Source organism: Equus asinus, chromosome 4 (genome assembly GCF_041296235.1).
Source record: "Equus asinus isolate D_3611 breed Donkey chromosome 4, EquAss-T2T_v2, whole genome shotgun sequence".
NCBI lineage: Eukaryota > Metazoa > Chordata > Mammalia > Perissodactyla > Equidae > Equus > Equus asinus.
The window spans coordinates 22298427-22366062 of NC_091793.1; the positions used below are offsets into that span (position 1 = coordinate 22298427).

The 67636-nt window shown below is 52.1% G+C and overlaps 4 protein-coding genes across 10 annotated transcripts in view; all 4 read right to left on the reverse strand.

The window, feature by feature from the left end:
- The window catches only part of APOBEC3H (apolipoprotein B mRNA editing enzyme catalytic subunit 3H), a 4830-nt gene extending 138 nt beyond the window's left edge, over positions 1–4692 (reverse strand). The window contains exons 1-5 of one of the 2 annotated variants that reach the window (XM_070506866.1): positions 4376–4692; positions 1722–1878; positions 765–1032; positions 365–480; positions 1–27 (exon numbers count right to left, since the gene is read on the reverse strand). The exon at positions 1–27 is cut by the window's left edge and continues 138 nt beyond it. In XM_070506866.1, coding sequence (XP_070362967.1) covers positions 1–27; positions 365–480; positions 765–1032; positions 1722–1878; positions 4376–4458 — 651 coding nt within the window. In that variant the 5' untranslated portion in view covers positions 4459–4692. The remainder of the gene's footprint in view (positions 28–364; positions 481–764; positions 1033–1721; positions 1879–4375) is intronic. The other variant, XM_044779603.2, reaches the window with a different exon arrangement.
- A 4418-nt stretch (positions 4693–9110) lies between these two features.
- On the reverse strand, positions 9111–55199 carry LOC123289590 (DNA dC->dU-editing enzyme APOBEC-3F-like). Of its 3 annotated transcripts, XM_070506854.1 has the most exons (13): positions 55090–55199; positions 52872–53028; positions 51333–51603; positions 50991–51105; positions 49477–49633; positions 47938–48208; positions 47602–47716; positions 19870–20026; positions 18331–18601; positions 17995–18109; positions 11144–11300; positions 9604–9874; positions 9111–9382 (listed from the first exon to the last, which is right to left on the reverse strand). In XM_070506854.1, the coding sequence occupies exons 1-13, from the start codon at positions 55122–55124 to the stop codon at positions 9264–9266; spliced, it is 2211 nt and encodes a 736-aa protein (XP_070362955.1). In that variant the 5' UTR covers positions 55125–55199; the 3' UTR covers positions 9111–9263. The 3 variants fall into 3 exon arrangements, with proteins under 3 accessions (XP_070362955.1, XP_070362953.1, XP_070362954.1); XM_070506852.1 differs by lacking the exons at positions 9111–9382; positions 9604–9874; positions 11144–11300; positions 17995–18109 and adding an exon at positions 16472–17156; XM_070506853.1 differs by lacking the exons at positions 9111–9382; positions 9604–9874; positions 11144–11300; positions 17995–18109 and adding an exon at positions 16472–17156 and having other exon boundaries at positions 54857–55194.
- LOC123289584 (DNA dC->dU-editing enzyme APOBEC-3F-like) lies at positions 21376–34650 on the reverse strand. Its single transcript, XM_070506867.1, has 7 exons — positions 34246–34650; positions 32020–32176; positions 30480–30750; positions 30144–30258; positions 23257–23413; positions 21716–21986; positions 21376–21494 (listed from the first exon to the last, which is right to left on the reverse strand). Exons 1-7 carry the CDS (start codon positions 34584–34586, stop codon positions 21376–21378), a joined length of 1431 nt encoding a protein of 476 aa, XP_070362968.1. The 5' UTR covers positions 34587–34650.
- Positions 37074–43403, reverse strand: APOBEC3C (apolipoprotein B mRNA editing enzyme catalytic subunit 3C). Of its 4 annotated transcripts, none has more exons than XM_070506860.1 (4): positions 42727–42902; positions 40748–40904; positions 39207–39477; positions 37074–38033 (listed from the first exon to the last, which is right to left on the reverse strand). In XM_070506860.1, exons 2-4 carry the CDS (start codon positions 40895–40897, stop codon positions 37717–37719), a joined length of 738 nt encoding a protein of 245 aa, XP_070362961.1. In that variant the 5' UTR covers positions 40898–40904; positions 42727–42902; the 3' UTR covers positions 37074–37716. The 4 variants fall into 4 exon arrangements, with proteins under 4 accessions (XP_070362961.1, XP_070362959.1, XP_070362960.1 ...); XM_070506858.1 differs by lacking the exon at positions 42727–42902 and adding an exon at positions 42959–43403 and having other exon boundaries at positions 37088–38033; XM_070506859.1 differs by lacking the exons at positions 37074–38033; positions 42727–42902 and adding exons at positions 38713–38986; positions 42959–43350.
- Positions 55200–67636: the final 12437 nt, after the last annotated feature.

The window sequence follows — 67636 nt, forward strand, 5'->3', positions numbered from 1 at the left end:
CTCTAAACCATTCAGCTTCAAGGGCTGCTGAGAGAGAAGGACAGACGTTAGGAAGCATCCACTGGTTGATTGGCAGGAAACCGTGCTGGAGGAAGGGAAGGGGAGGTGACACTGAAAACCTGGGACGAGAAAAGAACTGGGCCAAGGAGGCCTTGAGAGATACAGAAGGCTGACGACAGCCTGAGAAGGACGGAACCGGATGCCCCCGGCTGGAGAGCGAAAAAGGGCGTGGTGGGAAAAGAGAAAGGAGTGGGGGCAGTCGGGAGAGAGCAAGGAGAGCAGTGACAGGGAAGGGGGGCTGAGGCTGGGAGGGTGGGGTCTGGGAGAGGGAGGCCAGGGGCCCGCAGCAGGGACAGCTTCTCACCTCCAGGATCTTCTGGAGCCGTCGCTTTATGCCTTTACTGTATTCTGTAAGCTTCTCCCAGCTCTGAAAAGGGTTTCCCCTGTTGTCTGCAAAGTTTTCCCAGCAGTCAGCAAACTCTGAGATGAAAGATGGGGAGCGAGTCAGGCCCCGGGGGTGGGGCAGCAGCAAGGCTGCAGCCCCTACAGGGTCCTCCTTCCTTTCCCCTCCCTTCTCCTCCTCTCCCAGGGCTTTAGTCTCTCCCTGGAATTTTCCCTCCCAGGTGGTATCACATCTTGGGCTTTGGCTGGGCCACCATCCTTCTGGTCCAGCTCCCCGCCTCCCCAGTGGCCCCCCTCAGTGGCTTTTCCCTCTTGGAACTGCAAACCCTCCCATCCACTGACAGCTCTGTCTCCCTTCCAACCTTGGTAACCCATGACAACCACGGGGATGCTGGATGCCCACAGCTGTCGCAGCCCCTGCTGATTCTGCCTGAACCAGTGGTAGTAGAGGCGGGAGACGAAGATCCGCAGGCTCAGGTTGGGGAATTTTCTGGTGAACTTAATCAGCTTGCAGGCACAGGTGGCGCAGGGGCTCCACGTGACATAGCAGGTGATTTCGTAGCTCTGGTCTTGGTCTAGGCCCAGTGAGTTGATCTTGTCAATAAAGCGAATCTCTGCATGGCGCTTTTTCTGGGGAGGGTCCCAGAGAGAGAGAAAGAAGGTTAGAGGGCAGAGGCCAGAGGTCATGTACTGAGGGCGGAGTTGGGGATGAGGGGCTCTGCTGTGGACTTGGAGTATGTGAATTTGCCTAGGACAGAGAAAGAACCTCCTTCCTTCCTTCGTCATTCACTCCTTCACTCACTTCCTCATCCGTTAATTCAACACCCTCAAAGCACCTGCAGCTGGGTCCGAATCAGACCAGAGTCCGGTACGCAGAGGAGATGGGTTGGCACGCAGATGCCCCACGGCACAGTCCCGAATGCTCTGCAGACCTCGCCTTTGGGCACTTGCCCAGGAGGTTGTCTGGAGATGTTTGGACCTGGGGGTCCCAAGGAGCGGGGCAGAGCGGGAGGGAGGAGGGACGGGGCAGAGTGGGAGACAGGCGCGAAGCAGAAATGTGATGGAGGTCTGCGGCTGGAGTTAGTGCTCAGGCTGGGGAGTGCACTCGGCTTCCCCAAAGCAGCCACTGAGCTGGGGTCTGGCGGACAGTGAGCACCAACTTCTCAAACGGGCAGGAGCACTCTGCTGGGGGGACTGTCGTGCGGAGGCCGGGGATGGCAGCTGGGCTGACTCACACCCCGCTGAGCCTCAGTCTTTTCCCCTAGCGTTGGGCAGGGTTAGCCCCCACCTGCCCTGTGCCGGGAGAACCTGCTTGGCACCTTGTTTCGAAAGTAGCCTTTGGCAATCGTGGGGCCACGGAGCAGCTTCAGCTGGTAGCACACGTAGGTCTTTCTCCGGTAGTAGGGCTTGGTGACCCGGCGCTGGTTGCCAAACTGCTTTTTGAATACATCCTCACTTAGCAGATGCTGTGTGTTTCTACGCAATAGGGAGGAGAAAGCGGAGACGCAGAGCGCCTTCAGGCTCTGTCGCCTTCTGAACCCAACACCTTTGGTTCCCTTGGGCCCCTGAGGAGAGGTAAAGGAGGATCTCCTTTGTTGGCCAGGAGGACTGGGGAGGGAGGAGGTGGAGGGTGGGCTCCCCCACCGTGCCCACTGCCTCCCACCTCCAGCCTGGCAGACTGCCCTCCCCCATGCTGGAGGCCATTGCAGGCAGGATGCCTGGGCTGGATGGGGGGGGGGGGGGTGGGCAGAGAACTGGACACCACGTGGCCTTCCTTGGCTCACATGCCGCTGTCCAGACCCGTCTGTTCAGGTCCCAGGCATCTCAACCCGCGTCTGGTGTCAGAACCCTTCTCTTTGGGGAGTGGGGATGGAAGCTGGTACTTCCTCCAACTCTGTCCTCTGCTTGGGTGTGTGTATCACAATTTCGTCTGTACAAAGAGCACAGAGGCGGGTGAATAGGAAAAACTGTTGTCACCGAGGGTTGTGACAGAGACTTGGGGCTGCAAGACTCACGTACCTTCTCCTCCCCCTGTTATAGTCTGCAGGGTATTCATTTTGTGTCTCGCTTTTTTCTCATTTACTACTATAGTGCAAAGTGACCTGGCCCGTGTGGGCATGCAGATGCACTGGCGTCCTTTTGATAGTGCTGTTGGCCCTGCACAGGTAGGAGTAGGTGGACAGAGCCATGCCATGCTGGGGCCCTGCCGCATGTGGACATTCATGACCCAGCGGATGCCAAACGATCTGAACAAACTTCGGAGGCTTGATGGCGCCCCAGCCTGCTGTCCCTCTGGACACTTCATCTCAGGCGAATGTGACCTGGCTGACCATCAAGCCAGTCTCAGGTGACCACAACCCCTTAGGACTTGCATCTGGACACAGGAATTAAGCCAAGGGTGCCATCCCTCAGGGCACAGACCAAGGGGCACAATTGATTTCCATACCTTGCTCCTGCAAGGCCAGAAATGCCTGCCCCTTATTTCCAGCCAACTCACTTGAGCAGCAGTAATTCTATCAACGAAGAACCATTTCTGACATCTGTGACGCTAACTAACAAACCCACTAGTTTCCTCAGTGGAAACCGAGCTCTGACCCCTTTGTGCTAATTAGTGAAAATCTCAGGTGGGTTTGGAATGTCAGGACAATTGCTGAAGAGACTGTCTCTCCACTGTGGCCTTTGATACCAGCCCGTGCTCTTACTTGAAGTTCGAGCTCCCAGTTACAGGAACGGGCCGCCTTCAGGGTGAGGACTAGAATGGAAACACACCATTCCGAGCACACCACAGACACCACTGACTGGACTCAGGAATCTTCCTGATTTTAGCGCCGAAGTTCCCTTCTTCTGGAAAATTCCCCAGTCCTGGCAAACCCAGCCACTCAAGGCTGAAACAGTTCAAATTTTAGACAAATGCACCTTTTATTTTCTTAAAGATTGGCCCTGAGCTAACACCTGTTGCCAATCTTTTTTTTTTCTTCTCCCCAGAGACCCTCAGTACATAGCTGTGTATTTTTAGTTGTGGGTCCTTCTGGTTGTGCTATGTGGGACACCGCCTCAACGTGGCCCGATGAGTGGTGCCGTGTCCGCGCCCAGGATCCAAACCAGCAAAACCCTGGGCCACCAAAGCGGAGCGCCCGAACTTAACCCCTCAGCTGTGGGCCGGCCCCAAATACACTATGTTAATGGCACAGACGTCGAACCTGGACCTTGAACAGCTAAAACTGTAGGTACGATGATAAAAAACAACTTGTAGGAAGAATTTAAAGACCAATTTAATTTTTCACACTTGGTAGTGTCTTTATGGGAAACAATTTCTCTTCTTGCCTTGGAGCGTTTTCCCTCCACAGAGCAGAAACGAGAACATTCTGTGCAAAATTGTGCAAGTCTTTAAAACAAAATTTATGAATTTGCGTTTAGAACTGACTCCCACAATTGTTTCCACCATCCTTGAACCTAAAGTCTACAATCGAGCATGAACAAGGAGCATCAGGAGGAGCCGGGGGCCGCGCCTATGGGCTGTGGGCAGGGATGCAGAGAGCCAGGCTGCAGGGGGCATCTGCAGAGGCAGGGCTGGGGGCCTGAGGCCGGAGCAGGCTCCACAGAGAAGGAGCCAGAGAGGGAGAGAACCGAGGGCCTGGAGCCAGGAGGAGGCAGGAGGCAGAGCCGGAGGCAGAGAAGAGAGCAGGCAGCGGTGCCTGGTCCCTGCAGCCCGGCCGCAGCCCCACTAGCAGGCTTGTCCCAGCCTGCCCTAGACACTGGGCGCTCCAGCTCCTGCTCCCTCTCACGAGGCTGCCCCTGGGCGTGGGAAAGCCCCTCATCTGCAGAGTCCTCCCACAGCTGTCTGCCGGGTGGACCACCCCTTCCTGCCAAAATCAGTATTGGGGTAGGGGTTATAGGGCGCCTGGAAGTTCAGGACAGGGCCTGTGGGAGGCCCTAGGGTGCCTTCTTTCCTCCTCCCAGGCAGTTGACTTACCCGTTCCCGGGAGCCTGGACATAGTCCCCGCCTTGGTAGGCTTGACCCAGGCCTCCCCTTTGTGTCGGGGCCTGGGGGTCCATTTGGTCTCCCAGGCCTTTGCTTTAGGAAAGCCGCTTATCTGAGAGTGACCTCCCTGGCTTCTGGCTGAGGCCCCACCTGCTTCCTGCTTAGGCACCAGGGGTAGGAGGGCCCTAGGGAGGCGGGTAGACTTCCTCAGCCTCCGACCCACAACCCACGTTCTCTGCCTCTCTCGGGCCCTCTCTCTTGCCAGCGCTCGCTGGTCTGTGGGGCAGGACCCAACACTGTTGCAAAGGGAAAGAGAAAGTAATGATGCCAGAGAGGGGGATGGGCCAGGCCCTGGCTGAAGAGAGCAGGACAGAGGCTGGCTCCTCAGGGGAGGGGCAGGCTGGAAGCCTCTCCACTGATGACTGAGATGATCAAGAGGTGTGTCACCCACATCTGTGCCCCTCGGTGCCTCCCTCCTTGGAGGAGACACGGACAGGGGCAGCATCAAAGTAGATGAGCTGCAGCAGCCAGAGAGCCCCCTGGAGTCTGCCCTAGACTCCCGGGCAGCCATGTGGACGGGGCGGAGTAGGGGTGGGGGGTAGTGAAGAGACGAGTGTCTGCTGTCACCAACAATTCACACTGAGACGGCCAATCAGGGGAAGAGCCAGCGGGTCCGTGTGGGACCCAAGACGTTCTCCACCACGATGTTATGGATGTATTCCAAAGCGAACCCCTTCCCTCTTGCTCTTCCTTCTTCTGCCTCCGCCTCTGCCTGCCCAGAATCCCACTGCGTCCGGCTGATCTCTTGCTCCCTTTTGGCTGTGCCGTGGTCCAGGCCACCCTGTCTGGAACCTCCACTGAGATCTTCCCCGGTGCCTTTGCACGGTAGTCGGCTCTGTGGCCAAACAACCAGGTGTGCACTCCTGTTTGTCCTTGAGTGCCTGAGCTGCTGTGTCTCGCACCTGATTCTCGGCCACCGTCCGTTTTCTATTCTGCTTTTTGGAAAAGCTCTGATCATCTCAATCCTCACATAGCTTATCCTACTTCTCTTCTAAAATCTTCTTTAAACGGAAACTTAACTGTCAATTGTTTTTTTCGCCATCACCATCCCTAGGCTGAATCCCCCCAGAGCTTCTCTGGCAGCAATGTGGGAAGGGGATAAGGGAGGAGCAGAGTGTGGCGGGCTGATGACGGAGTGAGCGGCAAGGTGGAGGATGCCAGGGCCGGCTAGGTGTGGAGTGGAAGCAGGTGTCTGTGATGAGAAGAACAGCTTTGTTTTTCTGAGTTGCTGCACAGGCATTTTGCAGTAGGACAACCCTGCCCGCATTTGGACAAGGACTGGACGTTCAGATAACGACTTGAGTTTGGGATGCCCGCCACAGTTCCTGCTGTGCTTTCGCTTTTCCCCGGGAAGCTTCTAAAACAGACGCTTAGATTTAAGGCCATGAAGAGTTAGTGAGGTCTGCTCACTCACGACCTGGAACAGAGGACTCCAGCTCCTTGCACCTCCTGGCTTCTCGATCTGTGGGTAATAATAAACGTTGTGACTCTCCTTCCTTTGTGTGGGTGCACTGAGGCTGTGCCTTGAGTCAAAGCCACCCCTGGATTTCACTTCCCCAAGGTGGGAGCTCGGAGACTGAGGTAGCCACCTGCTGACCCCATCGGGTGGCTTGTGCCCCCTTATTTACCAATTTTAAATGACATACAGGCATACTTCATTGTATTGTGTTCTGTAGACACTGCCTTTTTTACAAATTGAAGGTTTTCGGCAATCTGGAATTGAGCAAGTCTGTGGGATCCATTTTTCCAACAGCATTTGCTCACTTTGCGTCTCTGTTTCACGTTTTGGTAATTGTCGCAATATTTCAAACGTTTTCATAATTATTATGTTTGTCACGGTGATGTGTGATCAGTTGTCTTTGCTGATACTTTTGTAGTTGTTTTCGGGTGCCACCAAGTGCACCCATATAAGATGGCGAAGTTACTTGATAATGTTCTGTGTGTCCTGCCTGCTCCCCTGCCTCTCTCCCTCTCCTCGGGCCTCCCTACTCCCTGAGACGGAGCAAGAGTGAAATTAGCCAATTAATAACCCATAATGGCCCCTAAGTGGTCAAGTGGAAGGAAGGGTTGCATGTCTCTCACTTTAAATCGAAAGCTGGAAATGATCAAGTCATGTAGAAAGCCGAGGCAGGCCAAAAGCCAGGCCTGTTGCACCAGGTAGCTGAGTTGTGAATGCCAAGGACAAGTTCTTGAAGGAAATGAAAAGTGCTACTCCAATGGACACACGGATGATAAGAAAGCGAAACAGCCTGATTGCTGATATGGAGAAAGTTTTAGCATCTGGATAGAAGATCAAACCAGCCACAACTTTCCCTTAAGCCAAAGCCTAATCCCGAGCCAGGCCCTGACCTCTTGAATTCTGTGAAGGCTGAGAGAGGGGAGGAAGCTGCAGGAGAAAAGTCTGAAGCCAGCAGAGGCTGGTTCAGGAGGTTTAAGGAAAGAAGCCATCTCCATAACATAGAAGTGGGAGGAGAGGCAGCCAGTGCTGCTGGAGAAGCTGCAGCTGGTTTCCCAGAAGATCTAGCTAAGATAATTCACGAAGGGGCTACACTTAACAACAGGTTTCCAACGTAAGATGAAACATCCTTATCTAGGGAGAACATGCCATCTAGGACTTACATAGCTAGAGAGGAGAAGCCAACACCTGGCTTCAAAGATTCAAAGGACAGGCTGACTCTGGGTAGAGGCTGACAGCTGGTTGCTTTAAGCTGAAGCTGATGCTCATTTACCATCCCGAAAATCCTGGGGCCCTTAAGACTGATGCTAAATGTACTCTGCCTGTGCTCTATCACTGGAACAACAAAGCCTGGACGAGAGCACATCTGTTTGCAGCACAGTTTACTGCATATTTTAAGCCTACTGTTGAGAATGGCTGCTCAGAAAGAAAAGACTCCTTTAAAAATATTACTGCTCGTTGACAACGCACCTGCTCACCCAAAACCTCCGATGGAGATGTTCAACGAGATTAATGTTGTCATGCCTGCTAACACGCAGCCTTTCTGCAGCCCATGGATCAAGGAGAAATTTCAACTGGGAAATCTTATTACTTAAGAAACACATTTCATAAGGCTACAGCTGCCATAGATATTGATTCCTCTGATAGATTTGGGAAAAGTAAACTGAAAACCTCTGGAAAGGATTCGCCATTCCAGATGTCATCAAGAACATTTGTGATTCGTGGGAAGAGGTCCAAATATGAGCATGAAACGGAGTGTGTGTCACCAACCAACATGAGTTCGCTTCTTGGTGAGTCAAAATCAAAGCCTTCACGAGGAGCAGTTGTTCCACAAAGTAAATTTTATTTGCAGCAAATAAGGAGACCGCAGTTTTCCATGCCGTGGCTCCCCAAGTAAGGGAAAGCAGGTACTTTTGATGTGAGGTCGGGAATGAATATTCAACGTGGATGTTTTGTCATTAGGTGTAGGGGTGGGCATAAGCTCGATCAGGCACCTTAGGTGTTCGTGCTTCCTGTGTGCCTAAAGGCGTGCTGTTGCTCCCTACGTGGTGGGGGTGTTACCGTGTCGATGAAGCAAAGGTCACTCTAGGGTCCTGCCTGGTTCTTCTCCACGGGGGTCATTCTTGCAGTGCGGTCTGCTCCAGTTCAAGGTAGCTGGTGCCCCTGTCTTCTTCGTGGGACATAATTGAAACAAAAGGGCCATTAGAGAAAGGAACATCTGCGATTCTCAGCAAGACGAGAGGAATGGGTCGGAATCCACAGCCTGTGACCTTCGGAAGAACTTGATTCCAGCCCTCGTGGATGACTCTGAGGGTTTCGAGACTCCAGTGGAGGCAGTAAATGCAGATGGAGGGGAAACAGCAAGAGGACTAGAATGAGAAGTGGAGCCTGAAGACGAGACTGAATTGCCGCCATCCCGTGATAAACTCTAACGGCTGAGGAGTTGCTGCTCACGGATGAGCAAGGGAAGCAGTTTTGTGAGGTGGAGTGCACTCCTGGTGAAGACGCTGTGAAGACGGCTGAAATGACAAGAAAGGATTTAGAACATTCCATGAACTTTGTTGGTAAAGCGGCAGCAGAGTCGGAGAGGATCGACTCCAGTTTTGAAAGCAGTTCTTCTGTGGGTAAAACGCTGTCAAACAGCATCGCGTGCTGCAGAGCAATCGTTCATGAAGGGAAGAGTCAATCGATGCGGCAAACTTCACTGTTCTCTCGTTGCAAGGAGTTGCCACAGCCACCCAGCCTTCAGCAGCCACCACCCTGATCAGCAGGCATCAACGTCGAGGCAGGAGCCCCCACCAGCAAAAAGATTGCAACTCACTGAAGGCTCAGAGGATGGTTAACGTTTTTGAGCAATAAAGTATTTTTAAATTAAGGTATATACATTGGGGTTTTTAAAGACAGACTGCTATTGCCACTTAATAGACTCCCGTATGGTATAAATATATCTTTTTTTTTGCTGAGGAAGATTCGCCCTGAGCTAACATCTGTGCCAACCCTCCTCTATTTGTCTTTGTGTGGGTCACTGCCACAGCATGGCTGGTGAGTGGAGTATGTCTGTGCACAGGATGCAAACCCACAGACCCGGGCCACCGAAGCGGAGCTCACAGAACTTTAATCACTCAGCCACTGGGCCGGGCCCTAAATATAACTTTTATATATATATATATATATATATAACTTTTATATGCACTGGGAAGCCAAAAAATTCACGTGACTCGCTTTATTGTGATATTAGGTTTTTTGTGGTGGTCTGGAAGCAAGCTTGCAACATCTCTGAGGTAGGCCGGTCTCCTTAGGTCAGGGTACCAGCTCCAGCTACTCAGCAGCGGAAAGGATGGAGCCAGGAGGCTGAGGAAGCGCTCACTTGAGAATGTCCTCAAGCTTTGTGGCCAGGAGACGAGAATTTACATTAATCTTTTTCCAAGGAATGAAGTGCCTTCCACTGTTGTGCACAAAGTTGTCCCAGCAGTATCTGAAATCTGAGATGAAGAGGGGAGGGGGCAGTCAGGGCCGGGCCTGGCGAGGCCTTTCTCTCCTGTCCCTCCCCGCTCAGGGTCTGGTCTCCCTGCTAGGTGCCATCAGTCCTGCCTCAGTTTCCCAGGCTCTCCTCCCATGCACTCTCCCTGGGAGCATTCTAGGTGCCCCACCCCGTACTAGGCGCCCCCCTCACAGCCCTGCCCCCAGCGCCCTTTGCTCTCACCCCAGAAGAACATGATGGCCAGCTGGGCCCCACTGCTGCACAGGCTTCGAAGGCCCTGCGCGTGGTCTCGGCAATAGTAGAGGCGGGCGGCAAAGATGCTCAGCTTGACGTTCCGGTGCTGCTTCAGGAAGTCGGCCACCTCCCTGGCACAGTAGGAGCAGGGGCTCCAGGATATGAACCAGGTGACACGGTAATACTCGTCAGGGGACAGCCTGACGTGGAACCAATCGAGGAAGCAGAGTTCTGCGTGGCGGCGAGTCTTGCCACAGACCTGGGCAAGAGGGAGAATCAAAGGGGACCCTCTTGGCTGCCAGAGCAGGCGGAGTGGCAGGGGCTGGGTGGAGTGGGGAGGGCGAGGGCCCAGGAGTCCCAGGGGCGTGTGATTCATTGATTTAGCCCTTCGTTCCCTATCTCCCCTCTCTTCTTTGTCTATGTAATCATCCCTTCCCACGTTCACGGACTCATTCATTAATTCCAACAGCCACTCTCCCCTTCATTCATTCTACAAGAATCCTGAGCACCTGCTCCAGGCCAGGCCCCCTAGGGTCCTGGCTTGTGTCTGCTGGAGAGGGCACAGAGCTGCCCTGTCCCACAGCAGAGCCACTAGCCACACGTATCTCCTGAGCACTTGAAAGGTGGCTCCTCTGAATTGAGATGTGTGGCAAAGACACATCTCATTTTAATGACTTAGTATGAAAAAGAATGTAAAGTATCTGACGAAGAATTTTCATATTAATTATATGTTGAAATAATATCTTAGATATGTTGCCGAATACATTCTCAATATTAATTTGATCAGTTTCTCTTAACTTTTTGAACACTGGGTGCAAGAAAAAGTTGAATGATCTATGTGACCTCGATGATGTTTCTATGGGATCACACTGCTAGAGTGCCCTCCCATCCAATCACTCCTCCCTCCCCCAAACAGGTCCTGAAAAGCCTGCAGTTTCTCCTGGATGAAGAAGAGAGGGCAGGCGTGTGGTAGGAGGTGTCACAGGAGCGGTCAGTGGTTGTCGCGGGGGCCGCGTGGTGGGGGTGGGCTCGATCTGGTAACTGCTGGTTCTGCGGTGGTCAGCCAGGGAGACCTGGGCCCCGGGCTTGGAGTGGGCTGGGAGGCAGGCAGGACCAGGGTGTGGGTTCTCCCTGTGGGATCACAGGTCCTGGACAGAGAGGAGTCAGGGGTGTGGCTGGGGGAGGACCCGCCCAGCAGGGCAGTTAGCAGGGCGAGAGAAAGCGTCCATCAGGCAGAACTTTGTAAAGACACTCTTGCCTCCAAGATTGCTGAGGCCAAGGCAGATGACAAGCCTTGTCATCAGCAGACTCTGCCCAGAGGCCTTGTGGGATAAGCCAGAGGCCATGCCGTAGCAGGTTCCAGGAGGGCCAAGCAGGGACATCCCGGGCCGAGGATTTAGGAAGTTGTTGCGGAAAGAAGGATACCCCACTGAGAACCCCCCATCTGGCATTTTACTTCCCTCAATTTTTTCTGCATCCTCACCGGGCCTAACTCCTGCCTGTGAGGGGAGTGTCGTCCAGGCCATACCTCATTCACAAAGACCCCCTGTTCAGAGAGGCCAGGTGAGCCGCTCAACCTTCCTTCCACTCGGTAGCAGATGTAGGAGCAGTTCCGACCATTGGCAAATTCCAGGTTGCGGAAGTGGAAGGAGAAGGTCTTGGGATGCAACTTCTCCATTGGGTTTCTGGGGGCAAAACAGAGGAAAGTGAAGACTGGGAGAGTGCCGCCTGGGGCACCCCCTGGCTGGTGCCTCCTGGACCTGCCCCCTGGGCCCTCCTGGGCCCTGAGCATTCCTGGCTGCCTTTCCTGGCAGGAAGACTGGGGGAGGGGAAGGGGAGAGGGGCACGGGGTCAGCAGGCACGGGTGACCTCTCCCACAGGCCCGGCTCTGCTCCTTCCAACAGCACACTCCACCCCCACTTTTCCTGCCCACCCTTTCCCAACCCACCAGAAAAACAGAAAGGATGAATAAAACCCCTCCACCCCCCAATTATAGCTTTCAACCCCTCAGTTTCATTCATCTCTGTCTTTTCCCCTATGCGTTTTTTTAAAATATCAGGTTAACACCTAAATTCAGAGGCTCAGGCTACTCTTCTCCGTGCTTTATGCATCTGAACTCACCCACTCCTCCCCAAATCCTGTGGGAGCCATCCTCCATGATAGAGGAGGAAGCCGGGGCACAGAGAGGTGAGCAGCCTGCCCAAGTCACAGGCCAGTAAGTGATGGCGCTGGGCCCTGTCCAGGCCAGGACGTTTCCAGCTGTCCCGTTATGTGACCTTACAGCAGGGCACAGTCTTGATGTGGCTTTCTTTTCTACTTGATTTTAACATAAGAATGCTTCTCCCAATCGTGGCATCTTTTCTCCAATTTCCATTAGTGGCATAGTTATAAACGGGAAGCGTGAGTGCCTAGCTTGTGGCTATGTTTTTTTTTTTTTTTTCAGGATGATTAGCCCTGAGCTAACATCTGCCACCAATCCTCCTCTTTTTGCTGTGGAAGGCGGGCCCTGAGCTAACATCCGTGCCCATCTTCTACTTTCTATGTGGTCTGCCTACCACAGCATGGCTTGCTGGGGGGTGCCATGTCTGCAACTGGGAGCTGAACCGGTGAACCCCGGGCCACTGAGAAGGCGAATGTGCGAATTTAACCGCTGCGCCACCAGGCTGGCCCCTGTGGGTCTGTTTATGAACGGTCTGCATTCACTTTTCTGATCTCAGTTGAGCTATCCTTGGAAGAGATCATTTATCTTCTCGCCTCAGAGACCTAGTCTCGCCTGATGTTTATAATGGTGTAAATATTATAGGAAATCGATCAAAGTGCTTTAAACTAAATACACCAACTGCTTCAATCATCCTTTGACCAAATTCTAAGTGTTAACAGAGCACGGAACTTCCTGAGGACCCACAGAGCGGGCAGGGTCGCACAGGCAGCGGGGACAGCCCCGCCCGACAGACTTTCAGACCCAGAGGTGGGCCAGGAGGACCAATGGTGGGAGTGGAGGTGTGGGAAGGATCAGTTCAGAGGCAATAGTGAGGGCATCCTCAGCAGTGGGCAAAGACTCCAGATGGGAGTGGGTCCTGCAGCCAAGGAGCCCAGAGAGGGAGAGAAGCGAGGCTGGGAGTGGGGAGGAGGAGGAGGCCGAGGACAGAGGGACAGCAGGGCCCACCACAAAGGAAGGGGCTGCAGAAAGAGGGCACAGCAGGACAGAGGGGGCGGTGGTACCTAATCTGGGCATTGGCTTAGCCTCCCGGGAAGGCTGGTCCAGCCCTGCCCTTTGACGCAGCGCTGAGGCTCCCTCTCCTCTTCCAGCTTTGGGAAAGCCCCTGATCTGAGAGAGTCCTCCCACAGCTGTCTGAGGGGTGGCCCACACCCTTCCTGCTACGGTAACGGAGTGGAGGTTGGTGGTTAGGAGTTGGGAGTTGGGGAGGTTGGTGGGAGGCCTTATGGTGCCTTTGCTCCTCTGGGCTCAGATCCACCTTCTTTCGTCCTCCTGGGCTGTTGACTTACCTGTTCCTGGGAGCCTGGACGTAGCCCCCGCCTCAGTAGTTTTGAACCAGCACTGCCCTTTGCCTTGGGGGCTGGGGGTCCATTTCCTCTCCCAGGCGTTTGCTTCAGCAAAGCCCCTTGTCTGAGAGTGACCTACTTGGCTTTTGGCTGAGGCCCCACCTGCTTCCTGCTTAGGCACCAGGGGTAGTAGGGCCCTAGGGAGGCGGGTAGACTTCCTCAGCCTCTGACCCACCTTTTCTGCTTCTCTCGGGCCCTCCCTCTTGGCAGCGCTCGCCGGTCTGTGGGGCAGGACCCAACACTGTTGCAAAGGGAAAGAGAAAGTAATGATGCCAGAGAGGGGGATGGGCCAGGCCCTGGCTGAAGAGAGCAGGACAGAGGCTGGCTCCTCAGGGGAGGGGCAGGCTGGAGGCCTCTCCACTGATGACTGAGATGATCAAGAGGTGTGTCACCCACATCTGTGCCCCTCGGTGCCTCCCTCCTTGGAGGAGACACGGACAGGGGGAGCATCAAAGTAGATGAGCTGCAGCAGCCAGAGAGCCCCCTGGAGTCTGCCCTAGACTCCCGGGCAGCCATGTGGACGGGGCAGAGTGGGGGTGGGGGGTAGTGAAGAGACGAGTGTCTGCTGTCGCCAACAATTCACACTGAGACGGCCAATCAGGGGAAGAGCCAGCGGGTCCGTGTGGGACCCAAGACGTTCTCCACCACGATGTTATGGATGTATTCCAAAGCGAACCCCTTCCCTCTTGCTCTTCCTTCTTCTGCCTCTGCCTCTGCCTGCCCAGAATCCCACTGCGTCCGGCTGATCTCTTGCTCCCTTTTGGCTGTGCCGTGGTCCAGGCCACCCTGTCTGGAACCTCCACTGAGATCTTCCCCGGTGCCTTTGCACGGTAGTCGGCTCTGTGGCCAAACAACCAGGCGTGCACTCCTGTTTGTCCTTGAGTGCCTGAGCTGCTGTGTCTCGCACCTGATTCTCGGCCACCGTCCGTTTTCTATTCTGCTTTTTGGAAAAGCTCTGATCATCTCAATCCTCACATACCTTATCCAACTTCTCTTCTAAAATCTTCTTTAAACGGAAACTTAACTGTTAATTGTTTTTTCGCCATCACCATCCCTAGGCTGAATCCCCCCAGAGCTTCTCTGGCAGCAATGTGGGAAGGGGATAAGGGAGGAGCAGAGTGTGGCGGGCTGATGACGGAGTGAGCGGCAAGGTGGAGGATGCCAGGGCCGGCTAGGTGTGGAGTGGAAGCAGGTGTCTGTGATGAGAAGAACAGCTTTGTTTTTCTGAGTTGCTGCACAGGCATTTTGCAGTAGGACAACCCTGCCCGCATTTGGACAAGGACTGGACGTTCAGATAACGACTTGAGTTTGGGATGCCCGCCACAGTTCCTGCTGTGCTTTCGCTTTTCCCCGGGAAGCTTCTAAAACAGACGCTTAGATTTAAGGCCATGAAGAGTTAGTGAGGTCTGCTCACTCACGACCTGGAACAGAGGACTCCAGCTCCTTGCACCTCCTGGCTTCTGGGACCTGCGAGTAATAATAAACGTTGTGACTCTCCTTCCTTTGTGTGGGTGCACTGAGGCTGTGCCTTGAGTCAAAGCCACCCCTGGATTTCACTTCCCCAGAGCGGGAGGTCAGACACTGAGGGAGCCACCTGCTGACCCCGTGGGGGTGGCTTGTATCCCCTTATTTACCAATTTTAAATGACATACAGGCATACTTCATTGTATTGTGCTCTGCAGATACTGCCTTTCTTACAAATTGACGGTTTTTGGCAATCTGGAAGTGAGCAAGTCTGTGGGCTCCATTTTTCCAAGAGCATTTGCTCACGTTGCGTCTCTGTTTCACGTTTTGGTGATTCTCGCAATATTTCAAACGTTTTCAAAATTATTATGTTTGTTACAGTGATGTGTGATCAGTTGTCTTTGATGTTACTTTTGTAGTCGTTTTGGGGTGCCACCAAGTGCACCCGTATAAGATGGCGAAGTTACTTGATAATGTTCTGTGTGTCCTGCCTGCTCCCCTGCCTCTCTCCCTCTCCTCGGGCCTCCCTATTCCCTGAGACGGAGCAAGAGTGAAATTAGCCAATTAATAACCCGTAATGGCCCCTAAGTGGTCAGGTGGAGGGAAGGGTTGCATGTCTCTCACTTTAAATCGAAAGCTAGAAATGATCAAGTCATGTAGAAAGCCGAGGCAGGCCAAAAGCCAGGCCTGTTGCACCAGTTAGGTGAGTTGTGAATGCCAAGGACAAGTTCTTGAAGGAAATGAAAAGTGCTACTCCAATGGACACACGGATGATAAGAAAGCGAAACAGCCTGATTGCTGATATGGAGAAAGTTTTAGCATCTGGATAGAAGATCAAACCAGCCACAACTTTCCCTTAAGCCAAAGCCTAATCCCGAGCCAGGCCCTGACCCTCTGCAATTCTGTGAAGGCTGAGAGAGGGGAGGAAGCTGCAGGAGAAAAGTCTGAAGCCAGCAGAGGCTGGTTCAGGAGGTTTAAGGAAAGAAGCCGTCTCCGTAACATAGAAGTGGGAGGAGAGGCAGCCAGTGCTGCTGGAGAAGCTGCAGCTGGTTTCCCAGAAGATCTAGCTAAGATAATTCACGAAGGGGCTACACTTAACAACAGATTTCCAATGTAAGATGAAACATCCTTATCTAAGAAGAAGATGCCATCTAGGACTTACATAGCTAGAGAGGAGAAGCCAACACCTGGCTTCAAAGATTCAAAGGACAGGCTGACTCTTGTTAGAGGCTGACGCAGCTGGTTGCTTTAAGCTGAAGCTGATGCTCATTTACCATCCCGAAAGTCCTGGGGCCCTTAAGAATGATGCTAAATGTACTCTGCCTGTGCTCTATCACTGGAACAACAAAGCCTGGACGAGAGCACATCTGTCTGCAGCACAGTTTACTGCATATTTTAAGCCTACTGTTGAGAACGGCTGCTCAGAAAGAAAAGACTCCTTTAAAAATATTACTGCTCGTTGGCAACGCACCTGCTCACCTGAAACCTCCGATGGAGATGTCCAGGAGATTAATGTTGTCATGCCTGCTAACACACCCTTTCTGCAGCCCATGGATCAAGGAGTAATTTCAACTGGCAAGTCTTATTACTTAAGAAACACATTTCATGATGCTACAGCTGGCATAGCTATTGATTCCTCTGACGGATTTGGGAAAAGTAAACTGAAAACCTCTGGAAAGGATGCGCCATCCAGATGTCATCAAGAACATTTGTGATTCGTGGGAAGAGGTCCAAATATGAGCATGAAACGGAGTTTGTGTCACCAAGCAACGTGAGTTCGCTTCTTGGTGAGTCAAAATCAAAGCCTTCACTAGGAGCAGTTGTCCCACAAAGTAAATTTTATTTGCAGCAAATAAGGAGACTGCAGTTTCCCACGCCGTGGCTCCCCGAGTAAGGGAAAGCAGGTACTTTTGATGTGAGGTGGGGAATGAATATTCAACGTGGATGTTTTGTCATTAGGTGTAGGGTGGGCATAAGCTCGATCAGGCACCTTAGGTGTTCGTGCTTCCTGTGCCTAAAAGCGTGCTGTTGCTCCCTATGTGGTGGGGGTGTTACCGTGTCGATGAAGCAAAGGTCACTCTAGGGTCCTTCCTGGTTCTTCCTCACCTGGGTCAGTCTTGCAGTTTGGTCTGCACCAGTTCAAGGTAGCTGGTGCCCCTGTCTTCTTCGTGGGACATAATTGAAACAAAAGGGCCATTAGAGAAAGGAACATCTGCGATTCTCAGCAAGATGAGAGGAATGAGTCGGAATCCACAGCCTGTGACCTTCGGAAGAACTTGATTCCAGCCCTCGTGGATGACTCTGAGGTTTTCGAGACTCCAGTGGAGGCAGTAAATGCAGATGCAGGGGAAATAGCACGAGGACTAGAATGAGAAGTGGAGCCTGAAGACGAGACTGAATTGCCGCCATCCCGTGATAAACTCTAACGGCTGAGGAGTTGCTGCTCACGGATGAGCAAGGGAAGCAGTTTTGTGAGGTGGAGTGCACTCCTGGTGAAGACGCTGTGAAGACGGCTGAAATGACAAGAAAGGATTTAGAACATTCCATGAACTTTGTTGGTAAAGCGGCAGCAGAGTCGGAGAGGATCGACTCCAGTTTTGAAAGCAGTTCTTCTGTGGGTAAAACGCTGTCAAACAGCATCGCGTGCTGCAGAGCAATCGTTCATGAAGGGAAGAGTCAATCGATGCGGCAAACTTCACTGTTCTCTCGTTGCAAGGAGTTGCCACAGCCACCCAGCCTTCAGCAGCCACCACCCTGATCAGCAGGCATCAACGTCGAGGCAGGAGCCCCCACCAGCAAAAAGATTGCAACTCACTGAAGGCTCAGAGGATGGTTAACGTTTTTGAGCAATAAAGTATTTTTAAATTAAGGTATATACATTGGGGTTTTTAAAGACAGACTGCTATTGCCACTTAATAGACTCCCGTATGGTATAAATATATCTTTTTTTTTGCTGAGGAAGATTCGCCCTGAGCTAACATCTGTGCCAACCCTCCTCTATTTGTCTTTGTGTGGGTCACTGCCACAGCATGGCTGGTGAGTGGAGTATGTCTGTGCACAGGATGCAAACCCACAGACCCGGGCCACCGAATCGGAGCACCCAGAACTTTAATCAATCAGCCACTGGGCCAGGCCCTAAATACAACTTTTATATATATATATAACTTTTATATGCACTGGGAAGCCAAAAAATTCACGTGACTCGCTTTATTGTGATATTAGGTTTTTTGTGGTGGTCTGGAAGCAAGCTTGCAACATCTCTGAGGTAGGCCGGTCTCCTTAGGTCAGGGTACCAGCTCCAGCTACTCAGCAGCGGAAAGGATGGAGCCAGGAGGCTGAGGAAGCGATCACTTGAGAATGTCCTCAAGCTTTGTGGCCAGGAGACGAGAATTTACATTAATCTTTTCCCAAGGACTGAATTCCCTTCCACTGTTGTGCACAAAGTTGTCCCAGCAGTATCTGAAATCTGAGATGAAGAGGGGAGGGGGCAGTCAGGGCCGGGCCTGGCGAGGCCTTTCTCTCCTATCCCTCCCCGCTCAGGGTCTGGTCTCCCTGCTAGGTGCCATCAGTCCTGCCTCAGTTTCCCAGGCTCTCCTCCCATGCACTCTCCCTGGGAGCATTCTAGGTGCCCCAACCCGTGCTAGGCACCCCCGCCACAGCCCTGCCCCCAGCGCCCTTTGCTCTCACCCTGGTAGAACATGATGGCCAGCTGGGCCCCACTGCTGCACATGTTCCGAAGTCCCGGCTTATTCCTTTGCCAATAGTAGAGGCGGGCGGCGAAGATGCTCAGCTCCACGTTCCTGTGCTGCTTCAGGAACTCGGCCACCTGCCTGGCACAGTTGGAGCAGGGGCTCCAGGATATGAACCAGGTGACATGGTAATACTCGTCAGGGGACAGCCTGACGTGGAACCAATCGAGGAAGCAGAGTTCTGCGTGGCGGCAATTCTCCTCACAGACCTGGGAGGGATGGAGAAGCCAAGGGGACCCTCTTGGCTGCCAGAGCAGACGGGGTGGCAGGGGCTGGGTGGAGCGGGGAGGGCGAGGGCGCAGGAGTCCCAGGGGCGTGTTATTCATTGATTTAGCCCTTCTTTCCGTCTCTCCCCTCCCTTCTTTGTTTATGTAGTCATCCCTTCCCACGTTCACGGACTCATTCATTAATTCCAACAGCCACTCTCCCCTTCATTCATTCTACAAACATCCCGAGCACCTGTTCCAGGCCAGGCCCCCTAGGGTCCCGGCTTGTGTCTGCTGGAGAGGGCCACAGAGCTGCCCTGTCCCACAGCAGAGCCACTAGCCACACGTTTCTCCTGGGCACTTGAAAGGTGGCTCCTCTGAACTGAGATGTGTGGCGAAGACACATCTCATTTTAATGACTTAGTATGAAAAAGAATGTAAAGTATCTGACGAAGAATTTTCATATTAATTGTATGTTGAAATAATATCCTAGATATGTTGCCAAATACGTTCTCAATATTAATTTGATCAGTTTCTCTTAACTTTTTGAACACTGGGTGCAAGAAAAAGTTGAAGGATCTATGTGACCTCGTGATGTTTCTATGGGATCATACTACAAGAGTGGCCGCCCTTCCCATCACTCCTCCCTCCCCCAGACAGTCCTGAAAAGCCTGCAGTTTCTCCTGGATGGAGAAGAGAGGGCAGGCCTGTGGTAGGAGGTGTCGCAGGAGCGGTAAGTGGTTGGCGCGAGGGCCACACAGTTGTGGTGGGCTCGATCTGGTAACTGCTGGTTCTGTGGTGGTCAGCCAGGGAGACCTGGGCCCCGGGTTTGGAGTGGGCTGGGAGGCAGGCAGGACCAGGGTGTGGGTTCTCCCTGTGGGATCACAGGTCCTGGACAGAGAGGAGTCAGGGGTGTGGCCGGGGGAGGACCCGCACAGCAGAGAAGTTAGCAGGGCCAGAGAAAGCGTCCATCAGGCCGAACTTTGTAATGACACTCTTGCCTCCAAGATCGCTGAGGCCAAGCCAGATGACAAGCCTTGTCATCAGCAGACTCTGCCTAGACACCTTGTGGGATAAGCCAGAGGCCATGGCGTAGCAGGTTCCCGGAGGGCCAAGCAGGGAAATCACGGGCCGAGGATTTAGGAAGATGTTGCGGAAAGAAGGATACCCCACTGAGAACCCCTCATCTGGCATTTTACTTCCCACAAGTTTTTCTTCATCCTCAAAGGTCCTAACTCCTGCCTGCGAGGGGAGTGTCATCCAGGCCATACCTCATTCACAAAGACCCCCTGTTCAAAGAGGCCAGGTGAGCCGCTCAACCTTCCTTCCACTTGGTAGCAGAGGTAGGAGTACTTCCGATCATAGGCAAATTCCAGGTTGCAGAAGTGGAAGGAGAAAGTGTTGGGATGCAGCTTCTCCAATGGGTTTCTGGGGCAAAAGAGAGGAATGTGAAAATGGAGAGGGTGCCGCCAGGGCCACTCCAGGCTGGTGCCTCCTGGACCCGCGCCCTGAGCCCTCCTGGGCCATGAGCACTCCTGGCTGCCTTTCCTGGCAGGAAGACTGGGGGAGGGGAAGGGGAGAGGGGCATGGGGACAGCAGGCACGGGTGACCTCTCCCACAGGCCCGGCTCTGCTCCTTCCAACAGCACACACCACCCCCACTTTTCCTGCCTACCCTTTCCCAACCCATTGGAAAAACAGAAAGGATGAATAAAACCCTTCCACCCCCAAATTATAGCTTTTAACCCCTCAGTTTCATTCATCGGTGACTTTTCCCGTATGCGTTTTTTCAAAATATCAGGTTAACACCTAAATTCAGAGGCTCAGGCTACTCTTCTCCGTGCTTTATGCATCTGATCTCACCCACTCCTCCCCAAATCCTGTGGGAGCCACCCTCACTGATAGAGGAGGAAGCCGGGGCACAGAGAGGTGAGCAGCCTGCCCAAGTCACAGGCCAGTAAGTGATGGCGCTGGGCCCTGTCCAGGCGAGGACGTTCCCAGCTGTCCCATTATGTGACCTTACAGCAGTGCACAGTCTTGATGTGGCTTTCTTTTCTACTTGATTTAAAAATAAGAATGCTTCTCCCGATCGCGGCATCTTTTCTCCAATTTCCATTAGTGGCATGGTCATAAACGGGAAGCGTGAGTGCCCAGCTTGTGGCTATGCTTATTTTTTTTTGAGGAAGATTAGCCCTGAGGTAACATCTGCCACCAATCCTCCTCCTTTTGCTGAGGAAGACTGGCCCTGACCTAACATCCGTGCCCATATTCCTCTACTTTCTTTGTGGGATGCCTACCACAGCATGGCTTGCTGAGTGGTGCCATGTCTGCAACCGGGATCTGAACCGGGGAACCCCGGGCCTCTGAGAGGCGGAACTTGCGAACTTAAGCGCTGGGCCACCGGGCTGGCCCTGTGGGTATGTTTAAGAATGGTCTGCATTCACTTCTGTGGTCATAGTTGAGCTATCCTTGAAAGAGATCATTTATCTTCTTGCCTCAGAGAGCTAGTCTCGCCTGATGTTTATAATGGTGCAAATATTATAGGAAATCGATTAAAGTGCTTTAAACTAAATACACCAACTGCTTCAATCATCCTTTCATCCAATTCTAAGTGTTAACAGAGGACGGAACTTCCTGAGGACCCACAGAGGGGCAGGCTCCCACAGGCAGCAGGGACAGGCCAGACGAGGTAGGAAGGTCTCCTTAGGTCAGGGTCACAGCTCCACCTTCTCAACAGCGGAGAGCACAGAGGAGGGAGCGAGGAGGCTGAGGAAGCGCTCACTTGAGAATGTCCTCAAGCTTTGTGGCCAGGAGACGAGAATTTACATTAATGTTTTCCCAAGGAATGAAGTGCCTTCCATGATGGTACACAAAGTTGTCCCAGCAGTATCTAAAATCTGAGATGAAGAGGGGAGGGGGCAGTCAGGGCCGGGCCTGGCGAGGCCTTTATCTCCTGTCCTTCCCCGCTCAGGGTCTGGTCTCCCTGCTAGGTGTCATCAGTCCTGCCTCAGTTTCCCAGGCTCTCCTCCCATGCACTCTCCCTGGGAGCATTCTAGGTGCCCCACCCCGTACTAGGCACCCCCGCCACAGCCCTGCCCCCAGCGCCCTTTGCTCTCACCCCGGTAGAACATGATGGCCAGCTGGGCCCCACTGTTGCACAGGCTCCGAAGGCCCTGCTCGTGGTCTCGGCAATAGTAGAGGCGGGCGGCGAGGATGCTCAGCTTGATGTTCCTGTGCCACTTCAGGAACTCGGCCACCTCCCTGGCACAGTAGGAGCAGGGGCTCCAGGATATGAACCAGGTGACATGGTAATACTCGTCAGGGGACAGCCTCTCGTGGAACCAATCGAGGAAGCAGAGTTCTGCGTGGCTGCCAGTGTCACCACAGACCTGGGCGTGAGGGAGAATCAAAGGGGACCCTCTTGGCTGCCAGAGCAGATGGGGTGGCAGGGGCTGGATGGAGCGGGGAGGGCGAGGACCCAGGAGTCCCAGGGGCGTGTTATTCATTGATTTAGCCCTTCTTTCCGTCTCTCCCCTCCCTTCTTTGTCTATGTAGTCATCCCTTCCCACGTTCTCGGACTCATTCATTAATTCCAACAGCCACTCTCCCCTTCATTCATTCTACAAGCATCCCGAGCACCCGCTCCAGGCCAGGCCCCGTAGGGTCCCGGCTTGTGTCTGCTGGAGAGGGCCACAGAGCTGCCCTGTCCCACAGCAGAGCCACTAGCCACACGTGTCTCCTGAGCACTTGAAAGGTGGCTCCTCTGAACTGAGATGTGTGGCAAAGACACATCTCATTTTAACGACTTAGTATGAAAAAGAATGTAAAGTATCTGACGAAGAATTTTCATATTAAGTATATGTTGAAATAATATCTTAGATATGTTGCCGAATACATTCTCAATATTAATTTGATCAGTTTCTCTTAACTTTTTGAACACTGGGTGCAAGAAAAAGTTGAAGGATCTATGTGACCTCGATGATGTTTCTATGGGATCACACTGCTAGAGCGCCCTCCCATCCCATCACTCCTCCCTCCCCCAAACAGGTCCTGAACAGCCTGCGGTTTCTCCAGGATGGAGAAGAGAGGGCAGGCGTGTGGTAGGAGGTGTCGCAGGAGCGGTCAGTGGTTGGCGCGGGGGCCACACAGTTGTGGTGGGCTCGATCTGGTAACTGCTGGTTCTGCGGTGGTCAGCCAGGGAGACCTGGGCCCCGGGTTTGGAGTGGGCTGGGAGGCAGGCAGGACCAGGGTGTGGGTTCTCCCTGTGGGATCACAGGTCCTGGACAGAGAGGAGTCAGGGGTGTGGCTGGGGGAGGACCCGCCCAGCAGGGCAGTTAGCAGGGCCAGAGAAAGTGTTCATCAGGCCAAACTTTGTAAAGACACTCTTGCCTCCAAGATCGCTGAGGCCAAGCCAGATGACAAGCCTTGTCATCAGCAGACTCTGCCCAGAGGCCTTGTGGAATAAGCCAGAGGCCATGGCGTAGCAGGTTCCAGGAGGGCCAAGCAGGGACATCACGGGCCGAGGATTTAGGAAGTTGTTGTGGAAAGAAGGATACCCCACTGAGAACCCCCCATCTGGCATTTTACTTCCCTCTATTTTTTCTGCATCCTCAAAGGGCCTAACTCCTGCCTGTGAGGGGAGTGTCGTCCAGGCCATACCTCATTCACAAAGACCCCCTGTTCAAAGAGGCCAGGTGAGCCGCTCAACCTTCCTTCCACTTGGTAGCAGAGGTAGGAGCAGTTCCGACCATAGACAAATTCCATGTTAAGGAAGTGTAAGGAGAAGGTCTCGGCATCCAACTTCTCCATTGGGTTTCTGGGGGCAAAAGAGAGGAAAGTGAAGACTGAGAGAGTGCCGCCTGGGGCACCCCCTGGCTGGTTCCTCCTGGACACAGCCCCTGGGCCCTCCTGGGCCCTGAGCATTCCTGGCTGCCTTTCCTGGCAGGAAGACTGGGGGAGGGGAAGGGGAGAGGGGCATGGGGACAGCAGGCACGGGTGACCTCTCCCACAGGCCCGGCTCTGCTCCTTCCAACAGCACACACCACCCCCACTTTTCCTGCCTACCCTTTCCCAACCCACCAGAAAAACAGAAAGGATGAATAAAACCCCTCCACCCCCAAATTATAGCTTTCAACCCCTCAGTTTCATTCATCTCTGTCTTTTCCCCTATGCGTTTTTTTAAAATATCAGGTTAACACCTAAATTCAGAGGCTCAGGCTACTCTTCTCCGTGCTTTATGCATCTGAACTCACCCACTCCTCCCCAAATTGTGTGGGAGCCATCCTCCATGATAGAGGAGGAAGCCAGGGCACAGAGAGGTGAGCAGCCTGCCCAAGTCACAGGCCAGTAAGTGATGGCGCTGGGCCCTGTTTAGGCGAGGACGTTTCACGCTGTCCCATTATGTGACCTTACAGCAGTGCACAGTCTTGATGTGGCTTTCTTTTCTACGTGATTTAAAAATAAGAATGCTTCTCCCGATCGCGACATCTTTTCTCTAATTTCCATTAGTGCCGTGGTTATAAACGTGAAGCATGGGTGCCTAGCTTGTGGGTATGTTTTTTTCTCTTTTGAGGAAGATTAGCCCTGAGCTAACATCGGCCACCAATCCTCCTCTTTTTGCTGAGGAAGACTGACCCTGAGGTAACATCCGTGCCCATCTTCCTCTACTTTGTATGTGGTTTGCCTACCACAGCATGGCTTGCTGAGCGTTGCCATGTCTGCAACCGGGATCTGAACTGGCGAACCCAGGGCCGCTGAGAAGCGGAACCTGCGAACTTAAGCGCTGCGCCACCGGGCTGGCCCCTGTGGGTATGTTTAAGAACGGTCTGCATTCACTTTTCTGGTGATAGTTGAGCTATCCTTGGAAGAGATCATTTATCTTCTCGCCTCAGAGAGCTAGTCTCACCTGATGTTTATAATGGTGTAAATATTATAGGAAATCGATCAAAGTGCTTTAAACTAAATACACCAACTGCTTCAATCATCCTTTGACCAAATTCTAAGTGTTAACAGAGCATGGAACTTCCTGAGGACCCACAAAGGGGGCAGGGTCGCACAGGCAGCGGGACAGCCCCGCCCGACAGACTTTCAGACCCAGAGGTGGGCCAGGAGGACCAATGGTGGGAGTGGAGGTGTGGGAAGGATCAGTTCAGAGGCAATAGTGAGGGCATCCTCAGCAGTGGGCAAAGACCCCAGATGGCAGTGGGTCCTGCAGCCAAGGAGCCCAGAGAGGGAGAGAAGCGAGGCTGGGAGTGGGGAGGAGGAGGAGGCCGAGGACAGAGGGAGAGCAGGGCCCACCACAAAGGAAGGGGCTGCAGAAAGAGGGCACAGCAGGACAGAGGGGGCGGTGGTACCTGATCCTGGGCATTGGCTTAGCCTCCCGGGAAGGCTGGTCCAGCCCTGCCCTTTGACGCAGCGCTGAGGCTCCCTCTCCTCTTCCAGCTTTGGGAAAGCCCCTGATCTGAGAGAGTCCTCCCACAGCTGTCTGAGGGGTGGCCCACACCCTTCCTGCTACGATAACGATAATGGAGTGGAGTTTGGTGGTTAGGAGTTAGGAGTTGGGGGCGGGGTTTGTAGGAGGCCCTAGGGTGCCTTTGCTCCTCTGGGCTCAGATCCACCTTCTTTCGTCCTCCCGGACTGTTGACTTACCTGTTCCTGGGAGCCTGGACGTAGCCCCCACCTCAGTACGCTTGTACCAGCACTGCCCTTGACCTGGGGAGGTGGGGGGCCCTCTGCTCCCCGAGACCTTGGCTTAGGGAAAGCCCCTTATCTGAGAGTGACCTCCCTGGCTTCTGGCTGAGGCCCCACCTCTTGCCTGGTTAGGCACCAGGGGTGCGAGGGCCTGGGGGGGGGGGGGCGGAGGGGTGGAGGTAGCCTTCCTCAACCTCAGACCCACCTTCTCTGCCTCTCTGGGGCCCTCCGTCTTGGCAGCACTCGCCGGTCTGTGGGGCAGGACCCAACACTGTTGCAAAGGGAAAGAGAAAGTAATGATGCCAGAGAGGGGGATGGGCCAGGCCCTGGCTGAAGAGAGCAGGACAGAGGCCCCGCTCCTCAGGGGAGGGGCAGGCTGGAGGCCTCTCCACTGATGACTGAGATGATCAAGAGGTGTGTCACCCACATCTGTGCCCCTCGGTGCCTCCCTCCTTGGAGGAGACACGGACAGGGGCAGCATCAAAGTAGATGAGCTGCAGCAGCCAGAGATCCCCCTGGAGTCTGCCCTAGACTCCCGGGCAGCCATGTGGACGGGGCGGAGTAGGGGTGGGGGGTAGTGAAGAGACGAGTGTCTGCTGTCACCAACAATTCACACTGAGATGGCCAATCAGGGGAAGAGCCAGCGGGTCCGTGTGGGACCCACGACGTTCTCCACCACGATTTTATGGAAGTATTCCAAAGCGAACCCCTTCCCTCTTGCTCTTCCTTCTTCTGCCTCTGCCTCTGCCTGCCCAGAATCCCACTGCGTCCGGCTGACCTCTTGCTCCCTTTTGGCTGTGCTGTGGTCCAGGCCACCCTTTCTGGAACCTCCACTGAGACCTTCCCCATTGCCTTTGCACGGTAGTCGGCTCTGTGGCCAAACAACCAGGCGTGCACTCCTGTTTGACCTTGAGTGCCTGAGCTGCTGTGTCTCGCACCTGATTCTCGGCCGCTGTTCATTTTCTATTCTGCTTTTTGTAAAAGCTCTGATCATCTCAATCCTCACATACCTTATCCTACTTTTCTTCTAAAAACTTATTTAAACAGAAACTTAACTGTCAATTGTTTTTTTCGCCATCACCATCCCTAGGCTGAATCCCCCCAGAGCTTCTCTGGCAGCAATGTGGGAAGGAGATAAGGGAGGAGCAGAGTGTGGCGGGCTGATGACGGAGTGAGCCGCAAGGTGGAGGATGCCAGGGCCGGCTAGGTGTGGAGTGGAAGCAGGTGTCTGTGATGAGAAGAACAGCTTTGTTTTTCTGAGTTGCTGCACAGGCATTTTGCAGTAGGACAATCCTGCCCGCATTTGGACAAGGACTGGACGTTCAGATAACGACTTGAGTTTGGGATGCCCGCCACAGTTCCTGCTGTGCTTTCGCTTTTCCCCGGGAAGCTTCTAAAACAGACGCTTAGATTTAAGGCCATGAAGAGTTAGTGAGGTCTGCTCACTCACGACCTGGAACAGAGGACTCCAGCTCCTTGCACCTCCTGGCTTCTCGATATGTGAGTAATAATAAACCTTGTGACTCTCCTTCCTTTGTGTGGGTGCACTGAAGCTGTGCCTTGAGTCAAAGCCACCCCTGGATTTCACTTCCCCAGAGCGGGAGCTCAGACACTGAGGGAGCCACCTGCTGGCCCCGTGGGGGTGGCTTGTGCCCCGTTATTTACCAATTTTAAATCACATATAGGCATACTTCATTGTATTGTGCTCTGCAGATACTGCCTTTTTTACAAATTGAAGGTTTTTGGCAATCTGGAATTGAGCAAGTCTGTGGGCTCCATTTTTCCAATAGCATTTGCTCACTTTGCATGTCTGTTTCACGTTTTGGTAATTGTCGCAATATTTCAAACGTTTTCATAATTATTATGTTTGTTACGGTGATGTGTGATCAGTCGTCTTTGATGTTACTTTTGTAGTCGTTTTGGGGTGCCACCAAGTGCACCCATATAAGATGGCGAAGTTACTTGATAATGTTCTGTGTGTCCTGCCTGCTCCCCTGCCTCTCTCCCTCTCCTCGGGCCTCCCTATTCCCTGAGACGGAGCAAGAGTGAAATTAGCCAATTAATAACCCGTAATGGCCCCTAAGTGGTCAGGTGGAGGGAAGGGTTGCATGTCTCTCACTTCAAATCGAAAGCTAGAAATGATCAAGTCATGTAGAAAGCCGAGGCAGGCCAAAAGCCAGGCCTGTTGCACCAGTTAGGTGAGTTGTGAATGCCAAGGACAAGTTCTTGAAGGAAATGAAAAGTGCTACTCCAATGGACACACGGATGATAAGAAAGCGAAACAGCCTGATTGCTGATATGGAGAAAGTTTTAGCATCTGGATAGAAGATCAAACCAGCCACAACTTTCCCTTAAGCCAAAGCCTAATCCCGAGCCAGGCCCTGACCCTCTGCAATTCTGTGAAGGCTGAGAGAGGGGAGGAAGCTGCAGGAGAAAAGTCTGAAGCCAGCAGAGGCTGGTTCAGGAGGTTTAAGGAAAGAAGCCGTCTCCGTAACATAGAAGTGGGAGGAGAGGCAGCCAGTGCTGCTGGAGAAGCTGCAGCTGGTTTCCCAGAAGATCTAGCTAAGATAATTCATGAAGGGGCTACACTTAACAACAGATTTCCAATGTAAGATGAAACATCCTTATCTAAGAAGAAGATGCCATCTAGGACTTACATAGCTAGAGAGGAGAAGCCAACACCTGGCTTCAAAGATTCAAAGGACAGGCTGACTCTTGTTAGAGGCTGACGCAGCTGGTTGCTTTAAGCTGAAGCTGATGCTCATTTACCATCCCGAAAGTCCTGGGGCCCTTAAGAATGATGCTAAATGTACTCTGCCTGTGCTCTATCACTGGAACAACAAAGCCTGGACGAGAGCACATGTGTTTGCAGCACAGTTTACTGCATATTTTAAGCCTACTGTTGAGAACAGCTGCTCAGAAACAAAAGACTCCTTTAAAAATATTACTGCTCGTTGACAACGCACCTGCTCACCCAAAACCCCCGATGGAGATGTTCAACGAGATTAATGATGTCATGCCTGCTAACACGCAGCCATTCTGTAGCCCATGGATCAAGGAGTAATTTCGACTGGCAGGTCTTCTGACTTAAGAAGAAACACATTTCATGAGGCTACAGCTGCCATAGCTGTTGATCCCTCTGATAGATTGGGAAAAGTAAACTGAAAACCTCTGCAAAGTATTTGCCATTCCAGATGCCATCAAGAACATTTGTGATCTTCGGGAAGAGGTCCAAATATGAGCATGAAACGGAGTTTGTGTCACCAAGCAACGTGAGTTCGCTTCTTGGTGAGTCAAAATCAAAGCCTTCACCAGGAGCAGTTGTCCCACAAAGTAAATTTTATTTGCAGCAAATAAGGAGACCACAGTTTCCCACACCGTGGCTCCCCGAGTAAGGGAAAGCAGGTACTTTTGATGTGAGGTGGGGAATGAATATTCAACGCGGAAGTTTTGTCATTAGGTGTAGGGGTGGGCATAAGCTCGAGCAGGCTCCTTAGGTATTCGTGCTTCCTGTGTGCCTAAAAGCGTGCTGTTGCTCCCTACGTGGTGGGGGTGTTACCGTGTCGATGAAGCAAAGGTCACTCTAGGGTCCTGCCTGGTTCTTCCTCACCTGGGTCAGTCTTGCAGTTTGGTCTGCACCAGTTCAAGGTAGCTGGTGCCCCTGTTTTCTTCGTGGGACATAATTGAAACAAAAGGGCCATTAGAGAAAGGAACCCCTGCGATTCTCAGCAAGACGAGAGGAATGGGTCGGAATCCACAGCCTGTGACCTTCGGAAGAACTTGATTCCAGCCCTCGTGGATAACTCTGAGGGTTTCGAGACTCCAGTGGAGGCAGTAAATGCAGATGGAGGGGAAACAGCAAGAGGACTAGAATGAGAAGTGGAGCCTGAAGACGAGACTGAATTGCCGCCATCCCGTGATAAACTCTAACGGCTGAGGAGTTGCTGCTCACGGATGAGCAAGGGAAGCAGTTTTGTGAGGTGGAGTGCACTCCTGGTGAAGACGCTGTGAAGACGGCTGAAATGACAAGAAAGGATTTAGAACATTCCATGAACTTTGTTGGTAAAGCGGCAGCAGAGTCGGAGAGGATCGACTCCAGTTTTGAAAGAAGTTCTTCTGTGGGTAAAATGCTGTCAAACAGCATCGCATGCTGCAGAGCAATCGTTCATGAAGGGAAGAGTCAATCGATGCGGCAAACTTCACTGTTGTCTCGTTGCAAGGAGTTGCCACAGCCACCCAGCCTTCAGCAGCCACCACCCTGATCAGCAGGCATCAGCGTCGAGGCAGGAGCCCCCACCAGCAAAAAGATTGCAACTCGGTGAAGGCTCAGAGGATGGTTAACGTTTTTGAGCAATAAAGTATTTTTAAATTAAGGTATATACATTGGGGTTTTTAAAGACATACTGCTATTGCCACTTAATAGACTCCAGTATGGTATAAATATATCTTTTTTTTGCTGAGGAAGATTCGCCCTGAGCTAACATCTGTGCCAACCCTCCTCTATTTTTCTTTGTGTGGGTCACTGCCACAGCATGGCTGGTGAGTGGAGTATGTCTGTGCACAGGATCCAAATGCACAGACCTGGGCCACCGAAGCGGAGCATCCAGAACTTTAACCAATCAGCCACTGGGCCGGGCCCTAAATATAGCTTTTATATATATATATATAACTTTTATATGCACTGGGAAGCCAAAAAATTCACGTGACTCGCTTTATTGTGATATTAGGTTTTTTGTGGTGGTCTGGAAGCAAGCTTGCAATATCTCTGAGGTAGGCCGGTCTCCTTAGGTCAGGGTACCAGCTCCAGATACTCAGCAGCGGAAAGGACGGAGCCAGGACGTTGAGGAAGCGATCACTTGAGAATGTCCTCAAGCTTTGTGGCCAGGAGATCAGAATTTACATTAATCTTTTTCCAAGGAATGAAGGGCCTTCCACTGTTGTGCACAAAGTTGTCCCAGCAGTATCTGAAATCTGAGATGAAGAGGGGAGGGGGCAGTCAGGGCCGGGCCTGGCGAGGCCTTTCTCTCCTGTCCCTCCCCGCTCAGGGTCTGGTCTCCCTGCTAGGTGCCATCAGTCCTGCCTCAGTTTCCCAGGCTCTCCTCCCATGCACTCTCCCTGGGAGCATTCTAGGTGCCCCACCCCGTGCTAGGCGCCCCCCTCACAGCCCTGCCCCCAGCGCCCTTTGCTCTCACCCCAGAAGAACATGATGGCCAGCTGGGCCCCTCTGCTGCACAGGCTTCGAAGGCCCTGCACATGGTCTCGGTAATAGTAGAGGCGGGCGGCAAAGATGCTCAGCTTGACGTTCCGGTGCTGCTTCAGGAAGTCGGCCACCTCCCTGGCACAGTAGGAGCAGGGGCTCCAGGATATGAACCAGGTGACATGGTAATACTCGTCAGGGGACAGCCTCTCGTGGAACCAATCGAGGAAGCAGAGTTCTGCGTGGCGGCGAGTGTCGCCACAGACCTGGGCGAGAGGGAGAAGCAAAGGGGACCCTCTTGGCAGCCAGAGCAGGTGGGGTGGCATGGGCTGGGTGGAGCGGGGAGGGCGAGGGCTCAGGAGTCCCAGTGGCGTGTGATTCATTGATTTAGCCCTTCGTTCCCTCTCTCCCCTCCCTTCTTTGTTTATGTAGTCATCCCTTCCCACGTTCTCGGACTCATTCATTAATTCCAACAGCCACTCTCCCCTTCATTCATTCTACAAGCATCCTGAGCACCTGCTCCAGGCCAGGCCCCGTAGCATCCCGGCTTGTGTCTGCTGCAGAGGGCCTTAGAGCTGCCCTGTCCCACAGCAGAGCCACTAGCCACACGTGTCTCCTGAGCACTTGAAAGGTGGCTCCTCTGAACTGAGATGTGTGGCGAAGACACATCTCATTTTAACGACTTAGTATGAAAAAGAATGTAAAGTATCTGACGAAGAATTTTCATATTAATTGTATGTTGAAATAATATCTTAGATATGTTGCCTAATACATCCTCAATATTAATTTGATCAGTTTCTCTTAACTTTTTGAACACTGGGTGCAAGAAAAAGTTGAAGGATCTATGTGACCTCGATGATGTTTCTATGGGATCATACTGCTAGAGTGCATTCCCATCCCATCACACCTCCCTCCCCCAAACAGGTCCTGAAAAGCCTGCGGTTTCTCCTGGATGGAGAAGAGAGGGCAGGCGTGTGGTAGGAGGTGTCGTAGGAGTGGTCACTGGTTGGCGTAGGGGCCGCGTGGTGGTGGTGGGCTCGATCTGGTAACTGCTGGTTCTGCGGTGGTCAGCCAGGGAGACCTGGGCCCCGGGTTTGGATGTGGCTGGGAGGCAGCAGGACCAGGATGTGGGTTCTCCCTGTGGGATCACAGGTCCTGGACAGAGAGGAGTCAGGGGTGTGGCCGGGGGAGGACCCGCCCAGCAGGGAAGTTAGCAGGGCCAGAGAAAGCGTCCATCAGGCCGAACTTTGTAAAGACACTCTTGCCTCCAAGATCGCTGAGACCAAGCCGGATGACAAGCCTTGTCATCAGCAGACTCTGCCCAGAGGCCTTGTGGAATAAGCCAGAGGCCATGGCGTAGCAGGTTCCAGGAGGGCCAAGCAGGGACATCACGGGCCGAGGATATACTAAGATATTGTGGAAAGAAGGATACCCCACTGAGGACCCTCCATGTGGCATTTTACTTCCCAGAATTTTTTCTGCATCCTCAATGGGCTTAACTCCTGCCTGTGAGGGGAGTGTCGTCCAGGCCATACCTCATTCACAAAGACCCCCTGTTCAGAGAGGCCAGGTGAGCCGCTCAACCTTCCTTCCACTTGGTAGCAGAGGTAGGAGCAGTTCCGACCATTGGCAAATTCCAGGTTGCAGAAGTGGAAGGAGAAGGTCTCAGGATCCAACTTCGCCATTGTGTTTCTAGGGGCAAAAGAGAGGAAAGTGAAAACGGAGAGAGTGCCGCCTGGGGCACCCCCTGGCTGGTGCCTCCTGGACACAGCCCCCTGGGCCCTCCTGGGCCCTGAGCATTCCTGGCTGCCTTTCCTGGCAGGAAGACTGGGGGAGGGGAAGGGGAGAGGGGCACGGGGACAGCAGGCACGGGTGACCTCTCCCACAGGCCCGGCTCTGCTCCTTCCCACAGCACACTCCACCCCCACTTTTCCTGCCCACCTTTCCCAACCCACCAGAAAAACAGAAAGGTTGAATAAAACCCGTCCACCCCCAAATTATAGCTTTTAACCCCTCAGTTTCATTCATCGCTGTCTTTTCCCCTATCTGTTTTTTTTTAAAATATCAGGTTAACACCTAAATTCAGAGGCTCAGGCTACTCTTCTCCGTGCTTTATGCATCCGAACTCACCCACTCCTCCCCAAATGCTGTGGGAACCATCCTCACTGATAGAGGAGGAAGCCGGGGCACAGAGAGGAGAGCAGCCTGCCCAAGTCACAGGCCAGTAAGTGATGGCACTGGGCCCTGTCCAGGCGAGGACGTTTCACGCTGTCCCATTATGTGACCTTACAGCAGTGCACAGTCTTGATGTGGCTTTCTTTTCTACTTGATTTTAAAATAAGAATGCTTCTCCCAATCCTGGCATCTTTTGTCCAATTTCCATTAGTGGCATGGTCATAAACGTGAAGCATGGGTGCCTAGCTTGTGGGTATGTTCTTTTCTCTTTTGAGGAAGATTAGCCCTGAGCTAACATCTGCCGCCAATCCTCCTCTTTTTGCTGAGGAAGACTGGCCCTGAGCTAACATCCATACCCATCTTCCTCTACTTTCTATGTGGGACGCCTACCACAGCATGGCTTGCTGAGTGGTGCCATGTCTGCAACTGTGTTCTGAACTGGCGAACCCTGGGCTGCTGAGAAGCGGAACGTGCGAACTTCACCGCTGTGCCACCGGGATGGCCCTGTGGTTATGTTTAAGAACGGTCTGCATTCACTTTCCTGGTCATAGTTGAGGTATCCTTGGAAGAGATCATTTATCTTCTCGCCTCAGAGACCTAGTCCCGCCTGATGTTTATAATGGTGTAAATATTATAGGAAATCGATCAAAGTGCTTTAAACTAAATACACCAACTGCTTCAATCATCCTTTGACCAAATTCTAAGTGTTAACAGAGCACGGAACTTCCTGAGGACCCACAGAGCGGGCAGGGTCACACAGGCAGCGGGGACAGCCCCGCCCGACAGACTTTCAGACCCAGAGGTGGGCCAGGAGGACCAATGGTGGGAGTGGAGGTGTGGGAAGGATCAGTTCAGAGGCAATAGTGAGGGCATCCTCAGCAGTGGGCAAAGACCCCAGATGGCAGTGGGTCCTGCAGAGAAGGAGCCTAGAGACGGAGAGAAGCGAGGCTGGGATCGGGGAGGAGGAGGAGGCCGAGGACAGAGGGACAGCAGGGCCCACCACAAAGGAAGGGGCTGCAGAAAGAGGGCACAGCAGGACAGAGGGGGCGGTGGTACCTGATCCTGGGCATTGGCTTAGCCTCCCGGGAAGGCTGGTACAGCCCTGCTCTTTGTCCCCAGCGCTGAGGCTCCATCTCTTCTCCCAGCTTTGGGAAAGCCCCTGATCTGAGAGAGTCCTCCCACAGCTGTCTGAGGGGTGGCCCACACCCTTCCTGCTACGGTAACGGAGTGGAGGTTGGTGGTTAGGAGTTGGGAGTTGGGGGGGGTTGGTAGGAGGCCCTAGGGTGCCTTTGCTCCTCTGGGCTCAGATCCACCTTCTTTAGTCCTCCCGGGCTGTTGACTTACCTGTTCCTGGGAGCCTGGACATAGCCCCCACCTCAGTACGCTTGAACCAGCACTGCCCTTTGCCTGGGGAGGTGGAGGGCCCTCTGCTCCCCGAGACCTTGGCTTTGGGAAAGCCTCTTATCTGAGAGTGACCTCCCTGGCTTCTGGCTGAGGCCCCACCTATGCCTGGTTAGGCACCAGGGGTGCGAGGGCCCGTGCGGGGGCGGAGGGGTGGAGGTAGCCTTCCTCAGCCTCAGACCCACCTTCTCTGCCTCTCTGGGGCCCTCCCTCTTGGCAGAGCTCGCAGTCTGTGGGGCAGGACCCAACACTGTTGCAAAGGGAAAGAGAAAGTAATGATGCCAGAGAGGGGGATAGGCCAGGCCCTGGCTGAAGAGAGCAGGACAGAGGCCCCGCTCCTCAGGGGAGGGGCAGGCTGGAGGCCTCTCCACTGATGACTGAGATGATCAAGAGGTGTGTCACCCACATCTGTGCCCCTCGGTGCCTCCCTCCTTGGAGGAGACTCGGACAGGGGGAGCATTAAAGTAGATGAGCTGCAGCAGCCAGAGAGCCCCCTGGAGTCTGCCCTAGACTGCCGGGCAGCCATGTGGACGGGGCGGAGTGGGGGTGGGGGGTAGTGAAGAGACGAGTGTCTGCTGTACCAAACAATTCACACTGAGACGGCCAATCAGGGGAAGAGCCAGCGGGTCCGTGTGGGACCCACGACGTTCTCCACCACGATTTTATGGATGTATTCCAAAGCGAACCCCTTCCCTCTTGCTCTTCCTTCTTCTGCCTCTGCCTCTGCCTGCCCAGAATCCCACTGCGTCCGGCTGATCTCTTGCTCCCTTTTGGCTGTGCCGTGGTCCAGGCCACCCTGTCTGGAACCTCCACTGAGATCTTCCCCGGTGCCTTTGCACGGTAGTCGGCTCTGTGGCCAAACAACCAGGCGTGCACTCCTGTTTGACCTTGAGTGCCTGAGCTGCTGTGTCTCTCACCTGATTCTCGGCCACCGTCCGTTTTCTATTCTGCTTTTTGGAAAAGCTCTGATCATCTCAATCCTCACATACCTTATCCTACTTCTCTTCTAAAAACTTATTTAAACGGAAACTTAACTGTCAATTGTTTTTTTCACCATCACCATCCCTAGGCTGAATCCCCCCAGAGCTTCTCTGGCAGCAATGTGGGAAGGAGATAAGGGAGGGGCAGAGTGTGGCGGGCTGATGACGGAGTGAGCGGCAAGGTGGAGGATGCCAGGGCCGGCTAGGTGTGGAGTGGAAGCAGGTGTCTGTGATGAGAAGAACAGCTTTGTTTTTCTGAGTTGCTGCACAGGCATTTTGCAGTAGGACAACCCTGCCCGCATTTGGACAAGGACTGGACGTTCAGATAACGACTTGAGTTTGGGATGCCCGCCACAGTTCCTGCTGTGCTTTCGCTTTTCCCCGGGAAGCTTCTAAAACAGCTGCTTAGATTTAAGGCCATGAAGAGTTAGTGAGGTCTGCTCACTCACGACCTGGAACAGAGGACTCCAGCTCCTTGCACCTCCTGGCTTCTGGGACCTGCGAGTAATAATAAACCTTGTGACTCTCCTTCCTTTGTGTGGGTGCACTGAGGCTGCGCCTTGAGTCAAAGCCACCCCTGGATTTCACTTCCCCAGAGGGGGAGGTCAGACACTGAGGGAGCCACCTGCTGACCCCGTGGGGGTGGCTTGTGCCTCCTTATTTACCAATTTTAAATGACATACAGGCATACTTCATTGTATTGTGCTCTGCAGATACTGCCTTTCTTACAAATTGACGGTTTTTGGCAATCTGGAAGTGAGCAAGTCTGTGGGATCCATTTTTCCAACAGCATTTGCTCACGTTGCGTCTCTGTTTCACGTTTTGGTAATTGTCGCAATATTTCAAACGTTTTCATAATTATTATGTTTGTTACAGTGATGTGTGATCAGTTGTCTTTGATGTTACTTTTGTAGTCGTTTTGGGGTGCCACCAAGTGCACCCATATAAGATGGCGAAGTTACTTGATAATGTTCTGTGTGTCCTGCCTGCTCCCCTGCCTCTCTCCCTCTCCTCGGGCCTCCCTATTCCCTGAGACGGAGCAAGAGTGAAATTAGCCAATTAATAACCCATAATGGCCCCTAAGTGGTCAGGTGGAGGGAAGGGTTGCATGTCTCTCACTTCAAATCGAAAGCTAGAAATGATCAAGTCATGTAGAAAGCCGAGGCAGGCCAAAAGCGAGGCCTGTGGCACCAGTTAGCTGAGTTGTGAGTGCCAAGGAAAAGTTATTGAAGGAAATTAAAAGTGCTACTCCAATGGACACACGGATGATAAGAAAGCGAAACAGCCTGATTGCTGATATGGAGAAAGTTTTAGCATCTGGATAGAAGATCAAACCAGCCACAACTTTCCCTTAAGCCAAAGCCTAATCCCGAGCCAGGCCCTGACCCTCTTGAATTCTGTGAAGGCTGAGAGAGGGGAGGAAGCTGCAGGAGAAAAGTCTGAAGCCAGCAGAGGCTGGTTCAGGAGGTTTAAGGAAAGAAGCCGTCACCATAACATAGAAGTGGGAGGAGAGGCAGCCAGTGCTGCTGGAGAAGCTGCAGCTGGTTTCCCAGAAGATCTAGGTAAGATAATTCACGAAGGGGCTACACTTAACAACAGATTTACAATGTAAGATGAAACATCCTTACCTAGGAAGAAGATGCCATCTAGGACTTACATAGCTAGAGAGGAGAAGCCAACACCTGGCTTCAAAGATTCAAAGGACAGGCTGACTCTTGTTAGAGGCTGACAGCTGGTTGCTTTAAGCTGAAGCTGATGCTCATTTACCATCCCGAAAGTCCTGGGGCCCTTAAGACTGTTGCTAAATGTACTCTGCCTGTGCTCTATCACTGGAACAACAAAGCCTGGACGAGAGCACATGTGTCTGCAGCACAGTTTACTGCATATTTTAAGCCTACTGTTGAGAACGGCTGCTCAGAAACAAAAGACTCCTTTAAAAATATTACTGCTCACCCAAAACCTCCGATGGAGATGTTCAACGAGATTAATGTTGTCATGCCTGCTAACACGCAGCCTTTCTGCAGCCCATGGATCAAGGAGTAATTTCAACTGGCAAGTTTTATTACTTAAGAAACACATTTCATGATGCTACAGCTGCCATAGCTGTTGATTCCTCTGATAGATTTGGGAAAAGTAAACTGAAAACCTCTGGAAAGGATGCGCCATCCAGATGTCATCAAGAACATTTGTGATTCCTGGGAAGAGGTCCATATATGAGCATGAAATGGAGTTTGTGTCACCAACCAACGTGAGTTCGCTTCTTGGTGAGTCAAAGTCAAAGCCTTCACGAGGAGCAGTTGTCCCACAAAGTAAATTTTATTTGCAGCAAATAAGGAGACCACAGTTTCCCAAGCCGTGGCTCCCCGAGTAATGGAAAGCAGGTACTTTTGATGTGAGGTGGGGAATGAATATTCAACGTGGAAGTTTTGTCGTTAGGTGTAGGGGTGGGCATAAGCTTGAGCAGGCTCCTTAGGTATTCGTGCTTCCTGTGTGCCTAAAAGCATGCTGTTGCTCCCTACATGGCGGGGGTGTTACCGTGTCGATGAAGCAAAGGTCACTCTAGGGTCCTGCCTGGTTCTTCCTCACCTGGGTCAGTCTTGCAGTTTGGTCTGCACCAGTTCAAGGTAGCTGGTGCCCCTGTCTTCTTCGTGGGACATAATTGAAACAAAAGGGCCATTAGAGAAAGGAACATCTGCGATTCTCAGCAAGACGAGAGGAATGGGTCGGAATCCACAGCCTGTGACCTTCGGAAGAACTTGATTCCAGCCCTCGTGGATGACTCTGAGGGTTTCGAGACTCCAGTGGAGGCAGTAAATGCAGATGGAGGGGAAACAGCAAGAGGACTAGAATGAGAAGTGGAGCCTGAAGACGAGACTGAATTGCCGCCATCCCGTGATAAACTCTAACGGCTGAGGAGTTGCTGCTCACGGATGAGCAAGGGAAGCAGTTTTGTGAGGTGGAGTGCACTCCTGGTGAAGACGCTGTGAAGACGGCTGAAATGACAAGAAAGGATTTAGAACATTCCATGAACTTTGTTGGTAAAGCGGCAGCAGAGTCGGAGAGGATCGACTCCAGTTTTGAAAGCAGTTCTTCTGTGGGTAAAATGCTGTCAAACAGCATCGCGTGCTGCAGAGCAATCGTTCATGAAGGGAAGAGTCAATCGATGCGGCAAACTTCACTGTTCTCTCGTTGCAAGGAGTTGCCACAGCCACCCAGCCTCCAGCAGCCACCACCCTGATCAGGAGGCATCAACGTCGAGGCAGGAGCCGCCACCAGCAAAAAGATTGCAACTCACTGAAAGCTCAGAGGATGGTTAACGTTTTTGAGCAATAAAGTATTTTTAAATTAAGGTATATACATTGGGGTTTTTAAAGACAGACTGCTATTGCCACTTAATAGACTCCAGTATGGTATAAATATATCTTTTTTTTTGCTGAGGAAGATTCGCCCTGAGCTAACATCTGTGCCAACCCTCCTCTATTTTTCTTTGTGTGGGTCACTGCCACAGCATGGCTGGTGAGTGGAGTATGTCTGTGCACAGGATGCAAACCCACAGACCCGGGCCACCGAAGTGGAGCACCCAGAACTTTAATCAATCAGCCACTGGGCCAGGCCCTAAATACAACTTTTATATATATATATAACTTTTATATGCACTGGGAAGCCAAAAAGTTCACGTGACTCGCTTTATTGTGATATTAGGTTTTTTGTGGTGGTCTGGAAGCAAGCTTGCAATATCTCTGAGGTAGGCCGGTCTCCTTAGGTCAGGGTACCAGCTCCAGATACTCAGCAGCGGAAAGGACGGAGCCAGGACGTTGAGGAAGCGATCACTTGAGAATGTCCTCAAGCTTTGTGGCCAGGAGATCAGAATTTACATTAATCTTTTTCCAAGGAATGAAGGGCCTTCCACTGTTGTACACAAAGTTGTCCCAGCAGTATCTGAAATCTGAGATGAAGAGGGGAGGGGGCAGTCAGGGCCTGGCCTTGTGAGGCCTTTCTCTCCTGTCCTTCCCCGCTCAGGGTCTGGTCTCCCTGCTAGGTGTCATCAGTCCTGCCTCAGTTTCCCAGGCTCTCCTCCATGCACTCTCCCTGGGAGCATTCTAGGTGCCCCACCCCGTGCTAGGCACCCCCGCCACAGCCCTGCCCCCAGCGCCCTTTGCTCTCACCCCAGAAGAACATGATGGCCAGCTGGGCCCCACTGCTGCACAGGCTTCGAAGGCCCTGCACGTGGTCTCGGTAATAGTAGAGGCGGGCGGCAAAGATGCTCAGCTTGACGTTCCGGTGCTGCTTCAGGAAGTCGGCCACCTCCCTGGCACAGTACGAGCAGGGGCTCCAGGATATGAACCAGGTGACACGGTAATACTCGTCAGGGGACAGCCTGTCGTGGAACCAATCGAGGAAGCACAGTTCTGCGTGGCGGCGAGTCTTGCCACAGACCTGGGAGGGAGGGAGAATCAAAGGTGACCCTCTTGGCTGCCTGAGCAGGTGGGGTGGCATGGGCTGGGTGGAGCGGGGAGGGCGAGGGCTCAGGAGTCCCAGGGGCGTGTGATTCATTGATTTAGCCCTTCTTTCCGTCTCTCCCCTCTCTTCTTTGTCTATGTAGTCATCCCTTCCCACGTTCTCGGACTCATTCATTAATTCCAACAGCCACTCTCCCCTTCATTCATTCTACAAGCATCCTGAGCACCTGCTCCAGGCCAGGCCCCCTAGGGTCCTGGCTTGTGTCTGCTGGAGAGGGCCACAGAGCTGCCCTGTCCCACAGCAGAGCCACTAGCCACACATATCTCCTGAGCACTTGAAAGGTGGCTCCTCTGAATTGAGATGTGTGGCGAAGACACATCTCATTTTAATGACTTAGTAAGAAAAAGAATGTAAAGTATCTGACGAAGAATTTTCATATTAATTATATGTTGAAATAATATCTTAGATATGTTGCCGAATACATTCTCAATATTAATTTGATCAGTTTCTCTTAACTTTTTGAACACTGGGTGCAAGAAAAAGTTGAATGATCTATGTGACCTTGATGATGTTTCTATTGGATCATACTGCTAGAGCGCCTTCCCATCCCATCACTCCTCTCTCATCCAAACAGGTCCTGAAAAGCCTGCAGTTTCTCCTGGATGGAGAAGAGAGGGCAGGCGTGTGGTAGGAGGTGTCGCAGGAGCAGTCAGTGGTTGTCGTGGGGGCCGCGTGGTGGGGGTGGGCTCGATCTGGTAACTGCTGGTTCTGCGGTGGTCAGCTAGGGAGACCTGGGCCCCGGGTTTGGAGTGGGCTGGGAGACAGGCAGGACCAGGGTGTGGGTTCTCCCTGTGGGATCACAGGTCCTGGACAGAGAGGAGTCAGGGGTGTGGCTGGGGGAGGACCCGCCCAGCAGGGAAGTTAGCAGGGCCAGAGAAAGCGTCCATCAGGCCGAACTTTGTAAAGACACTCTTGCCTCCAAGATTGCTGAGACCAAGCCAGATGACAAGCCTTGTCATCAGCAGACTCTGCCCAGAGGCCTTGTGGTATAAGCCAGAGGCAATGGTGTAGCAGGTTCCCGGGGGGCCAAGCAGGGACATCACAGGCCGAGGATTTACGAAGTTGTTGCGGAAAGAAGGATACCCCACTGAGAACCCCCCATCTGGCATTTTACTTCCCAGAATTTTTTCTGCATCCTCTTCGGGCCTAACTCATGCCTGTGAGGGGAGTGTCGTCCAGGCCATACCTCATTCACAAAGACGCCCTGTTCAGAGAGGCCAGGTGAGCCGCTCAACCTTCCTTCCACTTGGTAGCAGAGGTAGGAGCAGTTCCGACCATAGGCAAATTCCAGGTTGCGGAAGTGGAAGGAGAAGGTCTTTCGATGCAGCTTCTCCATTGGGTTTCTGGGGCAAAAGAGAGGAAAGTGAAAATGGAGAGAGTGCCGCCTGGGGCACCCCCTGGCTGGTGCCTCCTGGACACAGCCCCTGGGCCCTCCTGGGCCCTGAGCATTCCTGGCTGCCTTTCCTGGCAGGAAGACTGGGGGAGGGGAAGGGGAGAGGGGCACGGGGACAGCAGGCACGAGTGACCTCTCCCACAGGCCCGGCTCTGCTCCTTCCAACAGCACACTCCACCCCCACTTTTCCTGCCCACCCTTTCCCAACCCATCGGAAAAACAGAAAAGATGAATAAAACCGCTCTATCCCCAAATTATAGCTTTTAACCCCTCAGTTTCATTCATCGCTGACTTTTCCCCTATGTGTTTTTTTTTAAAATATCAGGTTAACACCTAAATTCAGAGGCTCAGGCTACTCTTCTCCGTGCTTTATGCATCTGAACTCACCCACTCCTCCCCAAATCCTGTGGGAGCCATCCTCCCTGATAGAGGAGGAAGCCAGGGCACAGAGAGGTGAGCAGCCTGCCCAAGTCACAGGCCAGTAAGTGATGGCGCTGGGCCCTGTCCAGGCGAGGACGTTTCCAGCTGTCCCGTTATGTGACCTTACAGCAGTGCACAGTCTTAATGTGGCTTTCTTTTCTACTTGATTTAAAAATAAGAATGCTTCTCCCGATCGTGGCATCTTTTCTCCAATTTCCATTAGTGGCATAGTTATAAACGGGAAGCGTGAGTGCCTAGCTTGTGGGTATGTTTTTTTTTTTTTCAGGATGATTAGCCGTGAGGTAACATCTGCCACCAATCCTCCTCTTTTTGCTGCGGAAGGTGGGCCCTGAGCTAACAACCGTGCCCATCTTCTACTTTCTATGTGGTCTGCCTACCACAGCTAGGCTTGCTAAGGGGTGCCATGTCTGCAACCGGGATCTGAACGGGGGAACCCCGGGCCACTGATAAGCCGAACGTGCGAATTTAACCGCTGCGCCACTGGGCTGGCCCCTGTGGGTCTGTTTATGAACGGTCTGCATTCACTTTTCTGGTCATAGTTGAGGTATCCTTGGAAGAGATCATTTATCTTCTCGCCTCAGAGACCTAGTCTCGCCTGATGTTTATAATGGTGTAAATATTATAGGAAATCGATCAAAGTGCTTTAAACTAAATACACCAACTGCTTCAATCATCCTTTGACCAAATTCTAAGTGTTAACAGAGCACAGAACTTCCTGAGGACCCACAGAGCGGGCAGGGTCACACAGGCAGCGGGGACAGCCCCGCCCGACAGACTTTCAGACCCAGAGGTGGGCCAGGAGGACCAATGGTGGGAGTGGAGGTGTGGGAAGGATCAGTTCAGAGGCAATAGTGAGGGCATCCTCAGCAGTGGGCAAAGACCCCAGATGGCAGTGGGTCCTGCAGCCAAGGAGCCCAGAGAGGGAGAGAAAGCGAGGCTGGGAGTGGGGAGGAGGAGGAGGCCGAGGACAGAGGGACAGCATGGCCCACCACAAAGGAAGGGGCTGCAGAAAGAGGGCACAGCAGGACAGAGGGGGCGGTGGTACCTAATCTGGGCATTGGCTTAGCCTCCCGGGAAGGCTGGTCCAGCCCTGCCCTTTGTCCCCAGCGCTGAGGCTCCATCTCCTCTCCCAGCTTTGGGAAAGCCCCTGATCTGAGAGAGTCCTCCCACAGCTGTCTGAGGGGTGGCCCACACCCTTCCTGCTACGGTAACGGAGTGGAGGTTGGTGGTTAGGAGTTGGGAGTTGGGGAGGTTGGTGGGAGGCCTTATGGTGCCTTTGCTCCTCTGAGCTCAGATCCACCTTCTTTCGTCCTCCTGGGCTGTTGACTTACCTGTTCCTGGGAGCCTGGACGTAGCCCCCGCCTCAGTAGTTTTGAACCAGCACTGCCCTTTGCCTTGGGGGCTGGGGGTCCATTTCGTCTCCCAGGCGTTTGCTTCAGCAAAGCCCCTTGTCTGAGAGTGACCTACTTGGCTTTTGGCTGAGGCCCCACCTGCTTCCTGCTTAGGCACCAGGGGTAGGAGGGCCCTAGGGAGGCGGGTAGACTTCCTCAGCCTCTGACCCACCTTTTCTGCTTCTCTCGGGCCCTCCCTCTTGGCAGCGCTCGCCGGTCTGTGGGGCAGGACCCAACACTGTTGCAAAGGGAAAGAGAAAGTAATGATGCCAGAGAGGGGGATGGGCCAGGCCCTGGCTGAAGAGAGCAGGACAGAGTCTGGCTCCTCAGGGGAGGGGCAGGCTGGAGGCCTCTCCACTGATGACTGAGTTGATCAAGAGGTGTGTCACCCACATCTATGCCCCTCGGTGCCTCCCTCCTTGGAGGAGACACGGACAGGGGGAGCATCAAAGTAGATGAGCTGCAGCAGCCAGAGAGCCCCCTGGAGTCTGCCCTAGACTGCCGGGCAGCCATGTGGACGGGGCGGAGTTGGGGTGGGGGGTAGTGAAGAGACGAGTGTCTGCTGTCACCAACAATTCACACTGAGACGGCCAATCAGGGGAAGAGCCAGCGGGTCCGTGTGGGACCCAAGACGTTCTCCACCACGATTTTATGGATGTATTCCAAAGCGAACCCTTCCCTCTTGCTCTTCCTTCTTCTGCCTCTGCCTCTGCCTGCCCAGAATCCCACTGCGTCCGGCTGATCTCTTGCTCCCTTTTGGCTGTGCCGTGGTCCATGCCACCCTGTCTGGAACCTCCACTGAGATCTTCCCCGGTGCCTTTGCACGGTAGTCGGCTCTGTGGCCAAACAACCAGGCGTGCACTCCTGTTTGTCCTTGAGTGCCTGAGCTGCTGTGTCTCGCACCTGATTCTCGGCCACCGTCCGTTTTCTATTCTGCTTTTTGGAAAAGCTCTGATCATCTCAATCCTCACATAGCTTATCCTACTTCTCTTCTAAAATCTTCTTTAAATGGAAACTTAACTGTTAATTGTTTTTTTCGCCATCACCATCCCTAGGCTGAATCCCCCCAGAGCTTCTCTGGCAGCAATGTGGGAAGGAGATAAGGGAGGAGCAGAGTGTGGCGGGCTGATGACGGAGTGAGCCGCAAGGTGGAGGATGCCAGGGCCGGCTAGGTGTGGAGTGGAAGCAGGTGTCTGTGATGAGAAGAACAGCTTTGTTTTTCTGAGTTGCTGCACAGGCATTTTGCAGTAGGACAACCCTGCCCGCATTTGGACAAGGACTGGACGTTCAGATAACGACTTGAGTTTGGGATGCCCGCCACAGTTCCTGCTGTGCTTTCGCTTTTCCCCGGGAAGCTTCTAAAACAGACGCTTAGATTTAAGGCCATGAAGAGTTAGTGAGGTCTGCTCACTCACGACCTGGAACAGAGGACTCCAGCTCCTTGCACCTCCTGGCTTCTGGGACCTGCGAGTAATAATAAACCTTGTGACTCTCCTTCCTTTGTGTGGGTGCACTGAGGCTGTGCCTTGAGTCAAAGCCACCCTTGGATTTCACTTCCCCAGAGCGGGAGCTCAGACACTGAGGGAGCCACCTGCTGGCCCCGTGGGGGTGGCTTGTGCCCCGTTATTTACCAATTTTAAATCACATATAGGCATACTTCATTGTATTGTGCTCTGCAGATACTGCCTTTTTTACAAATTGAAGGTTTTTGGCAATCTGGAATTGAGCAAGTCTGTGGGCTCCATTTTTCCAATAGCATTTGCTCACTTTGCATGTCTGTTTCACGTTTTGGTAATTCTTGCAATATTTGAAGCGTTTTCATAATTATTATGTTTGTTACGGTGATGTGTGATCAGTTGTCTTTGCTGATACTTTTGTAGTTGTTTTCGGGTGCCACCAACTGTACCCATATAAGATGGCGAAGTTACTTGATAATGTTCTGTGTGTCCTGCCTGCTCCCCTGCCTCTCTCCCTCTCCTCGGGCCTCCCTATTCCCTGAGACGGAGCAAGAGTGAAATTAGCCAATTAATAACCCATAATGGCCCCTAAGTGGTCAAGTGGAAGGAAGGGTTGCATGTCTCTCACTTCAAATCGAAAGCTGGAAATGATCAAGTCATGTAGAAAGCCGAGGTAGGCCAAAAGCCAGGCCTGTTGCACCAGTTAGGTGAGTTGTGAATGCCAAGGACAAGTTCTTGAAGGAAATGAAAAGTGCTACTCCAATGGACACACGGATGATAAGAAAGCGAAACAGCCTGATTGCTGATATGGAGAAAGTTTTAGCATCTGGATAGAAGATCAAACCAGCCACAACTTTCCCTTAAGCCAAAGCCTAATCCTGAACCAGGCCCTGACCCTCTTGAATTCTGTGAAGGCTGAGAGAGGGGAGGAAGCTGCAGGAGAAAAGTCTGAAGCCAGCAGAGGCTTGTTCAGGAGGTTTAAGGAAAGAAGCCATCTCCATAACATAGAAGAGGGAGGAGAGGCAGCCAGTGCTGCTGGAGAAGCTGCAGCTGGTTTCCCAGAAGATCTAGCTAAGATAATTCATGAAGGGGCTACACTTAACAACAGATTTCCAATGTAAGATGAAACATCCTTATCTAGGAAGAAGATGCCATCTAGGACTTACATAGCTAGAGAGGAGAAGCCAACACTTGGCTTCAAAGATTCAAAGGACAGGCTGACTCTTGTTAGAGGCTGACGCAGCTGGTTGCTTTAAGCTGAAGCTGATGCTCATTTACCATCCCGAAAGTCCTGGGGCCCTTAAGAATGATGCTAAATGTACTCTGCCTGCTCTATCACTGGAACAACAAAGCCTGGACGAGAGCACATCTGTCTGCAGCACAGTTTACTGCATATTTTAAGCCTACTGTTGAGAACGGCTGCTCAGAAACAAAAGACTCCTTTAAAAATATTACTGCTCGTTGACAACGCACCTGCTCACCCAAAACCCCCGATGGAGATGTTCAACGAGATTAATGTTGTCATGCCTGCTAACACACAGCCTTTCTGCAGCCCATGGATCAAGGAGTAATTTTGACTGGCAAGTCTTATTACTTAAGAAACACATTTCATGATGCTACAGCTGCCATAGCTATTGATTCCTCTGATAGATTTGGGAAAAGTAAACTGAAAACCTCTGGAAAGGATTCGCCATTCCAGATGTCATCAAGAACATTTGTGATTCGTGGGAAGAGGTCCAAATATGAGCATGAAACGGAGTTTGTGTCACCGAGCAACGTGAGTTCGCTTCTTGGTGAGTCAAAATCAAAGCCTTCACCAGGAGCAGTTGTCCCACAAAGTAAATTTTATTTGCAGCAAATAAGGAGACCGCAGTTTCCCACGCCGTGGCTCCCCGAGTAAGGGAAAGCAGGTACTGTTGATGTGAGGTGGGGAATAAATATTCAACCTGGAAGTTTTGTCGTTAGGTGTAGGGGTGGGCATAAGCTCGAGCAGGCTCCTTAGGTGTTCGTGCTTCCTGTGTGCCTAAAAGCGTGCTGTTGCTCCCTACGTGGCGGGGGTGTTACTGTGTCGATGAAGCAAAGGTCACTCTAGGGTCCTGCCTGGTTCTTCCGCATGTGGGTCAGTCTTGCAGTGCGGTCTGCAGCAGTTCAAGGTAGCTGGTGCCCCTGTTTTCTTCGTGGGACATAATTGAAGCAAAACGGCCATTAGAGAAAGGAACCCCTGTGATTCTCAGCAAGACAAGAGGAATGGGTCAGAATCCACAGCCTGTGACCTTCGGAAGAACTTGATTCCAGCCCTCATGGATGACTCTGAGGGTTTCGAGACTCCAGTGGAGGCAGTAAATGCAGATGGAGGGGAAACAGCAAGAGGACTAGAATGAGAAGTGGAGCCTGAAGACGAGACTGAATTGCCACCATCCCGTGATAAACTCTAATGGGTGAGGTGTTGCTGCTCACGGATGAGCAAGGGAAGCAGTTTTGTGAGGTGGAGTGCACTCCTGGTGAAGATGCTGTGAAGACGGCTGAAATGACAAGAAAGGATTTAGAACATTCCATGAACTTTGTTGGTAAAACGGCAGCAGAGTCGGAGAGGATCGACTACAGTTTTGAAAGCAGTTCTTCTGTGGGTAAAATGCTGTCAATCAGCTTCGCGTGCTGCAGAGCAATCGTTCATGAAAGGAAGAGTCAATCGATGCGGCAAACTTCACTGTTGTCTCGTTGCAAGGAGTTGCCACAGCCACCCAGCCTCCAGCAGCCACCACACTGATCAGCAGGCATCAGCGTCGAGGCAGGAGCCCCCACCAGCAAAAAGATTGCAACTCCCTGAAGGATCAGAGGATGGTTAACATTTTTGAGCAATAAAGTATTTTTAAATTAAGGTATATACATTGGGGTTTTTTAAGACATACTGCCATTGCCACTTAATAGACTCCAGTATGGTATAAATGTATCTTTTTTTTTGCTGAGGAAGATTCGCCCTGAGCTAACATCTGTGCCAACCCTCCTCTATTTTTCTTTGTGTGGGTCACTGCCACAGCATGGCTGGTGAGTGGAGTATGTCTGTGCACAGGATGCAAACCCACAGACCCGGGCCACCGAAGCAGAGCACACAGAACTTTAATCACTCAGCAACTCGGCTGGGCCCTAAATATAACTTTTATGTATATATAACTTTTATATGCACTGGGAAGCCAAAAAATTCACGTGACTCGCTTTATTGTGATATTAGGTTTTTTGTGGTGGTCTGGAAGCAAGCTTGCAATATCTCTGAGGTAGGCCGGTCTCCTTAGGTCAGGGTACCAGCTCCAGATACTCCGCAGCGGAAAGGACGGAGCCAGGAGGTTGAGGAAGTGCTCACTTGAGAAGGTCCTCAAGCTTTGTGGCCAGGAGACGAGAATTTACATTAATCTTTTTCCAAGGAATGAAGTGCCTTCCACTGTTGTGCACAAAGTTGTCCCAGCAGTATCTGAAATCTGAGATGAAGAGGGGAGGGGGCAGTCAGGGCCGGGCCTGGCGAGGCCTTTCTCTCCTGTGCCTCCCCGCTCAGGGTCTGGTCTCCCTGCTAGGTGCCATCAGTCCTGCCTCAGTTTCCCAGGCTCTCCTCCCATGCACTCTCCCTGGGAGCATTCTAGGTGCCCCACCCCGTGCTAGGCACCCCCGCCACAGCCCTGCCCCCAGCGCCCTTTGCTCTCACTCTGGTACAACATGATGGCCAGCTGGACCCCACTGCTGCACAGGTTCCGAAGGCCCGGCTTATTCCTTTGGGAATAGTAGAGGCGGGCAGCGAAGATGTGCAGCTTCACGTTCTTGTGCTGCTTCAGGAACTCGGCCACCTGCCTGGCACAGTTGGAGCAGGGGCTCCAGGATATGAACCAGGTGACACAGTAATACTCGTCAGGGGACAGCCTGCCGTGGAACCAATGGAGGAAGCAGAGTTCTGCGTGGCGGCAATTCTCGTCACAGACCTGGGAGGGACGGAGAAGCAAAGGGGACCCTCTTGGCTGCCAGAGCAGATGGGGTGGCAGGGGCTGGGTGGAGCGGGGAGGGCGAGGGCGCAGGAGTCCCAGGGGCATGTGATTCATTGATTTAGCCCTTCTTTCTGTCTCTCCCCTCTCTTCTTTGTCTATGTAGTCATCCCTTCCCACGTTCCCGGGCTCATTCATTAATTCCAACAGCCACTCTCCTCTTCATTCATTCTACAAGCATCCCGAGCACCTGCTCCAGGCCAGGCCCTGTAGGGTTCCGGCTTGTGTCTGCTGGAGAGGGCCACAGAGCTGCCCTGTCCCACAGCAGAGCCACTAGCCACACGTGTCTCCTGAGCACCTGAAGGTGGCTCATTTGAATTGAGATGTGTGGCGAAGACACATCTAATTTTAGTGACTTAGTATGAAAAGGAATGTAAAGTATCTGACGAAGAATTTTCATATTAATTGTATGTTGAAATAATATCTTAGATATGTTGCCAAATATGTTCTCAATATTAATTTGATCAGTTTCTCTTAACTTTTTGAACACTGGGTGCAAGAAAAAGTTGAATGACGTATGTGACCTTGATGATGTTTCTATGGGATCACACTGCAAGAGTGCCCGCCCATCCCATCACTCCTCCTTCCCCCAAACAGGTCCTGAACAGCCTGCGGTTTCTCCAGGATGGAGAAGAGAGGGCAGGCGTGTGGTAGGAGGTGTCGCAGGAGCGGTCAGTGGTTGGCGCAGGGGCCACACAGTTGTGGTTGGCTCGATCTGGTAACTGCTGGTTCTGCGGTGGTCAGCCAGGGAGAGCTGGGCCCCGGGTTTGGATGTGGCTGGGAGGCAGCAGGACCAGGGTGTGGGTTCTCCCTGTGGGATCACAGGTCCTGGACAGAGAGGAGTCAGGGGTGTGGCCGGGGGAGGACCCGCCCAGCAGGGCAGTTAGCAGGGCCAGAGAAAGCGTTCATCAGGCCAAACTTTGTAAAGACACTATTGCCTCCAAGATCGCTGAGACCAACCCGGATGACAAGCCTTGTCATCAGCAGACTCTGCCCAGAGGCCTTGTGGGATAAGCCAGAGGCCATGGTGTAGCAGGTTCCAGGAGGGCCAAGCAGGGACATCCCGGGCCGAGGATTTAGGAAGATGTTGCGGAAAGAAGGATACCCCACTGAGAACCCCCCATCTGGCATTTTACTTCCCACAATTTTTTCTGCATCCTCAAAGGGCCTAACTTCCGCCTGTGAGGGGAGTGTCGTCCAGGCCATACCTCATTTAGAAAGACCCCCTGTTCAAAGAGGCCAGGTGAGCCGCTCAACTTTCCTTCCACTTGGTAGCAGAGGTAGGAGTACTTCCGATCATAGGCAAATTCCAGGTTGCGGAAGTGGAAGGAGAAGGTCTTTCGATGCAGCTTCTCCAATGGGTTTCTGGGGGCAAAAGAGAGGAAAGTGAAGACTGAGAGTGTGCCCCCTGGGGCACTCCCAGCTGGTGCCTCCTGGACGAGCCCCCTGGGCCCTCCTGGGCCATGAGCACTCCTGGCTGCCTTTCCTGGCAGGAAGACTGGGGGAGGGGAAGGGGAGAGGGGCACGGGGACAGCAGGCACGGGTGACCTCTCCCACAGGCCCGGCTCTGCTCCTGCCAACAGCACACTCCACCCCCACTTTTCCTGCCCACCCTTTCCCAACCCACCAGAAAAACAGAAAGGATGAATAAAACCCCTCCACCCCCAAATTGTAGCTTTTAACCCCTCAGTTTCATTCATCGCTGACTTTTCCCCTGTGACTTTTTTTAAAATATCAGGTTAACACCTAAATTCAGAGGCTCAGGCTACTCTTCTCCGTGCTTTATGCATCTGAACTCACCCACTCCTCCCCAAATCGTGTGGGAGCCATCCTCCCTGATAGAGGAGGAAGCCGGGGCACAGAGAGGTGAGCAGCCTGCCCAAGTCACAGGCCAGTAAGTGCTGGCGCTGGGCCCTGTCCAGGCGAGGACGTTCCCAGCTGTCCCATTATGTGACCTTACAGCAGTGCACAGTCTTGATGTGGCTTTCTTTTCTACTTGATTTAAAAATAAGAATGCTTCTCCCGATCGTGGCATCTTTTCTCCAATTTCCATTAGTGGCATGGTTAACAATGGGAAGCATGGGTGCCTAGCTTGTGGCTATGCTTATTTTTTTTTGAGGAAGATTAGCCCTGAGGTAACATCTGCCACCAATCTTCCTCTTTTTGCTGAGGAAGACTGGCCCTGAGCTAACATCCGTGCCCATCTTCCTCTACTTTCTATGTGGTCTGCCTACCACAGCATGGCTTGCTGAGCGGTGCCATGCCTGCAACAGGGATCTGAACCGGTGAACCCCGGGCCGCTGAGAAGCCGAACGTGCGAATTTAACCACTGCGCCACCAGGCTGGCCTCTGTGGGTATGTTTAAGAATGGTCTGCATTCACTTTTCAGGTGATAGTTGAGCTATCCTTGGAAGAGATCATTTATCTTCTCGCCTCAGAGAGCTAGTCTCGCCTGATGTTTATAATGGTGCAAATATTATAGGAAATCGATCAAAGTGCTTTAAACTAAATACACCAACTGCTTCAATCATCCTTTGATCCAATTCTAAGTGTTAACAGAGGACGGAACTTCCTGAGGACCCACAGAGCGGGCAGGCTCCCACAGCCAGCGGGGACAGGCCAGACAGAGGTAGGAAGGTCTCCTTAGGTGAGGGTCACAGCTCCACCTTCTCAACAGCGGAGAGCACAGGGGAGGGAGCGAGGAGGCTGAGGAAGTGCTCACTTGAGAAGGTCCTCAAGCTTTCTGGCCAGGAGATCAGAATTTGCATCAATGTTTTCCCAAGGACTGAATTCCCTTCCACTGTTGTGCACAAAGTTGTCCCAGCAGTCTGTGAAATCTGAGATGGAGAGGGGAGGGGGCAGTCAGGGCCGGGCCTGGCGAGACCTTTCTCTCCTGTCCCTCCCCCCTCAGGGTCTGGTCTCCCTGCTAGGTGCCATCAGTCCTGCCTCAGTTTCCCAGGCTCTCCTCCCATGCACTCTCCCTGGGAGCATCTAGGTGCCCCACCCAGTGCTCGGCGCCGCCCCCCGCCCCCACAGCCCTGCTCCCAGCGCCCTTTGCTCTCACCCCCAGAGGACATGATGGCCAGCTCGGCCCCACTGTTGCACAGGCTCCGAAGCCCCTGCTCCTGGTCTCGGCAATAATAGAGGCGGGCGGCAAAGATGCTCAGCTTCACGTTCCTGTGCCGCTTCAGGAACTCGGCCACCTCCCTGGCACAGTTGGAGCAGGGGCTCCAGGATATGAACCAGGTGACACGGTAATACTCGTCAAGGGACAGCCTGCCGCTGAACCAATCGAGGAAGCAGAGTTCTGCGTGGCTGTGAGTCTTGCCACAGACCTGGGAGGGAGGGAGAAGCAAAGGGGACCCTCTTGGCTGCCAGAGCAGATGGGGTGGCAGGGGCTGGGTGGAGCGGGGAGGGCGAGGGCTCAGGAGTCCCAGTGGCGTGTGATTCATTGATTTAGCCCTTCTTTCCCTATCTCCCCTCCCTTCTTTGTCTATGTAGTCATCCCTTCCCACGTTCACGGACTCATTCATTAATTCCAACAGCCACTCTCCCCTTCATTCATTCTACAAGCATCCCGAGCACCTGCTCCAGGCCAGGCCCCGTAGGGTCCCGGCTTGTGTCTGCTGGAGAGGGCCACAGAGCTGCCCTGTCCCACAGCAGAGCCACTAGCCACACGTGTCTCCTGGGCACTTGAAAGGTGATTCCTCTGAATTGAGATGTGTGGCAAAGACACATCTAATTTTAGTGACTTAGTATGAAAAGGAATGTAAAGTATCTGATGAAGAATTTTCATATTAATTATATGTTGAAATAATATCTTAGGTATGTTGCCTAATACGTTCTCAATATTAATTTGATCAGTTTCTCTTAACTTTTTGAACACTGGGTGCAAGAAAAAGTTGAATGATCTATGTGACCTCGATGATGTTTCTATGGGATCATACTGCAAGAGTGCCCGCCCATCCCATCACTCCTCCCTCCCCCAAACAGGTCCTGAAAAGCCTGCGGTTTCTCCTGGATGGAGAAGAGAGGGCAGGCGTGTGGTAGGAGGTGTCGCAGGAGCGGTCAGTGGTTCGCGCTGGGGCCTCACAGTTGTGGTTGGCTTGATCTGGTAACTACTGGTTCTGTGGTGGTCAGCCAGGGAGACCTGGGCCCCGGGTTTGGAGTGGGCTGGGAGGCAGCAGGACCAGGGTGTGGGTTCTCCCTGTGGGATCACAGGTCCTGGACAGAGAGGAGTCAGGGGTGTGGCCGGGGCAGGACCCGCCTAGCAGTGCAGTTAGCAGGGCCAGAGAAAGCATCCATGAGGCCGAACTTTGTAAAGACACTCTTGCCTCCAACATCACTGAGGCCAAGCCGGATGACAAGCCTTGTCATCAGCAGACTCTGCCCAGAGGCCTTGTGGGATAAGCCAGAGGCCATGGTGTAGCAGGTTCCAGGAGGACCAAGCAGGGACATCCTGGGCCGAGGATTTAGGAAGATGTTGTGGAAAGAAGGATACCCCACTGAGAACCCCCCATCTGGCATTTTACTTCCCACAATTTTTCTGCATCCTCAAAGGTCCTAACTTCTGCCTGTGAGGGGAGTGTCGTCCAGGCCATACCTCATTTGGAAAGACCCCCTGTTCAGAGAGGCCAGGTGACCCGCTCAACTTTCCTTCCACTTGGTAGCAGAGGTAGGAGCAGTTCCGACCATAGACAAATTCCATGTTGAGGAAGTGGAAGGAGAAGACCTCGGCATCCAACTTCTCCATTGGGTTTCTGGGGGCAAAAGAGAGGAAAGTGAAAACGGAGAGAGTGCCTCCTGGGGCACCCCCTGGCTGGTGCCTCCTGGACCCGCCCCCTGGGCCCTCCTGGGCCATGAGCACTCCTGGCTGCCTTTCCTGGCAGTAAGACTGGGGGAGGGGAAGGGGAGAGGGGCACGGGGACAGCAGGCACGGGTGACCTCTCCCACAGGCCCAGCTCTGCTCCTTCCAACAGCACACTCCACCCCCACTTTTCCTGCCCACCCTTTCCCAACCCACCAGAAAAACAGAAAGGATGAATAAAACCCCTCTGTCCCCAAATTATAGCTTTTAACCCCTCAGTTTCATTCATCGCTGACTTTTCCCCTATGACTTTTTTTAAAATATCAGGTTAACACCTAAATTCAGAGGCTCAGGCTACTCTTCTCCGTGCTTTATGCCTCTGAACTCACCCACTCCTCCCCAAATCGTGTGGGAGCCATCCTCCCTGATAGAGGAGGAAGCCAGGGCACAGAGAGGTGAGCAGCCTGCCCAAGTCACAGGCCAGTAAGTGCTGGCGCTGGGCCCTGTCTAGGCGAGGACGTTTCCGGCTATCCCATTATGTGACCTTAAAGCAGGGCACAGTCTTGATGTGGCTTTCTTTTCTACTTGATTTAAAAATAAGAATGCTTCTCCCGATCGCGGCATCTTTTCTCCAATTTCCATTGATGGCATGGTTATCAACGGGAAGCGTGGGTGCCTAGCTTGTGACTCTGTTTTTTTTTATTTTGAGGAAGATTAGCCCTGAGGTAACATCTGCCACCAATCTTCCTCTTTTTGCTGAGGAAGACTGGCCCTGAGCTAACATCCGTGCCCATCTTCCTCTGCTTTCTATGTGGTCTGCCTACCAGAACATGGCTTGCTGACCGTGCCATGTCTGCAACCGGGAGCTGAACCGGCGAACCCCGGGCCGCTGAGAAGCGAAACATGTGAATTTAACCGCTGTGCCACCGGGCTGGCTCCTGTGGATATGTTTAAGAATGGTCTGCATTCACTTTTCTGGTCATAGTTGAGCTATCCTTGGAAGAGATCATTTATCTTCTCACCCCAGAGAGCTAGTCTCGCCTGATGTTTATAATGGTGTAAATATTATAGGAAATCGATCAAAGTACTTTAAACTAAATACACCAACTGCTTCAATCATCCTTTGACCAAATTCTAAGTGTTAACAGAGCATGGAACTTCCTGAGGACCCACAGAGCGGGCAGGGTCACACAGGCAGCGGGGACAGCCCCACCCGACAGACTTTCAGACCCAGAGGTGGGCCAGGAGGACCAATGGTGGGAGTGGAGGTGTGGGAAGGATCAGGTCAGAGGCAATAGTGAGGGCATCCTCAGCAGTGGGCAAAGACCCCAGATGGCAGTGGGTCCTGCAGCCAAGGAGCCCAGAGAGGGAGAGAAGCGAGGCTGGGAGTGGGGAGGAGGAGGAGGCCGAGGACAGAGGCACAGCATGGCCCACCACAAAGGAAGGGGCTGCAGAAAGAGGGCACAGCAGGACAGAGGGGGCGGTGGTACCTAATCTGGGCATTGGCTTAGCCTCCCGGGAAGGCTGGTCCAGCCCTGCCCTTTGTCCCCAGCGCTGAGGCTCCATCTCCTCTCCCAGCTTTGGGAAAGCCCCTGATCTGAGAGAGTCCTCCCATAGCTGTCTGACGGGTGGCCCACACCCTTCCTGCTACGGTAACGGAGTGGAGGTTGGTGGTTAGGAGTTGGGAGTTGGGGGGGGGGGGTTGGTGGGAGGCCCTAGGGTGCCTTTGCTCCTCTGGGCTCACATGCACCTTCTTTCGTCCTCCTGGGCTGTTGACTTACCTGTTCCTGGGAGCCTGGACGTAGCCTCCGCCTCAGTAGGCTTCACCCAGCCCTACCGCTTGCCTGGGAGGCTGGGGGACCCTCTTATCCCCGAGACCTTGGCTTTGGGAAAGCCCCTTATCTGAGAGTTACCTCCCTGGCTTCTGAGCCGAGGCCCCACCTCCTTCCTGCTTAGGCACCAGGGCTGCGAGGGCCCTGGGGGGGGAGGTAGTCTTCCTCAGCCTCAGACTCACCTTCTCTGCCTCTCTCGAGCCCTCCCTCTTGGCATCGCTCACCCCTCTGTGTGGCAGGACCCAACACTGTTGCAAAGGGAAAGAGAAAGTAATGATGCCAGAGAAGGGGGGATGGGTCAGGCGGTGGCTGAAGAGAGCATGACAGAGGCTGGCTCCTCCGGGGAGGGGCAGGCTAGAGCCTTCTCCACACCACCCATGCTCCTAGCCCTAATCTGTGCCCAGCGAGTTGCTCTCCACCTCCCTGTTGAGTGACTGGAGGTGATGAGAAGGTGTGGATCTTGGATCGGGCCTCTTGTGGTTTCTCCCGGCACAGCAGAAGCAAAGGGCAGATGGGCTTTGAGTTCCTAATCCTGTGCTTGGCCCTCTGCATAAGTCCCCTCAGCCCTCACAGGGCAGAGAAAGAGCCCACATGCAAGAGCGAGCTCTGGTCTCACTTCCTCTTCTTTTTTTGGTGAGGAAGATAGTCCCTGAGCTAGCATCTGTGCCAGTCTTCCCCTGTGTTATATGTGGGTCACCTCCACAGCATGGCTGACAAGGGGTGCAGGTCTATGCATGGGAACCGCACCGGGGCCAGCAAAGCGGAGCAACTGAACTTAACCCGTGTGCCTGGGGCCGGCCCCTCTCTTCCTCTTCTTATAAGGCTGCTAATCCCCTCATGGGGGCCCACCCTCATGACCTCATCTAACCTTACTCACCACAAAGGCCCCATCTCCAAACACTGTCACACCAGGGTTAGGGCTTCAGCACAGGAAGTTGGGCGACACGAGTGTTCAGTCCACCACAGCCCGGGACACAGAGGATTCCTTCTGCTGCCTCACGGGCGGTGACGGTTTGCCCCGTCCCCACTGCACGGGGTGGGCTGCTGCCTGGCACCAGAGCAGAGGCTCCAGACCCCACATCTGCCTTCCCGGAGGTCGTGTTTGCTGCCGCCTTGGGAGGCCCAGAACGCAGGGGATTTTTAGCTGGGCCATTGCTGCCCTAAGGATGGAGATCTCCTGGTGGGAATAAAAAGGAGCAAAGGACGTGGGGGCGTCTTCCCAGAAGATTACTTAACAGCAGGTGTTCACGGGAGGAGCGCTCAAGGAAACTGAGGGCCAGCTGTCCCTGCAGCTGCGCCATCTCAGGGGGAGGTGCTGTGGGGAGAGTCACCCTCTGCCCTGGGTGTGATGGACAAACGAAGAACAAGCCATGGGTCCCCCCTGCTGCTCCCCCATCAAGGCTCTTGCCCCATCACCTCTCTTTGCCTGTGTGGATTCCCTTTGATACCGGCCCTGATACCAGTTTCCCTACATTAAACCCAGCATATATGGGGTTAAAACCACAGCACTGGGGCCAGCCTTGTGGCGCAGTGGTTAAGTGGGCATGTTCCGCTTCTCAGGAGCCCGGGGTTAGCCGGTTCGGATCCTGGGTGCGGACATGGCACCACTTGGTAAAAGCCATGTTGTGGTAGGTATCTCACATATAAAGTAGAGGAAGATGGGCATGGATGTTAGCTCAGGGCCAGTCTTCCTCAGCAAAAAGAGGAGGATTGGCAGTAGTTAGCTCAGGGCTAATCTTCCTCAAAACACACAAACAAACAAACAAAAAAACCCAAAGCACTCATTCCCTGCTTACTCCCTGGCTTCCTGCCTTCGGAATCCACTATCCTCCATGGAGACAGATACCGCCAAGGACAAGCACCTGGATTCATCATCTCCTCCCCGAAAAGAGATACAGGCTGGTGGGAAAGCTGCTGGCCAGTGAGGTCACAGGCTTCCTCCTCTCTGGAAGTAGTCTCAAGGCCAAATACAGGCTGATGGGAAAGCTCTGACCAGCAAGGCCGTATGCTCCCCCTCCCCTACCTAAAACCCCAAATAAAAACCCTTCCTTTTAGCTTTTCGGGGAGTTTGGGATTTCAGTGTTAGCTGCCCTCTCTCCTTGCTCAGCGCTGTGCAATCATAAAATTCCTACTTTCTTCCACTACCCCCCGGTGTCAGAGATTGGCTTGCTGCGCAACGGGTGAGGAACTCACTTCAGGTTCGATATCACCTTGGTTGCCTCCATATCCTTTATTCCATGGCCATGACAGGTGGTGTTTCCATACAGCCACGGAGATGTTCCCCTCTGTACTGTCTCACCTGCAGAGAGAAGGGTGAGGGCCAATGCTCCTTCCAGGCGACCTGAGGGTGGAGGGACCACACGCAGTTCCGAGGGCCCCAGGAAGCAGCTGGGCATTCATGGCCCAGATGCTGTGGACCCTCTCCCCCGATTCACCCTGGTACCCAGAGATTCCTCAGCTCCTCTGAGCGCCCCAGGCCCTCCTCAGGGATACTGGCGCCTGCGTGAGTTGGGGAAAATGGGACCAAATGGTGGATCTCTGGAAGGATCCATCCAAGGAGCTGTAGGGGTCTGGAGCACTCCTGGTTTCAGGGAGGGCAGAAGGCAGAGCCAGCCTGTCTGTTTTGACCCACAGCTGGCGAGCCCCCCACCCCCGCCCCCTGACTGTCTGTGGGTGGCCCAGGCTCCAGGTCACGGTCAGCTCTGAGGGCGGGCTCAGGTCAGGGGCCCTGAGGCAAGGACGGCAGAGCAGCCCCCCAACTCTGAGCAGCCAGAGTCCATGGAGCGAGAAATCAGGAGGAAACCCCTGCGCCTGCCGCCTGCCCAGCCTCTTTTTATGTTGTGTGAATTTCGCCTCAATATATTAAAAAAGAAATAGAGCACGTGAATAAACCCAAACTGCTCAGGTAAAAGAATCATTAATTCAATTTTATCCACAACCACGCATGCACACACACGCGGGCATAGCCAACTGTACCAACATGATTTAATGCGTTTTATTTACTTCCCCCTGGTTTATAATGCCACATCTTTTTAAAAAACAAGTATATATATGAAACAATTAGATGTGTGTTTGCCTCTGTGTTTGTGTCCATGTGTATACGTGTGTGTGTATCGCTGTGTTTATTTCTGTGTGAGACCATGTGTACATGTCTGTTTGCGTATATGTGTGTGTCTGTCCTAGAGAGAAGAGTCACTCTTAACGGTTTCCAGTAGCCTTCCAAGGAAGGGCTTTTCCTGGGGCCAAGCGGGTCTCTGGATGACTCGCCACCATCTCTTACTCCTGAGACAGGCACAGTGGTGGTGGTGAGCGTAAAGGAACCTGGGAAGTCTCAATTGCTCAGCATTTGAATTAGGAAGAAGTTGGGGTGCTGAATGGAGGGGATAACCCAGAAAGCATGGGGACAAGGCCATATCGGAGGGGCCTTATGGGGGCTGGGGGTGGGGAGAGTGAGAGACAGGGTGGGGGTGTGATTTGAGACGCAGGTGGGTCAGGAGGCCGACTGGGGGCAGAGTCCCTGGGTTAAGGGAGGGAATGCTCTTCCTTGGGATGTGTGCCTCCTCCTTCATTTCTCCAAAAACTCCTCAGTAATGTCTGTAATAGTCAACTGTTCTAGGGTGTGTGTTTGCTGTCTTGATAACATGGTGAAGAGCTGAGTCCGCTGAAGTCAGCTGCTGGCCAGGGCTCCGTTCGCTCTTGGCTCCTGTCCTGGGCTCCCGTCTGGGAATCTTCCATCACCTGCATCTCCACTGGGTCCTGCGCTGCAGGGAACCCCCCGGGCATGTGTGTTTCAATCATGGAATTCTGTAAACAAAGAGAAGAGTACAGAATAGAACAGATACAATAGAACAGATACCGTGTGCTCACCACCAAGATTTAATAGATACTATGTTACCCCATATTTGCTACAGATCTCTCTAAATATTTGTCTGAAAATATATAACCATTATATAGAGATAGACATAGAGTATCCATTCCTGCTGCTTCTTGTCCTTCCACAGATAACCACATCCTAAAACTTGTGTGTTTCCCTCTCTTCCACGTTTCCCTGGTTTTACTACTTACGTATGTATCTTTCCATAAACAGTATGTGGCGCTTTTTTCCCACCATTTCTTAGGTGATAGCATTCGTATCTATTTTTCCGGCCTATCTATTTTGCTTTTTCACTCAACATTATGCTACTGTGATTAGTCCACGTTCCCACATGGAGATCCAATTCTGGCTTTGGTTGTGGCTACAGTCTCCCACCGCAGCATTGGAAGGCAGTGGAAATATTCCCCTACATGGGAGCAGTTAGGTTGCTCGCCCTTTCCCACCACTGCTGACAGCCTGGCAGGGGTCCCCTGTTGTGTACTTGTGAGCAAGTTTGTCTAAGGAAGGCTCTAGAATGGAAAGTGCTGGCAAGGGGGTATGGATATCTTCACCCATACCTGGCATTGCCAAATTGCTTTCTGGAGCCCTTGTGCTGACAAACGCCCCAGGAGAAATGCAAGCCTAACCATCCCCCACATCCTCCCCGACACCGGCCTTACCACGCCGCTCACTTTCCCAGCCTGGTGGGATGTGAGAAGCTACTCCACTGAGGTTTTATTTTATATTTTCCTGATTTCTACTGAGACCAAGCATCTTTTCAAATTTTTCTGTCCGTTCTGTTTTCCTCTTTTATAAAACTGTTGGCTGAATCGCTTGTGTATTTTTCTATTAGGTAGTTTGTCTTTCCTTATTGCTTCAAAAGAATTTTCAGATATTCTGAATAGTAACCCTCTGTCAGTTCCATCCGTGCAAATACTTTCTTCCAATCTGTGGCTAGGCTCCTAGTTTAGGATATCTTTCCATATGTAGATGTTTTAATATTCAATGTTTTCAAATGTATCAATTTTTCCGTGTATGTATATGATAGGACATAGATATCTAATTTTTAATTTTGTATATGGATGGCCAATACAAGAAGAATTTAATGAATTTCTATCCATGTCCCACTGTCCTACTGATGTGTAATGCCATAAGCTTATTTAATATATGTGTGTGTGTGTATCTGTGTAGGTGTACATCCGAGATATTGTGGGGTGGGTTCCAGACCACCGCAATAAAGCAAATATTGCACTAAAGCGAGTCATATGAAATTTTTGGTTTCCCAGTGCATATAAAAGTGATGTTGACACCATACTGTGGTCTATTGAGTGTGCCATAGCAGGATGTACAAAAGAGCAATGCACATACCTTAATTTAAAAAAACTTTATTGCTCAAAACCGCTAGCCGTCATCTGCGCCTTCAGCGAGTCATAATCTTTTTGCTGGTGGAGGGTCTTGTGAAAAATGCAATATCTGCAAATTGCAATTAAGTGAAGCGCAACAAAACGAGGTATGCCTGTCTGTGTGCGTGTGTGTGCATATGTGTAGGCTGCTGTGTGTGTGTGTGCATACCTGTACATGTATGTATATATAGGCTGTCTCTGAACGCTCCTGCTCCACTGTTTTCTCTGTCTGTGCCTGGGCGCCTACCATGCCAGTCTCCCTAGGTCTTTAGAGCACATCTTAATTTCCGGTGTGGAGAGCTGCCTTATCTTCTTATTCTTTGAAATTGTATTAGTCCTTTATAGATCAACATGAATTTATGGACAAGCTTTTTCATGTTCCATGAAAAGTCCTCTTATCAACGTGCAGACCCGTTTTGAGGAGCACAGACGCTTTGTGACACTGAGTCTCCCCATCCGTTAACGTGGTCCACACCTCAGTTTACACAGGTCTTCTCTCACGTTTTCAATGAGTCTTGTACTTTTTTTTTTTTTTAAAGATTTTATTTTTTCCTTTTTCTCCCCAAAGCCCCCCAGTACATAGTTGTATATTCTTCGTTGTGGGTCATTCTAGGTGTGGCATGTGGGACGCTGCCTCAGCGTGGTCTGATGAGCAGTGCCATGTCCACTCGAACCAACGAAACACTGGGCCGCCTGCAGCAGAGCGCGCGAACTTAACCACTCGGCCACGGGGCCAGCCCCCGAGTCTTGTACTTTTTCATAAAGGCCTTATGTAGACTTCATCTACCTTTACGCTTTTGTTTGTGGCCGCTATCTGAGAACACTATTAATTTTTCTAAATTGAACTTGGATCTACCACCTTTGCTGAGACCTTGCTTCCTATTTCTAGTAGCTTCTATCCTTTTCCAATTCCTGTAGCTCTTGTTTTCTATTGTGGTCCTGGGGCATTGGCTTGGACTACAGCACAACATTGAACAGTGGCAGTCATGAAGGGCCTCTTTGTCTCCTTCCCCTTTAAGGAAAATTCTTCTAAGACAGGAAAATAGAAAATTATAAGTCCCATATTCTTTAAATCTTTCTTGGCGTGAATATTTGTTTGCCAATGGTTTAATTATGATTTTTTTTGCACTTATGTTTATAAATAAATATGGCTCTAATTTTTCTTTCTCATATTCTTCTTATCCAATTTTAAACCAAGAACATAGCAGCTGCCCAAAATCCACTGGGAAGGTTTAACTTTTTTCCAGTTTCCTGGGAAAGTTCAATTCTAATACTGACAGGGTTGATAACTCACCATAAACCTTCCAGGTGGGTGATTTGATATGGTTGTTCATGTGGACATTTTAACTAATCATTGCATTTCTTTAATGGTTTAAAGTTGAATCATGTATTCTATTTCTTTTGGTATCTTTTTCTCATTTTTTTTCTAGAAAGTCGTCCATTCTGCCTCATTTTTCAAACTTATTGGTTTAAGTATGTTCATAGTATTCTCTTCTGACTCTTCACACCTTTGTAAAAAGTACAGAGACTTTCCAGTCTCTGTAGTGATGACCCCAATTTTTATTCATAATTTACTCTATTTTTGCTTTCTCTCTGTTTGCAGAGATTTTGCAGCTTTATCGTTTTCTTCAAAGAGCTAGGTTTCAATTTTAATCCTTTTGTTATTCCCTTTTCTAACTTCTTGAACTGATCACTTAAGCTTCAAATATCAATTTTTTCTTTTCTTTTTCTTCTGTTTATTTGTGGGTTTTTTTGAGGAAGATTAGCCGTGAGCTAACTGCCGCCAATCCTCCTCTTTTTGCTGAGGAAGCCTGGCCCTGAGCTAACATCCATGTCCATCTTCCTCTACTTTCTATGTGGGACGCCTACCACAGCATGGCTTGCCAAGCGGTGCCATGTCCACCGCCGGGATCCGAACCGGGGAAGCCCAGGCCACCAAAGTGGAACGTGCAAACTTAATCGCTGCACCACCCGGCTGGCCCTTCAATTTTTTCTTTTCTAATACATGCATTTAATGACATAAATTTATCTCTTAAGTACTATTTTAGTTTATTCCACAAGTTAGATAGGTACTGTTTTTTTAAAAAATCAATGAATTCTAAATATGGCCAATTTTCACTACAATTGTGTGTTTAACACATGAAGCATTAGGAGAGGCAGTGTGCCGGGCTCAGGGAAACACGGGGATCTGCTTCAAATCCTGACACTCCCAGGCCAGAACTGTGCAACCTCGCCTGAACCCCCTGGAAATCCATACCCCTCAGTCCCCAGGCCATGGGTTAATCAGAGCTCAGACTTAATCACGTCCCCCAAGAAGCAAATACACCACACAAAGTGTAATGAGCATTACAATTTTACTACATTCTGGAAGGACAAAGGAGGAAGGGAACAGTTCAGGGATGTATTAGTCAGGATTCAAACAAAACGCAGAGCCACTACAATATATATATATTTCATATAAGGATTTCATATAATGATTTCTCTTTTTCCCAGCCTTACTGAGGTATAATTGACAGATACAATTGTACATATGTAAAGTGTACGGTGTGATGATCTGATATACATACACATTGTGAAATGATTGCCACAGTCAAGTTAATTAATCACATCCATCGCCTCGCACAATTGCCTTTCATGTAGTGAGAACCCAGGATTTACTCTCCCAGCAAATTTCAAGTCTACAATACAGCATTATTAACCGTAAGTGTTAATAACTAACCGTAACTATTAATAGTCACCATGCTGCACATTAGATCCTCAGAACTTACTCATCTTATAACTGAAAGTTTGTACCCTTGACCAACCTCTCCGCATCTCCACCACCCCAGCCCCTGGCAACCACCATTCTCCTCTCTGTTTCTATGAGTCCTACTTTTTTTTTTTAATTCCACATATAAGTGACACCATACAGTATTTGTCCTACTCCGTCTGCCTTATTTCACTTAACGTAATGCCCTCCAGGTTCATCCAGGTTGTCACAAATGGCAGGACTTCCTTCATTTTTATGGCCTAATAATATTCCATTATATATATATGAAATATACAGAGAGATATATAATAGCTTTTCTATCCACACATCTATTGAGGGACATTTAGGCTGTTTCCATGCCTTGGCTGTTGTGAATAACCTTGCAATGAACATGGGGGTGCAGATACCTCTTCAAGGTACTGACTTCGTTTCCTCCGAATGTATACATACCCAGAAGTGGGATTGCTGGATCCGACGGTACATGCATAGAAGGATCCCCTATAGGACTCTGAGTCTACGCAATTGCGGGGCTGCTGAGGCAGTCTCTGGAAGGTGCTGTCTTCCTGTTTGCGGCTGCAGCTTCAAGTCTGCAGGACGAGCAGTTGGGAAGGACGATGGATGTGAGGCGTGGGAGAGCAGGAGCAAGCTGGACCCCACAGTAAGAGCTGTGGGGCACACGGGGATGGACAGAAACCATGGGTTCCTCCTTGCCTCTGACCTTAGTGGTCCAGGTGTCCTGCTGGGGCCCTTGGTCACGGAGCTAAGGATGCACAGCTGGCCCCGGGGTCGGAGAAGCTCAAGGAGGAGGTGGGGGAAGCCCTTGCAGTTGCTGCTTCACACCAAGGAGATGAGTCACGTCAGCACCTCAATACCCAGCACACCAGGAAAGGCTGCTGCTTCACTTCCTCCTCTCAGTCGCCAGAACACAGGGATCTCTCCTGGCCCATCCTGATCCCAAACTACTGGAAAGGGAATTGTGGGAAATGTAGTGCACTGGGCCAGGCCGACACTTTGCAAAGCTGCCACAAGGGGGCAGAGCTTTGAGACTGTGACTGAGGCTGGGATGGTGCATGCAATCTACAGAATTGACAACTTAATGGGGAGCCCTCCCATCCACGAACATGGTATATCTCTCCATTTTTTTAGGTCTTTGCTTTCTCTTGGTAATGTTTTGCAGTTTTCAGCGTATGGGTCTTCTACGACTTTTGCAAGATGATGATTAATGCTCTGTTCTCAGAGACAGATTTCTGATAATAAGGTAATAGCAAACACTTCAATCATGCTTACTCTGGGTCAGGTGCTCTCCATAGTGTATGTGGATATAAAATAAACAAATTCATTGAAGCCTCACAACCACCTATGAGGAAGTTCTATTATCTGCATATCACAGGCCAATTATTTGGCTAAGTCACCTGCCAGATGTTGCCATCCAGTAAGGGGTGGAGGCAGGATTGGACCCAGGCAGCTGGCTCCGGCGTCCCTACTCCCACCACTACCCCACACTACTTGGTCATGGTCACCAGTGTTCCCACAAGTGTCCAACAGCACAGAGAACCCAGACTGACTCTCTGTGCATGTAAGATTTTAATCTTCTGTTCCTATTCGTGGAACTAGCTCTTGAATTATTTCAATGGCACAGCAAGATCGCTCTCCCTCAGTTGTTGCAGAGGGAAGGGGACATTTTCTTTCTTTTTTTCCTGCTTTTTCTCCCCAAATCCCCTTAGTACATAGGTGTGAGTCCTTCTAGTTGTGCCATGTGGGACGCTGCCTCAGCATGGCCTGACGAGCAGTGCTATGTCTGGGCCCAGGATCCAAACCAGCAAAACCGTGGGCCACCAAAGTGGAGCGTGCAAACTTAACCACTCGATCCCGGGGCCAGCCCCTGACATTTTCATCGCTAGCTTATGTCATTCTGTATTTTGGAAGACCTGCAAACTTTTTTAGAATGAGGCCATTGAACTTAGTAGGAGAGCCAATAGCAGGCCAGCAGAGCCTGATCTCACAGGAAGAAAAGAAGTGAGCGAAAGATAGGATTTCCCTTGAAAAGAGCTTAGAACAAAAGCGTCACTTTCATCTCCTCCCTAGAGATCAGGGAAATGAAAATTAAGACCAATTAGTTGGGAGGGAGAGAGAGAGAGAGGGAGAGGGGAGGGAGAGAAAGAGGGAAACAGAAGGGAGGGAAGGAGATGGAGGCAAGGAGGTAGAGGGAAAGAAGGAGGGAGAGAGGGAGGGAGACAGAGGGGACGGAAGGGGGACACAGGATTGGGGACAAAGCAGAGAGTGAAGCTGAGGTGAGCACAGGGAGGACAGAAGAGAGGCTGCAGGGAGCAAGGGAGACAAAGGAAAACCCACAGAAGGAAGGTCTCCCCAGAAAGGGCGGGAAGGGCCAGAGACGGGGGAGGTGGGGAGAGTAAGCCAGAGGGAGAGAGAGAGAGGGCCGGGGGCGCCTCCCCCCAGGATGCCTGCTGGTGCCTGTGTGCTGGCTGGGCCAGGGCTCAAAGGCCCTCCCTGGTGGAGCACAAAGTCTTCCCAGCATTTTGCAAACTGCAGTGGGAGAGGAGATGGTCAGCTTCCAGGAGGGAGCAGAGGCTGCCCGGCCACACATGCCCCTCTCCAGCACCTGTATGTCTCGGACCCCAAATCTCGTCCCCAGTGTCACCTACAGTCCTAATTCAGGATGCTCCCCTGGGGACTAGCTAGGCCCTCCTCACCAGACCCCTGTCAGGCAGCTGACCCCTGGAAGCCATCATCCCCATGAGGCCCCAGGCGTGGGCAGGGTCTCAGCTCCTGCAGATCTGCTGGAGGTCCCTGTAGAAGTCGGGCCTCAGGCTGAGGTCACGTGCTCAGTCAGGATCTTGGCCATGGTCTGGGCACATAAGGACGAGGGCTCCAGGAAACGCACCTGTGTGGCTCCAGCTTCTCCCGAAGGTCCATGGGAATATGGGCGCATCTCCACGGGGCAAGATCCCGGCCCCCAGAGGAGGAGGGAGCGGGGCGGTAGGTTGGGAGACCATGCAAGCCAGATGAGGGTCCTCAGGCTCAGCCTTTTGGAACCCTGCTCTCTGCCCAGGGAAGGCGAGGCTGATGCCTCATTCATTCACCAGTAATGGTGAACTGAGCACCTTCTCGGGGTCACGCCTCGGTTGGGGGCCTGGAATGCAGGGGTGACCGGGCCTGACCTCCTGGAGACCAGCCCAGGGGAGACTGGGAAGATCCCCGAGTGGCCGTGGTGGCAGCTCTGCTCCAGGGCTGGAGGGAATGGCTCTGGCGGCCTTGTGACTGGTGTTGGCCACCCCAACATGGTCCAGGGAGGCCTGTGGGAGTGTGGGAGGAACTTTGAGGGGCGACCCGGGACTCGGGGTTCCTTCTGTGTCGCCTCCACCCAACTCCACGCTGCCAGCGTCTTAGGTCTAAACTTGATGGGAAGAAAGGTGTCCGAAGGAGGAAATCTCTAGAGTTTTACCTTTTTCCCTGCACATGGGGCGTGTCTGTGCCTGTCCCTGGCTGACACCGGCTGTGAAGGATGTCAATGTCTAGCAAGACGGGGTGACGCCAGCCAGTTGCTCCAGACGCATGGGTAGGGGTTGTGCTGCCCTTTGGCCCTTCAGCCCTGTGGCCAGTGGGTGGAGGTGGAAGCCCCTGGAGGCCTCGGGCACCTGGGGGCCAGAGCGGGAGGAGGCAGGGAGGCTGCAGCACTGTCCTGGGGTCCCTGCAGGCCCTCGTTCCTCTCTGAGCCCCACGCCTGGGCCCAGCCAAGAAGCTTTCGTTTCCTTTGCTGGTGGCCTCCCAGCTGCCCTGCCCTGAATTCAGGCTGGTCCCTGTGGCTACATCTCATCCTTTTCTCTGCTGGACTTGGGGCCACGGTCATTCTGAGACCCAGGGCTGGCAGCTCCCTCCCTCAGGCCCTCCTACGTGTGATGACTGCCCCCAGCCCTCCCGTCCCAGGACACAGACTGTCCCCACCTCCCCTGGGCTTGACAAAAACACTTGGTTATTTTCGTTACAAACAACTTGAGATAATAACTAGAACTATGACTGACACTCAGGAGAGATCAGAATTTTCAGAAGGTTATGTAATTTTTAAAATATTTATGTTAATAACATTTATCCATACAATGTTACCCAAGAAGGTTTGTTATCATTTATTTGATAATGCTTTCCATGTGATTTAACATGCCAAATAAGTTTAATTAGTTTACTATCTCCCTCTTTTCAGACAGAACCAATTCTTTGAGAAGTCCTAGGGCTGATGGGAAATTCTCAAAGTTTCCTTTTTAAGTCAAAAGAAAGACTTTAATTTGGAGGAGGTGAGTTTGTCAAAAATATCAAAATGTTTTAAAACACTTGGTAAAATTGGAAACAATGTTTAGTTATCCATTTAATCAGCATGACAACAGAAACAGTCAAAGGCAAACAGAGAGTTAAAACACTCAAAAAATATCCTTAATAGGTAGACCTTAGTCCTTGTAAACATAGGAAATTATTTTATCAAAACACACATTTTCTGTCTTTTATGTAAACTTACTCAAAAATTTAAAATGTCCTTTTCTACCCTCTTTATCAATAGAAGACCAAAAGTTGTAGAGAATTATGTTTATAGGTGAGAGAGAGAGGAAGCCAAATTCTGCTTTTGTACCAGCTTACTTTTGATACTGAAATTAAATTAATTTCAATCTTAGCCAACTTGACCATGCACAAAACTCCTCACGGTTTTCCTTCCACAA

What these genes read in the sequence shown, in the direction of transcription:
- LOC123289584 (XM_070506867.1), bottom strand. Translation starts at nt 34,586, where the DNA reads ATGGCTGCCCGGCAGTCTAGGGCAGACTCCAGGGGGCTCTCTGGCTGC. An exon ending in GCCCCAGAGAGGCAGAGAAG is followed by an intron (nt 32,177 to 34,245) that starts GTGGGTCTGAGG and finishes TTTTGCCCCTAG; the next exon opens with AAACACAATGGCGAAGTTGG. An exon ending in GGCCATCATGTTCTACCGGG is followed by an intron (nt 21,495 to 21,715) that starts GTGAGAGCAAAG and finishes TCTTCATCTCAG; the next exon opens with ATTTTAGATACTGCTGGGAC.
- APOBEC3C (XM_070506858.1), bottom strand. Translation starts at nt 43,299, where the DNA reads ATGGCTGCCCGGCAGTCTAGGGCAGACTCCAGGGGGCTCTCTGGCTGC. An exon ending in AGGGCGTCTTTGTGAATGAG is followed by an intron (nt 39,478 to 40,747) that starts GTATGGCCTGGA and finishes CCTCCCTCCCAG; the next exon opens with GTCTGTGGCAAGACTCGCCG. An exon ending in GGCCATCATGTTCTTCTGGG is followed by an intron (nt 38,034 to 39,206) that starts GTGAGAGCAAAG and finishes TTGTCATTTCAG; the next exon opens with CCGTCTTCACAGCGTCTTCA.
- LOC123289590 (XM_070506854.1), bottom strand. Translation starts at nt 55,124, where the DNA reads ATGCCAAGAGGGAGGGCTCGAGAGAGGCAGAGAAG. An exon ending in AAGCTTGAGGACCTTCTCAA is followed by an intron (nt 20,027 to 47,601) that starts GTGAGCACTTCC and finishes CTTTTGCCCCAG; the next exon opens with AAACCCATTGGAGAAGCTGC. An exon ending in AAGCTTGAGGACATTCTCAA is followed by an intron (nt 11,301 to 17,994) that starts GTGATCGCTTCC and finishes TTTTGCCCCCAG; the next exon opens with AAACCCAATGGAGAAGTTGC.